Source organism: Trichosurus vulpecula, chromosome 5, assembly GCF_011100635.1.
Source record: "Trichosurus vulpecula isolate mTriVul1 chromosome 5, mTriVul1.pri, whole genome shotgun sequence".
NCBI lineage: Eukaryota > Metazoa > Chordata > Mammalia > Diprotodontia > Phalangeridae > Trichosurus > Trichosurus vulpecula.
The window spans coordinates 196,631,552-196,703,640 of NC_050577.1; the positions used below are offsets into that span (position 1 = coordinate 196,631,552).

General features: G+C 39.1%; 1 protein-coding gene and 1 pseudogene across 1 annotated transcript; one reads left to right on the forward strand and one right to left on the reverse strand.

The window, feature by feature from the left end:
- Nucleotides 1-4,104, forward strand: part of LOC118851151 — an 8,788-nt pseudogene extending 4,684 nt beyond the window's left edge.
- A 22,733-nt stretch (nucleotides 4,105-26,837) lies between these two features.
- On the reverse strand, nucleotides 26,838-58,180 carry EMP1 (epithelial membrane protein 1). Its single transcript, XM_036758721.1, has 5 exons — nucleotides 57,958-58,180; nucleotides 38,276-38,384; nucleotides 30,617-30,713; nucleotides 30,377-30,517; nucleotides 26,838-29,610 (listed from the first exon to the last, which is right to left on the reverse strand). Exons 2-5 carry the CDS (start codon nucleotides 38,351-38,353, stop codon nucleotides 29,447-29,449), a joined length of 480 nt encoding a protein of 159 aa, XP_036614616.1. The 5' UTR covers nucleotides 38,354-38,384; nucleotides 57,958-58,180; the 3' UTR covers nucleotides 26,838-29,446.
- Between the last annotated feature and the right edge of the window lie 13,909 nt (nucleotides 58,181-72,089).

Sequence of the window (72,089 nt, forward strand, 5' to 3'; positions counted from 1 at the left end):
AATGGTTTGACTAGTTCATAGCTCCACCAACAGTGCACTAATGTACCTATTTTTCCACATCCATTCCAACATCTGTCATTTTTTTCCTATCATCTTAACCAATATGATGGGTATTAGGGAATAGCTCAGAGTTTCTTTAATTTGTATTCCTCTAATTATTAGTATTTAGAGTATTTTTTCATATGACTATTAAGTTTTGATTTCTTCCTTTGAAAACTGATTGATCAAATCTTGTGGCCATTTATTAATTGGTAGTAGCTCTTATTGTTATAAATTTGCCTCATTTACCCATATATTTAAGAAATGAAATTTTTATCATAGAAACTTACTGCAAAAATTTTTCTCTCTTTTTCTGATTTTCTTCTAATTTTAGCTGCATTGGTTTTGTCTGTGCAAAAAGTTTTTAATTTGGGGCAGCTAGGTGGCACAGTGAGTAGAGCACCGACCCTGGAGTCAGGAGGACCTGAGTTCAAATCCGGCCTCAGACACTTGACTGGGTGACCTTGGGCAAGTCACTTAACCCCAATTGCCCTCCCCTCCAAAAAAGTTTTTAATTTTATGAAATCAAAATTCTCTATTTTACATCTTGTGGATCTAATTCTTATTTGATCATGAACTCTTCCCTTAACTATAGTTCTAACAAGTAATTTCTTCCATGCTCCACTAATTAAAATACTTATTATATCACCCCCTATGAATGAAATGGCTAATTGAATCCCTGTTTTGCCCCATCAGTATTAATCAGCTAATGATTTCATAGAGGTGGTGATTGTTAGTAATTAATATATTGTACTTGTTTATCAATATTCATTTAGTCAATCAGCTAATATACTAGTTTATCAATATACATTTATTTAATCAACTAAGCAGGAATAACTAAATAAGATAGATTCTTTCTTATAAAAGACCCCAGGCTTTTATAAAAAGCCTCACACCTTTTATGAAGGGCTCCAAACTGTATGTTGCATAATGAGAAAGTCACTCACTAAGAAGTTCACTTGCTTATAGGAAACTAATATAGGACTTCCACCCTTTCTTCTTGGTGAGCAGAGTACTAATCCCAGTGTGACAGAGGTGACTCAATGACATGGAAAGTCTCCCAGCTATTTCATTGCCACTCCACGCTTCATTGTCCCCTTATTGCCCAATGTGGAGAGAAGGCTGTGAGCATTTGGCCAATGGGTGACCCTGGTTGCCAGACTGCAGCCTACCTTTCTGCCAGCTCAATGGACCATGTAGATGTTTTGACATCTGTTCATCAGTCCAGCCCCTGAACCTGTTCATTGATTTTGGTACAACCTCCTGAAAGCCAAGATAGATTTGTTAAGGTCAACTCATTGGCACATTTATCAACCAGTAGGATTCTGCATTTTGTGTAGGGACAAGGGCAATGTCTAGCCACCAGTAAGACTGTGTTTTTGGTCTGCTCTACCTGTATTATTGGGTATCAAGCACTATAAAACTAAGGCCCTAGAGAAAGGGGGCATCTCAGATCATAAGGAAGATGTGAAGTCCTATTCATTAAATGGGGCCAGGTCTCTTTAATAAATGATTATTGCCTTGGAGTTCTTCTCAGTGGTTTTTCTTGCAGATTTGACATTTTGTGGCCTCCACATATAAATCTCATTTTGAGTTGACCTTGGTATACAGAGTGAGACATGACCAGTTTCTGCCAGACTACATTTTAGTGTTCTCCGAAATGTTTGTCAAATAGAGAATCCTTTCCCCAATAGCTACAATCCATGTGTTTGTCAAATACTAAGTTCCTTAGTGTACTCATTTGCTTCTGTATATTATATACATAATCTATTCCATTGATCAACCATTCTATTTCTTACCTAGGACCAAATTGTTTTGATGATTACAATTTATAGTATAATTTGAGATCTATGCCTCCTTCATTGCCTTTTAAAAAATTAATTACCTTGATATTCTTAACATTTTGTTCCTCCAGATGAATTTATTATTTTTTTGAGTTCATTAAAGTAATTCTTTGGTAGTTGATTGGTATAACACTGAGTAAGTAAATTAATTGAGATAGCATTATCATTTTTATGATATTGACTTGACCTACCCATGAGCAATTGATATTTCTCCAGTTGTTTAGATCTATTTGTGTGAAGAATGTTTTGTAATTGTCTTCATATAATAGTTCCTGGGTTTTGTCTTGGCAGGTTGATTCCTAAGTATCTAATACTATCTGTAGTTATTTTAAATGGAATTTCTCTTTCTAGCTCTTTTTCCTAGGTTTTATATGTAATACAGAGAAATGTTAATGAATGGGGGGGGGTGGTATAGCTGGCAAATTTCCTATAGTTAATAATGGTTTTGATTAGTTTTTTAGTTGATTCTTTAAGGTTCTGTAAAAAGTGATCATTTGGATGCTTGTTGCCAGTACTTATTTCCGTTTTCTTTTTCTTGTTTTATTGCTGTAGCTAGCATTTCTAGGAAAATTTTGAATAATAATGGTGAAGGTGGCCATCTTTCTTCAACCCCTGATCTTATTGAAAAGGCTTCTAATTTGATCCATTAAACATAGTACTTCTTGGCTTTGTTGTAGTTATTGTTCACTTGTTTCTGTCCTGTCCAACTCTTTGTGTCCCCATCTGGGGCTTTCTTGGCAATGACACTGGAGTGGTTTGCCATTTCCTTCTCCAGCTCATTTTACAGATGAGGAACTGAAGCAAATAAAGTTAAGTGATTTGCCCAGGGTCACATAACTAGTAAGTGTCTGAGGCCATAGTTGAACTCAGGTCTTCCTGACTCCAGGTCTGGCACTCTATCCACTGCCCCAACTAGCTGCCCTTCTTGGTTTTTGAGAGATCCTATTTATCATTTTAAGAAAAGCAGCCCTGTTTATTCTAAGACTTTCTATTTTTTTTTAAATGGGAATGAGCATTGTATTTTGTCAAAAGATTTTCAGCATCTATTAAAATAATTAGGTGATTTCTGTTGTTTTTGTTATTCATGTGATCAACTAGGCTTATAATTTTCCTAATATTGAACCAGAACTACATTCCTGGTATAAATCCAGTCTGGTCATCGTTGAGCTCTGTGTTATAATTTTAATGATACTATTTCATTTGAAATTAGGGAAATTGGTCTGTAGTTTCCTTTTTCTATTTTGGATGTACCTGGTTCAGGTATTTAGACTATATTTGTGTCATAGAAGTAATTTGGTAGGATTCCTTTTTTGCCTTTTTTTTCAGTTTATATAGTATTGGAATTAATTGTTCTTTAAATGTTTGGTAAAATTTGTTTGAAAATATATCTATTCCTAGATTGTCATTTTTTCACCTTCAGGGAGTTCATTTATGGTTTGTTCTATTTCTTTTCCTAAGATGAAGTTATTTAAATATTCTATTCCCTCTTCTGTCAATCAAAGCAATTTGTGTTTTTCTAAATATTCATCCATTTCATTAAAATTGTCAGTTTCATTGTCATTTAGTCAAGCAAAATAATTCCTAAGAATGGCTTTTATCTCATCTTCATTGAGTGTGAATTCACCCTTTTCATTATTGATATGGATAATTTGGGGGGTTTTTTTGAGTAAAAATCAAATTAGCCAGTGATTTATCTCTTTTTTGGTGTATTATTTTGTTTAAAAAAAATCTGAACAGATGAGTTCTTGGAGGAGACCCTGACCCTGCAAAAGTACCCCAAACTGGCTGCTAAACATAGGGAATCCAACATAGCTGGGATTGACATCTTCTCCAAGTTCTCTTCATACAGTAAGCATACGAAGCAACAAGATAATGCTCCTCTTGAAAGAGGCTTGACTAAAGGCCTGGATGTTTACCTGAATACACTCCTGCCTGAGGAGATAGATGCTGATACTTGTGGAGATGATGAGAAGATCTCTAGGTGTAAGTTTCTGGATGGGTAGGAGGTAACCCTTTCTGGCTGCAATCTATTTCCCAAACTCCAAGTGGTCAAGACTGTAGCCAAGAAATACCACAACTATGAGATCCCTGAGGAGATGACAGGTCTATGGTGGCACCTCAAGAATGCCTATGCACAAGATTAATTCACCAACATCTGTGCAGCTGACAAAGAAATTGGGATGGCTATGCTCATGTAGCCAAGCAACTCAGCAAATCTTGAACTCTCCCTCACCCTATCTTTTCTCTGTTTCAATAGATCTTATCCTCCAACAAAACTCTGGCTTCACAGACTCCTCTTCACTATTGCTTTGGGAATTTTTTTGTTCATTACCAAGTCTTGCCAATGTCACCATAATATCAGCATGCTGTCTTTCAGAAAGATCTAGAACTCATCTGGTCTTGCTGATTGGGGAAATTGAAAGGCAGAGGTACAACATCCTATCAAATTAATCTCTTCAGGCATTGGTCTGATCTTGGTATAGTCCAAGTGCTTGAAGCCCTCTCACTCTTAGAATTGTTTAGCTGGCTATTCTGCCAATATCTCAAACCATTTTCTTGAGTGAATTAGGAACATGTAACCAACACTGACTCCTCTTCTCCCCTTTTTGTTGACCCCAGTGACTAAGAACATGAGCCACTTTTAAGTAGATCTTGTCAGCGGCAATAATTTTGCCTCAACCTGACAGAAAGAGGGTTTGTGACAAGGATGAGGGTGGGAGGTAATTGTTGGATTCTGGCAGATACTCTTTCAGTCAGGACCTTTTAGCAATCCCTTTGCCAGTGAGTCCTAGATAAAGAGAAAATTGAATACTACTTAGTCACTGGTACCACTGGCTCAGCTGCTACCTTTGTTATTGGTTATGTTGTTATAATACTGTTCAGCAGTAATTAATCTAAGCTTTCACTTATCTCAGACTATGGTGGAAAAGAGGGTCAAGATACAATTTTCAAACAGTGTACTTGCAGGCCAAGGGAAAAGTAGGTGACCCAGAAGGAGAAAAGAATAGAGGGATGGAACAATGTTGATGCCAAAAGGCCCACTGGGTCTGCCAGCCAGTAGGGAATACTTGAGTACTGATATTTGCTTGCCACTGGGTTGGGCATATTTATCAACATATGTGTGCTGATCCATGGGAAAGGGAGAAAAATTAGTTCTCTTAAGTGCTAAAATTTGCCAGGTAGGTCTTGTTTCTTTTTCCCTAGGTCTTGGGATGGTGTATAGCTCATTATCCACCAACCTTCCACCCAAAGAACTAAGAAATGGCTAAAATATTTCCCTTCATCCTCCTGGTTTTCCTTGTCTACTGACTTTCTCAGATGACTCCATCCAGTTGCTTCTGGATGATTCATTTATCTTAGTAGCAGTCTCCACTGCATGAGAATTATGTTTGGTCTATGGCTTGAGTACTGAACATCTTAAGGAGAAATTCCTTGAGATTTTCATACTGGGGGAGTTGTGTATTTTGAACTCGGGTTCAACATGGTTTATATTGCATTTGGTGGAATATATCAACCCGTACAGGTCATGTTTCTGACCCTAGACATTCTTTCCCAATTACAAACAGGTGGCTGATATCCAAGCTATAACTAAGGCAGGGTGACCAAAGTTTGGTTCATGGGCACCAAACTTTAGAGGGTGCCAAAATTACCATCTCAGAGTGCTCTTCCTTTTCTTCTCATATGAGCTACTCCTTCACCTGTTTCAACCTTAGTGATAGTGGCCTTGTTTTGGGATGTGCTTCTTCCTCTAGGTGGCTATTCCTGTGGCTAGCTATTTCACCTTCCTTTGACTTCCCATCGTGCTCCCTGCTCCTCTCTCCATTTTCCCCTGCAAAAATTCCTTGTAACGGTTCTAACATTTTGCCTGCTGGTTTTCTCTCCATCACTTTTCCTTTTGTAACAGAAGGATTCTGTGAAAAGAGAGCTTAAAAACTTAACTGACCACCAGCTGTGTCTCCCAATGAATTCATTGTGAGGAAAACTATATCAGGACAGGGACCAGATGCAACAGTCCTTCCCTATTTATTGCCTGCTGGTATAGTGAGCAGGCTTATGAGTACCTCAAAACCACTAAACTTGATTCAACATTTCCCACAATGATCAAGAAAATACACAGGTAACAGTCTCTCTATGGGAAAAGCCCCAAATCCTGGCAAAAGAGAGGAGAATCTCCTTTTCCCCTGGGATTTTGGAGGGGGAAATGATACCTTGACCAGAAGACAGAAAGAGGAAAGGATGTACCTCAATTCCCAATATTTTGTCTTTTGCCTGGAGGAGGAAATGATTCAGTGAGATTTTTATAAGCCCTTGGGGGTGGAGGAAATGCAGGATTGAAAATACAGAATGAGCTGATTCAATTCTCCATCTCAAAGAACCTTTCCACTGGCTCCATGGAAACCCTGATATTTGACATGTTTCAACATGAGACCTGATGAGGAAATTAACCATTTTTATTGTAGGAAAAGGTCCTGAATTAGGCCCTGGGGGCAGATGACCTGAATAGTCCCAGAGGTCTTTTAATTAGTGTGAAATCCTGTCATACTCAGAAATGCTTCCTTGGCCCTGTAGAACAAACTAGATGACCTGGAAGAGACTTAACATTTCTCATTTCTATGAGTGTCCACACACTCACCCTTCTTTCCCTTAAAATGCATTTGATAGTATGCAGAGGGAACTACTGTCAGCTCCAAGGTAGGGCAGCTTTAGTAAGAGTTTTAAATGGAATGCAAATAACTCTGATGGATACCCCAAAGCCAATAGTGAGAGAATCTCTTTAAAATGGCACCCTTAGAGCCAGTTATGATCGTAATGTCTGAGGCAACCCTATGCATAAGAACCATGATCAATAACTGGGCATTTCTAATGCTGACATAAAGGATGGCACTTTTGAATGATACCCAGTTTAAATATACATTTTTCTGGTCTGAAGAATAGATACATATATAATATATTTGATGAACATCCATTTTTATAATATCTTAAAACTGGATTGATCGAAGCAATTAAAAATCAGCAAGGTATAGTGGAAGCCCTGAGCTGAGAGTCAGATGATCCAGATTGTCATGTTGGCTTGACTTGTTAGTCACGGTGTGCCTTTGACCAACTTACTTCCCTCTTTAGGCTTCACTTTCCTCACAAGTTCAACTCCAGTTTTTTTTTTTTTTAGCACATTTACCTTCTGTGGTTCTAATCATACCAACAACAACATTACTGCTTGCTCATAATGATGAGGGCACAGTCTCTGGGAACCCCCTTGTGTCTGGAGTGCAGTCTCTGGGAGCCCCCTTGAGCTGTCCCTGAGTCTTCCAGCTGGATCTGGCCTTCAGCGCTCTCACCGCCGTGGCCCGGGTTCGTTTCCCGGTCAGGGAACCAAAAATGAAGAGGTTTTTGTAAATGATGATTATTGTAGGGAACCATATGTTTCTAGGGGTGACCGCTGCGGCCCCAAAATACCTACACGCCAGATCCAGCCGGAAGACTCAGGGACAGCTCAAGGGGGCTCCCAGAGACCGCACTCCAGACACAAGGGGGTTCCCAGAGACTGTGCCCTCATCATTATTTTTGAAAATCTTGCATTCTCCTCAAGAAATTTGCTTTCAAATCAGGTAATAATCATACCTACTATCTGCTCACTATACAATCCTAGTGATAGAATGGATCAGCTGTAGGTCTGTGTTTGTATGAACTAAATTTCTGGAATGAATTAGTTATTAAGGAGAAAAAGGTTTGCTGTGAAGCCTCAATAAAAGTAAAATGCTTTTTAAATGACGGAAAAAAATGTTTTCTCCTCATGGATCTGAACCATTTATAAAATTATTTCCCAGTTTGGATTGGTATTTGATTCAAATAAAATTTGGTTTATTTTTAAAATATTTTTTAAAAAATCTACCTCCTACTTTTATTTATTGAATTTCTTAATTTTTTTTTAATTTTCAGTTTTATTAATCTCTCCTTTTATTGTCAAAATTTCTATTTTGATGTTTAATGGGGAGGGGTTCATGTGTTGTTTTTCTAGTTTTTTAGATGCCAGTACAGTTTATTGATCTGTTCTTATTCTCTTTCTTTAATGTAAGTATTTAGAAGTATAAATTTTCCCTAAATACTGCTTTTGATGTGTTTTCTCATTGTTGTTGTTATCTTTAATAATATTATTGATCATTTCTACAATTTATTCTTTGACTTGTTCATTTATTAGGATTGAGCTATATAGTTTCTAATTGTTTTTAATCTAAGCTTCCAAGGTCTTTTATTGAATGTAATTTTTATTGTGTTATGGTCAGAAAAAGACGCATTTAACATTTCTGTATTTATTTGTTTGTGAGATTTTTATGCTCCATTGCATGATCAATTTTTTGAAGGCATACTCCATTCTATTTCCATTCAATATGCTTCAAAGGTCTAACTTATCTAACTCTTCTAAAATTCCGTTTACCTCTTTAATTTCTTTATGATGTCTCCCACTAATATAATTTTGCTATTTTATTCTATAACTGATTTAACATTTCTTTCAAAAATTTGGAACTATGCCATTTGATATGCTGTCTTCGTATTAATTCATTGTCTATGGGTACTTTTGGACACCAAAGTGGCACAATGGATAGCATGCCAGGCCTAAAGTTAGGAAGACTCAACTACCCAAGTTCAAATCCAGCTTCAGACACTTACCAGCTGTGTGACCCTGGGAAAGTCACTTAATCCTGTTTGCCTCAGTTCCTCATCTGTAAAATGAGCTGAAGAAGGAAATAGCAAAACACTCCAGTAATTTTGCCAAGAAAATCCCAAATGAAGTCAGGAAGAGTTGGACACAACTGAAATGACTGAACAACAAAAAACCTTTTAGCAAAATGCAGTTTCTCTAGTGATCTCTTTCAATTAGGTCTATTTTTTTTTTGCTTTGTCTGAGACCATGATTGCTAACCCCCTCTTTTTTAAACTTCAATTGAAGTGTTATAGATTCTGTTCCAGTATTTTATTTTAACTCCGTGGTATCTTTCTTTCTCTGGTGTATATATTATTGAATTCAGTTTCTACTCCATTTTTCTATCCTCTTCCATTTTATGGATGAATTCATCTCACTCATAATCACAGTTGTAATTGCTAACTCTACATTTCCCTCTGACCTATTGCTTTTACTTATTCTTCTCTTTTTATCTTGTTCTCTTCTCAAAAGTATGTTTGTGTGGGGCGGGGAGGCGGGGTATGGCTGTGTGTGTATTCTTTTCTCCCCGGAAACAGTTCCGATTAGAGTGAGATTCGAGTGTTACTCATTCCACCTCCCCATTTTCTCCTCCGTTGTATAAACTCTTCCTTTCACTTCCTATTTTTGAGACAATTTTCCCCATTCTTCCCCTCCCTTCACCCCTCACCTAGGATATCTCTTTCCCACTCTTCCATTCTTCTTAGAAAATCAGCCTAACATAAAAGAATCATATCCACACCTTCCTTCTCAGTAGACTCCCTCTAATAACCCTTATAATGATACAGTTCTTAGGGATTATACGTATCATCTTCACATACAGAAATGTAAATAGTTTAACCGTATTTAGTCCCTTATGATTTCTCACTCATCTTTTCCTTTTTATGCTTCTCTTGAATCTTACGTTTCAATGCCAAATTTTCTATTCAGCTCTGGTCTTTTTATCAGGAATGCTTGAAATTCATCAATTTCTTTAAATATCCACTCTTCCCCCTGTAGTATTGCACTGTTGTCCTGGGTAGGTTATTGATTTGTTATCTTAGCTCCTTTGCCTTCTGGAATATTATATTCCAAGCCCTGTGATTTTTCATAGTAGCAGATACTGAATCTTGTATAATCTTGGTCCATGGTATTTGAAGTATTTCTTTCTGGATGCTTGAAGTATTTTCCCTTTGATCTGGGAGCTCTGGAATTTGGCTATAATATTCCTGAGGGTTTTTATTCTGGGATTTCTTTCAGGAGATAACAGGTAGATTCTTTTTTCTTTCTTTTTCTTCGGGGGTCGGGGAAGGGAGGTGAAGCAATCAGGGTCAAATGACTTGCCCAGGGTCACACAGCTTGTAAGTGTCAAGTTTCTGAGGCTGGATTTGAGATCAGGTCCTTCTGACTCCAGGGCTGGAACTGTATTCACTGTGCCACCTATCTGCCCCAATAGGTAGATTGTTTTAATTTTTATTTTGCCCTCTGGTTCTAAGATACCCAGGTGTTTGAACAATCTGGCTAGCAGCTTCTGTGAGGGTATAAGATTCACCCACAGCCAGCACCCAGAAAGCTGCCAACAGCACAGGTTCTTTTGATCTGCTTAATTAAGGAAAGAAAGGTGAAGGGGTTGACAAGCTTACTTTTAATTCAGCATTCAAATATCATTCAGTTAGTTCAGGGGAAAAATCCAGCACACTGAACTTCAAAACAAAATGCAAACAAATTACAAACATCAACAGACAGACTTTATCTGATTCAAATCCCAACACATAGTTACCAGAGTTCAACAAAGTCTCAGCATCTGGGTTTACAAGCTGGAGGGCTCCTACAGTTGCCTGGAGTCTCCTTATCAACAGAGCCCCCCAGACCACCAGCCCCTGCCGTCCCATCCTCCCGTCCCCGTCCCCCCCCACCGTGATTCCCACCCCCACCCCCCCGCACAAATGGCTCTGTCCTCCCTTCTTACGTTAACACCTAATGGGGTTTGGGCCTGGGGCTTAGCACCTAGTAAAGCTCACTGAGATAAATTGAGTCACTCAAAGAAAACAAAGGCCATTCTGACTACACCAGGCAGTTTTCTTTTATACTTTCTTGAAATTCTTTTATAATTTCTTGGAATGTCTAGGATCTTTTTTTATCATAGCTTTCAAATAACCCAATAATTCTTAAATTATCTCTCCTTACTCTATTTTCCAGATTAGTTATTTTTCCTGTGAGATATTTCACATTTTCTTCTATTTTTCAGTCTTTTGACTGTTTTATTGTTTCTTGATGTCTCAGAGTCATTAGCTTCCATGTGGCCAATTCTAATTCTCAAGGAGTTATTTCCCTTAGTATTTTTATCCCTCATTTACAAAGCCATTACTTCTGTTTTCATAATTTTTTTGCATAGTTCTCATTTCTTTGCCCAATTCATCCCCTACCACGAGTATTTGATCTTTAAAATCTGTTTCCGTTTGCTTTTATCTCTTTCTTTAATTCTTCTAAGAATTGTTTTTGGGCTTTCTCCACTATGAATTTTTCTTTGAGGCTTTGCTTTGTCAATATTTTCAAGTCATCATCTTCTGTGTTTTCATCTTGGTATTCCCTGTCACCATAGTAGCTTTTTAAGGTCAAGCTCTTTTTTATTTCCTCGTTTTTCCAGACTTTTGAACTTTATACTACTGTTGACTGTGCTTACCCCACGAGGGATGACTGGCTTGAGCTTTTGTCTTTTATGTCTTTCTATTTACCATTCCTGTACACTGAACTATTCCCTGCTGCTGCTGCTGCTTCCTCCTGCAGCTGTTCTGTTGTCACTGCTATTTTGTGATCCTGGCCAGCCCCAACTCTGTCATCAGCTGACCTCTCTGCCTATCTCCCTAAGTTGTTATGGGCTGGAAAAATGATCCATTGTGACTGTTCTTGGCTTTCCCAATCAGAATTCAGTTTGGCACATTTTCTAGCTTGTAGAAAAATTTGTAAAGGAGCTAAGCAAAATTGCTACCGCTCACTCTGCCATCTTGACCCCACCACTTTCCACAATGCTTTCAAGATTTTATTACCTTTAGCATGGATTTCCCCCATGTGTATTTGGTTTCATCTAGATGCTCTTTCCCACTTTGTCTTTTACATATAACATTTCTATTTCATGTGTAGCACATCAGGGAAAAAATATTTAATCAATGTGATTATTCCCCTGTCATTGATGGTTTAAAAAGAAGATAATTGGAGACGAACAAATTTGTGCCATTTTATATCTATCTTTTGTCTCTCTGGCAGTTTAAGTTCTTGAGAAGTTTGTTAAATTGGATCTCCTACCAAACGTTCTGTAGACTTGTTTATTCCACTGCTTTTTGTTCTTTTATGAAGCTTCTAATCTTCTACCATCCTAGTCTGCCATAGAATTCATATTACTTGTATTCTTAACCAATGTTTACCTTGGCTGCTATCTCACTTGCAAGGATATATTCTTTTTGTTGAGATAGGTGTTGAGCTCTTTCAACCTTCTTTTTGTGGAGACTTGAACATTAAGAGAAAATGATGATGAGCAAGGTAAAGGTCTTTGCCTTTTTGCTTTTCCCATTTTTTGATAATGACAACTCACTTGAATGGCTTAGTCTGAAGCTGCTGTCATTTCTCAGGTGCTTTAGTGGATAGAGTGCTGAACCTGAACTCAAAAAACCCTAAGACATTGCCTAGCTATGTGACCCTGGGCAAGTCACTTAAATACTGTCAGCCTTAGTTTTCTTGTCTGTAATATGGGGATAATAATAATAGTAGCACCTACCTCACAGGGATGTTGTGAGGATCAAATAAGATCATATAAATAGAGAGTTCTTTGCAAACCTCATTATATGTATATTAGTTATTAATGATAGTCATAAAAATCACATACCTGACCTTTCTTCTAATTTAATTTTTTTGCTCTGTTTGATAGTCTGATTATGCATGGATAGCTGATTTCAATACAATGATATAGATCAGTAGGCAATTACTTCTCATTCATTAAGATAAAGTTAGTTTCTTCTGCGTGTATGTGTGTGTGAGAGAAAGAGAGAGAGAGACAGAGACAGAGACAGAGAGACAGAGACAGAGAAATAGAGAGACAGAGAGAGAAAGAGGGAGACAGAGAGACAGAGAGACAGACAGAGAGACAGAGACAGAGAGATTTGAGTGTTGGTAATATATTAGCATTAAGTTTCTGCAAAGTATACAAACATTTGACTTTTCAACCAGAGTCTTATTTTCCAACATTATTGTTATTTTTTATTTTGTTGTTATTCACTGCCCTCCCTTTTACCTGTCTTCATATCAAACACACCAAATATCAAAGTATATGTTGACTTGGTTTGAAAGATTTCATCAAGTTCTTCATGGTATTTAATCTCCTTCTTCCTCCCTTGCAACAGATATTGATGTACAAACTTTAAATATCTTCCCAGCAGTTTTTTTGCTTATGCTTATCCTGAACGTAAGAAGATGACAGAACTAAGTATCCCACAAAATGATGTTTCTTGTGGCTTTGGGGTCACAATGAACCTGACTCCACTAATTACTTTGTTTTTCTCTCCGAAGAGAATCCACAAATCAGGCATGCTCCCTTTTAGCTACGATTTACTTTTGTCTTTTGGTGTCATGTATAGGGAGACTAGCAATGTTGACTTAGTTTAGTTTTTCCAATAGTGTGGTGATTAGTTGAACATTAGGCAACAATCTCATATATAGAATACCTATGGTCAGATAAAGGTCATAGGGGTTGAGATTTAGAGCTGGAAGAAATTTAAAAGGTCATCTAATACAATCCATTTTTATAGATGAGGAAACTTTGTTCCAAAGAGGTTCAGTCCTCTTGAGACCTGGGAGGCCCAAGGTCACACGAATAGTGGGTATTAAAGTTCCAACTCCAAGGTTCTTTCCCCTGCACCATGTTTCTAAAAAGTATCACCCACCTAATCAGATCTTAGCATTTTCTATGCCTTCCTTTGCCATTTCACCACCATAACACGGAAGCAGAAGGGAGCCACAAATGACTGAGGTACTTATTTTGGTTTTCTTCGATTCACTGGTTGCCATGGCAAGATAATTTATCATTGAGTGGTCAATCTATTGGCCTTTCCATTGCTAAGTTGGCCCTTTGACAACACACGTGAACTGTTGCCAGAACTATAGTCTTCCAGGATTAATGGAACCTGCCAGAGTAGATATCACCTTCAAAAATCCAGAGGCATCAGATTAGGACTTTATGAAGTGTATTAATAGTGCTATATAAAATTCTTATAAAAATTTAGAGGTAGCCTAGACACACATTAAATTCCCTTCCACCTCTAATACACTATGACTCACTATAACTTTTGAGGAGTTAACTAAAGCAATTGTGAAAAATGAAAAAGAGGAGAGTTCAGCCAGCTGCAGCTTGGAATGGTGTCATGAACACTAGCTGAAAGATTGAATTAGTGTTAATTGTTACCATTTCAGAATGTGATTCTTAGTATAGTGAGACCACTGGATTTGGAGAGAGAGGACCTGGCTTTAAATCCTGCTTCTCTTATTTACTAACTAAGTGAACTTGGTCAAGGTCTCAAGTCTTGGTTTCATCCTTTGTAAAAAGTCATGAGACTAGGTGATCATTAAAGTCCTTTCTGATACTAAGCTTTATAATCTGTTTCTAGTGCAACTCAAAACCATTTCTTCTTGATTGGTCCTCTGAAGAAATGGAAAACATTCCATTCATAAAATAGCTTGATATAATTTAATGAGAGTATCAGATCACTTCTCAATCTTTTCTTCCATTGGCTAACAACCACAATTCTTTTAACCTTTCATTGTAGGTCCTGTTTTTCATCTCTTTAATCATCTTGTTCTTCTCCACAGGACCTCCAGTTCTCCATGCGACTTTTAAAAGATGGTGACTGTCAATTAACATAATGATATAATAGATTTTAGTCTTTGATGCATCTCAGTATCATGTGGGTGTTTTGTTTTTATAATAATGGTAAATATTTAGCTTGAAGTCAGTATTATCTGTATCCAGACTGCCATCAGATGCTAAAAATGAAAATATCTGTCCAAAAAACATCCAAAATGAAAAATTTTAAGATAAATAAGAGCAAACTGTCTAAATAAGGATGTTTGTAGATTAGAGGAAATTTGGACAAAAGTAAGCATATTTTTAAATCCCAGTTTTAAAAATAGACATTTTATAAGTTTGAAAAGGAAATTTAGGGAAAGGCATTAATTTCTTCCTGACATGTCACCTTTCATTTTCTTTGAAAGGAAAAAAAAAATCCTAGTTGAGCTACAAAGTAACTATTAGAACTCACTAGAGGGGGGAAAAGTATAAACTTAAATTTGGGAGAGAAAAAAGATGAAACAATATTTAAGTACAATTTAGAAGGAAAGAATAATGCAGATTCAAACAAATGTTAAATGGGCTTACCGTAAGTGAGTTGCCCTAGCATGTATGTTTTAATCCTTGGATTTTTCCTAAGTCATTTTGTTAGGTCTGGTATGTGATCTGAATAGGGTAGATAATTCTAACCTCCTATCAGTTTCAGACCTCCCCAACCCAGGTTAGGATTTGATGGGAACTGCACAGGGTTATCTTACAGCAGCTTTGATTTGATGGAAAGAAAGGTAGAAAATCAACCTACAGTGAAAACTGCTGGAAGATCCTCAGTACTTGACCAAGCAGGCAATAGACAGTCCAGGCTGATCCAGAATTCTTAGGCTTATATTTCTTGTGGTGGAACTCTAGGGGCTTAAGAGTCGCTCCAAGGCTGAGAGGAACAGACAATATGGGGGGGGGGGGAGGGGGGCGGGGGGGGAATGAGTGTATAACTAAAAGATAAAGTGGCATAGCATAGTGTGTATCCATGGTATCACTGAGACTGTCCAAACCTTCCCTTTAGTCTTACTTCATGCATATTCACAGAAAAGATGCAAGGGAGTCAGAGAAAACCTTGGTGGTTGAGTTCAAAAGAAGCCTGTCCTCTTAATTATTTCAAATGGCTTAAACCAAAGAATCATCTAAATGGCAGCTTTTGACATCAAACTGGCTTGAAATTATTTAAATATAGGTTATCTATGTCAGAAGTGTGTCTCCAGGAGTTCAGAGTAAATTTGAAAGAAATGCTGTCATGAACTCTCAAGATAAAACTAACTTTAGAGTAAGTGAAAGTTTAGGAACAGTTAAGGATCAATGAAGAGGTAAATCATAACTTACATTTTGTTTTCTTTAAAAATTTGCTATCAAGTTATCAACACTAAGCCTAAAATTGGTAATATTAGGCTCAGTTGTTTAAATAAAATATCATATATAGTTTTTTATTAGAATGCATATCAAATGGGTAAGAAAAATTTCAGTAGATGGAGATAAGGAAGAGGTATATGTTAGGTATATGAGATAACTTGCAAGAATGAGTGGAAATAAGAAAGAACAGGACAAGTTTCACTGAAACATAGTATATATAAAGGAAAGTGATGTGAAATAAGGCTGGAAAGATAAGTTGGAATCAAATTGTGAAAGACCTTAAATTTCAGACTGAAAATATGTAGCCAGAATGGACTTTGTTTTCTTTGAATGACTCAGCTCGCCTCGTTGAGCTTCCCTGGACACTGGGGCTTGCTCTTCCGGGGCAGGACCAGAGCTTCCTGTGTGATGAGTCGTGGCGCTGGCTGAGGGGAGGTGTGTTAACGTGGTCTACGCTGGGGGAGGGGCCAAGTCAAGAACCAATCGGCCCTGGTCGTTCAGGCGGCGCTTGATGATGTCAAAAACTCTATAAGAGGGGAGAGGACAGCTTGAAGATCCTCCTTTCCTTTTCCGGTTGGAGCCAGAGACGCCTACAGTCGAAGCTGAGCTGCCCGTAGCAGAGCTGACTAGAGGGGCTAGTGGGTAATCTTCTTACCGTAGAGGGGAAGCATGTATACGATTTTGCCTTATACCATCTCGCTTCTCTGTGGCCTCCTAGTTACTCTTGTGAGGCGGACTTATTGGGCCTGGAAGCTTTTGATGAAAATATCAAAATGGGGACGCTGGTTTGTGGGATTGTTACTGTGGAGTGTAAATACATGCTTTAGTTCTCCTGCCTTCTGCCTAGAGAATTCCTTATATCCTGCGGTTCCGGACCTTTTAGGCACATATGAGATTCTCTTTGAAATCATAAATTCTGCCTTCCTAATATAAAATAACAGGCCAATTTTTTTTAAGCCTAAAAGCAATAGGTTGTCACTGAAGTTTCTTCAGGAAAGGAGTGACATGATCATCAGGATGATGACTTTGGCAGCTATGTAAAAGATAGATTAGAAAAGGAAGAGACTAGGAGCAGGGGGACTAGCTGGGAAGCTGTCATAGGCTGAAGCTGATTCAGGTTGGTCTAGTGCTTTGGATTTGAACTAAAACAAAATGAGACACCCGTAGACCATTTAATAGTTAACAAAGGGAGGCTTCCTTAACTATAGCATGGAAAGAATACTCAGCAAGGATACAGCCCTGGTTTGAATAGACAAAGGCTTTTTTTTATCTCCATACAGAAACACCTCTGATCAGCAAGATGGGTTAGATGTGGACCATCCATCAAGTCTGAGGGGCACTGACTCCTAACGGGCTGGCCTTTTATGGTTGGAAGCCATTCTGATGGCTCAGATCTCAGCTCCCTTGACTAACCATGTTTCAGGGACAGCTTCACTGATTCTTAGTGAGGGGAAATCTATCCTACCCTATGAAGCTATTGCTCTTACCAAAAAGAGGTTATTTCAATAGACCAAGTGAAAGATGATAAGAGCTTATTTAAGGGTGATTGCAGGGAACTAGAAAGGAGATGATTTTTTTTTAATGTGGAAGTAGAATTAATTGTATGTGGCAACTAATTAGAGTTTGGTGGGGAGAGTAAAGGAGAAAGAAGAGTCACAGGTGACTGAGGTTTGATTGGAATGTTTTCAAATGAGCATTCTCTCTTACAGACTATTAATTTAGTCAGGATTTTGAAATAAATGAATAACAGTGATACATTAGAGTTGATCAATTTATAGAGATCCCAATTAATCTCAGGAGATTACAGAGTGTAACATTGTTTAAAGGCAATGGAGGGACACTTCCTAGAAGAATACAAGCATAGCTACTGCTCCTCATTGGGTTTCAGAGACTGGGACTGGCTCTTAATGATTGTCTGCCTAAAAATCTGCATGACCTAGAAAAACAAGATCCTAGACTCTCTTCAGGACTACCCCTTTCCTTTCCCCCTTTATGTCTTCTGCAAATGAGGGTAATACATGTCTCCTTTCCCTCACCAGGACTCCTGGAGTGTGGCAACTTGTTGTAGTCATGTGCTTGCAGATGGCCTGAAAAGTGAAATCCTGAGTAGACACTTTCTGAGTTTAACAGATGCTAGTAATTGGGGCATCAAGAGATTTCCTGCAGATGGCCATAGAAGACATAGATGTGTGTGTTCCCACTCAATCCCAAGATCATTAGTTCTCGAGTTCTGGAGTTCCCCGGTTTTCAAAAGAGGAGATCATTGTCTGATACAGAATAATACTTGTAAGAAAGAAAAGGGCTTATTTGCAATGTTCCTGTGCAGCCCTGTACTTGGAGAGTAGAGCTAGTGAGTTTTCAAGCAATGCAAATTCTATGGGAAGGAAATAATTTGTTTGGCAACCCCCAAAATATATTTACTTTATGAAGGAAGTCTAAGGAAGCCACAGGGTGGCACTATGTGTCTGGAAGACACCATTTATGGCCCCGTGGGAGTATATGATTTCACTGGAATGTCAAGGTGTTGCCCTGATAACATCTCGAAGTTCAGTTCCTGATGCAAAGGTGTAATTTCTTTATTTGTTTATGGGTTGCTATGAATCCTTTGTAACATTTGCCCTTCCTATGGGATGAAATAAGGTTATTCCAAATCTGATTACCCATATTATATGTATTTTGATTACTTGAAAAGGTACTAGGGACCCTTTTACCCACATTTGGGAAACCTAGATACAAATTACACTTTGAGAATATTAGATATTCCTGAACAACTCCAGGTAGGGGCAATGAGCCAAAGAGAGATAACAACCCTCTTGGGATAAGACCATCAGGATGAGCTGTAATCCATGTGAGTCCAGGGACTAGAAGGTTCCCTGGACCATAGGTTACATATACTGATTATGTACATATATAACAAATTTCATAGAGATCCCCCCCTGCTGCTTCTTAATTCAAATCAACTAGCATTAAACACTTACTATTTGCCAGCGCTAGGGAATACAAAATTTAAAAAATGAAAATAATGCCTGTCCTTGATACATTCTGCTGGGATTGGAGGAATCACTAATAACTGGATGATGAAGAATGGCATTGTGTAGGATGTAAAATGAAGTTTGAAAGGATCTCTGGATTCCAAAAGGCAGAGCATCCTAATGTATGGATTATTGTGGATGGGGATCAGCAAGCAGGCCAATTTGACTGGATCATAGAATGAATGAGCCAAAATAATGTGAAATTTTCAGAAAGATTATTTGAAGCCAGATTATAAAGAGTTTGAAATGCCAAAAAAAAGGAGTTCATACTTTATTACAGAGAAAATAGAGTCACTGAAACTTCTTGTGCCTGGGAAGGTGTTCTAACAACCCAGCTAGCAGCTTTGGTGGGGGCGTAAGATCCCTCCCCCACTGCCGGGACCCAGCCGGGAAAGCACAGGTTCTTTTTATCTGCTTAAACAAGGAAAGTACGGTGAAGGGGTTGACCAGCTTACTTTAATCCAGCATTCAGTTAGCATACAGACAACATTCATTTAGTTCAGGGGAAAATGCCAGCATTCAGTTAGCATTCAGTTAGTTCAGGGGAGCATACAGACAAGCATCAAGAGACAGACCAAATACAGATTCATTGACTTACTTCAGGGGAAAAAACCAGCACCCTGAGGTTCAAAACATTCATTTAGTTCGGGGGAAAAACCCGAACCTCAAAACCAAAACACAAACAAATTACAAATATCAACAGACAGACCCAATACAATTCATAGTTACCAACATCTGGGCTCAGCCCAAGAGCAAGGGCTGGCCCAGAGTCACACTTGCTTGCTGCTGCTCCCATACCAACCGGAAAGGGAAAGAGAGCTCTTCAAGCTGTCCTCTCCCCTCTTATAGGGTTTTTGACATCATCAAGCACCGCCTGAATGACCAGGGCCGATTGGTTCTTGACTTGGCCCCTCCCCCTAGCGTAGACGTTAACACCTCCCCTCAGCCAGCCCCATGACTCATCACACAGGAAGTTTTCTGCTTCCTGACATGCTCTCTGGGCTTCCTGCCCCGGAAGAGCAAGCCACAGCATCCAGAGGCTCAATGAGGTAAGCTGAGTCATTCAAAGAAAACAAAGGCCATTCTGGTTACAGAAGGTTTGAAGACTGCAATTACAATCTGTATGATTCTTCTTTGTCACTTCTAATCATGTTTAGTTTTTGTCTAGTCTTACTAGACCAGGCAATCGGGTTGCTTAGCAGTTTGTAACTAAATGTTAAATCATATTCTCTGAGAGTCCAGAGGTTATGGGGTGGGGTGGAGAGCACAGGTGGAATGGTTAGCTTAGACTTAGTGAAAAGGCTGACTACAGTCGAAAGAGGATAGGTGAGAACACCCAGAAATTTTGTTTTAACAATCCGGCTAGCAGCTTCTGTGGGGTCGTAAGATCCACCCACAGCCAGCACCCAGGAGGCTGCCGGCATGCCCGGGAAGCACAGGTTCTTTTGATCCGCTTAACTAAGGAGAGCAAGGTGAAGGGGTTGACAAGCTTTCTTTAATCCAGCGTTCAGTTAGTTCAGGGGAGCATACAGACAAGCATCAACAGACAGACTAAATACAGATTCATTCACTTACTTCAGGGGAAAAAGCCAGCACCCTGAAGTTCAGAACATTCATTTAGCTCAGGGGAAAAATCCAGCACCCTGAGCTTCAGAACAAATACAAACAAATTACAAATATCAACAGACAGACCCAATACAATTCACAGTTACCAACATCTAGGTTCAGCCCAAGGGCTGGCCCAGAGTCACGCTCACCACTGCTTCCGCTGCTGCTCCAACCAAAAAAGGGATCTTCAAGCTGTCTTCTCCCCTCTTATAGAGTTCTTGACATCATCAAGCACCGCCTGAATGACCAGGGATGATTGGTTCTTTAGTTGACCCCTTCCCCTAGGACCCTGGGAGGTTCATGTCCACGTAATGCCCAATAGGGTGTGGCTCTGGAGTCAACACCTCCCTTCAGCCAGCCCCATGAATCGTCACACAGGAAGTTCTCTGCTCCCAGGCATGGGTCTCTGGGCTTCCTGCCCCGGAAGAGGAGCAGCAGGCCCAGCACCCAGCAAGGCTCAATGAGATAAACTGAGTCACTCAAAGAAAACAAAGGCCACTCTGGCCACAAATGTTTAGGTATATGATGGAATATAAAAAATGATGGAGCTCACAATGGATGGTTTTAATCTTCTCAATAATCAGTAATTTCTACTGTGCTTCTGGATTCCCCTGAATCATAACCCCCAGATCTTGCTTGGGCATGTGAAATAGGACATCTTTATGCCTCTCCTGGGATTCAGTAATGTGTTTTACTGGCACTTAAGGCTTCCGGACCTCAGGAATACAATATTTCAAGGTCATTATTCTCCAAGCAGTTAAGGGATGTCAAAGGTCATCAAAAGACTTCTCTAAAGCACTGTTCTGAATGCCATCTCCCTAATAAGCCCCACTGGCTCTTTCAGATCAAAAATAAAGCCCTTCATTTGGCATTTAAATCTCTTCCCAATCTCTTCCCTTCCTATTTTTCCAGTCTGCTTATCGATTACTACCCTTTTACAAACTCCATGGTCCAGCCACACTAACCTAATTGTTATTTTTCATATATGACATGTGACATGCCATCTCCCATCTTCAAATTTTATGCTAGCTGTTTCCCTTTGCCTTGAATCCTCTGGTGCATACTTCCACCACTTGGAATCCCTGATTTACTTCAAGACTCAGCTCAATACCCTTTCTGAAGGAAGCCTCCCCAAGTCCCTTGGCTGGAAGTACCATCCCCTCTACAGTGATCTTATATCTACTTTGTGTATGTATCTTGTGTGTATATTTATAAATATAAATTATATATGTATTTGTGTACTTGTATATATGTGCATGTTTATGTGCATATACATATATATATGTATGTATGTATGTATGTATGTATGTACATACAAGTTGTATCCCCTGTTAGAATGTAAGCTCATCAAAAGCATAAAATGTTGTCCCCTTTTAAAAAAAATCCCTGACACCTTGCATGATGCCTGGCACATGGTAAGCATTTAATAAATGTCTGTTGATGGACTTATATGTTCTGCTGAAGTTCAGTGGGTAAAAGGTGGAATTGGAAGTCTGACAAAAGAGGTTTAGAATAATATCATACTGAATCAATCAGAATTAAAAATGAGTAAAAGAATTTGCATTCAGCAACTATGGCCCATTTAAGTGGAATTTGTAATGGGCAATTCTGTGACTTCCTCAAGCTGTGCTCACTGACTTGGGAGTAGAAACAAAGATGGAAGATTGTGAGAGTATCTCAAGATTGTGGATTAGTAAAGGAGGAGCATGAGAAGGGCAAGGGAGTAAAGGATTCAAAATATGAGGAAGTGCCTTGTCAAAATTGCTGACCATATAATTAGAATTTTGAAAGGAGAAAGCGAAACCAGAGAAGGCATACTGAATTAAGAGAATAAGGAGAGATAAAGGGACTGGTGTCACAGGAAGGGTGGAGAGCAGCTTATATAATGGGTAAGGCAAAGGAAAGAAATTGTGATTAGAAAGAGGAATTTTACAATTCAGCATCTTGGAGGTGGCAGAATTTGGGGTGATAATGTGATCTAAGCCAGTGGTATCAAATTCAAATAGAAATGAAAGTCACTAAACGATATATAAGAATCCCAACGGGCTGCATATTGACTTAGAAAATCATATATTAACATTATCTGTGTTCAATTGTATTTTTATTTATTTTATTAAATATTAACCGATTAGATTTTTATATGGTTTGATTTTGCCTTCTGTACTGGGCCACCATTTGACACTCCTGATTTAAGCAACTTGTACCTCACAGGTGGCTGAAACAGAGAAGAGATGGAGGTCATAGGAACTGAGATGGTTAGTGAATAAGGAGACCATGGTGTGTGAAGGGTCATCATGGTGAATACTGAAATTGCAATGAATGAGGACAGAACTTGGATTAGAGAGGAAGACAGAGATCCAATGAAGTCATTAGGGAAGGTGGGAGAATGTCTTCAATATTAATAAATGAAAAGAACAACAAATCTGGACAAGGTAATATAATTGAATAGCATGGATTTTAAAAAAGCCGTCAAATGCTCACAGCAGAGCAAGGGTTTGAAAATGGTAGTTGAGAGAAAGAAGTATATTAACATGTCTCCTTGATCCTGTGAGTAAGAGGGCATTAAGGAAGGCCTAACGCTGGAGAGGGTAGCAAGGGATAAGGTTTCAGGTCATGGCCAAAAAATGGAAGAGTTGTAGGAGGAAGAATTCAAGGATAAAGGAAATTTTTTAATAATATAGTGAGGGGTGGAAGGGTTTGAGCAGGGATTAGAGAGTGGCAGGATTAATATAATTTTCATATTATATATACATGTATATAATTAATGTTATTAATTTAATATATTTTGAATAAATATAATATATTAAGTAAATAGTTTAATACTTAATTTTAATAATATGCTATAATATATAATTTAGTTGGAGGAGAGGCATCAGGGAAACAGAATTTGGGGGGAATGATGGGGATTAGAGGAATAGGAAGTTGGAATTTTAGGAGTCCAGTTATACTTTATTTCCTACTTACTAGCCATATTCCACAACTTCACCAGTACTAATCTCTGCCTGCGCCAGCAAACATGGCTGGGATGCTTTAACCCTTTTGTCTCTAGAACATCTACCCTGGGGTCCTGCTTTCTTGATTGATGACTTCTTCACCTGGCCTAGTATTTCAGGCAGGTCCTCACTACTTACTCCCCAACCTCACTAGCTACTTGCCCCTGAGCACTTACCACTCTCCCTCCCTTTCCAGTTCTGGAACCATGAACAAATCATTCTACCATTTTTCCTGGGAGAGATACGCCAATATACTCTCCTATGTCTCCACTCACAGTCCCTATAACTTTTCTGGATCAAAGCACCCCTCCCTAGCCACTCTTCCAATATGTGTATTATTACTGTCTATTAGAATGTAAGCACCTGGAGAGCAGAGATGGTCTATACTTTTGTATCCACAGTACCTAACACAGTTCTAGGCAACAGCAAGTAGTTAACGCATTCTTTTTCATTCATTCATTCATTCCTTGTGGGAGAAGGAATAATAAATAGGCCAAATAGAACAGAAAAAATAGAATGGAAGATCTAGAAGGGACCATTGGTATAATTTATTCCAATTCCCTCATTTTACACATGAGGAAACTAAAGTCTATAAAGGGTTTTTTGTTCCTTTGTCCCTTGGTTGCACTCAACTTTTTTCCCATTCCACCTTCTTTGTGATCCCCTATTTCTCACATTTGCTTTCCAGGTTCCACCCCCTCCAAAGTGGTTCCTACAGCCCTCTGTCCTCTTCATTGCCTATTCATGGTTATCGGTCTCTCCTATCCTCTTATCAACCTCTCCCTTCTTTGACCAAAACCCATGGTGACTACCAACAAACATATTCTGGAGTATTCCACAGATAAAGTAAATGATTAGAGGACAGGAAATTAGTACCAATATCCTAATTAGAATGTAATTGTGATAGTGCCTTCATAGATCTTCTCTTTCCATTGATTCCACCGATGGTTGTTTGGGGAATGCCAAAGATATGGCAACCAGGAGGATACTAGAGATAGAAGACATTTGCTGACCCTCCCTTCTAGGGATCCTTTGCAATAATGATTGCAAATGGTTGAAATACACTATTATCTCAGTCACACTATATACAAAATAAAATTGTGGATTAGATTAGGAATTAGATTAGTTTTGAATTTGGAATTAATTTTCTCATTTAAACCTATAACTGATCATCGAACTTATGGAATGCAACTTGTTTATAGGTTGAGACCCGCCTATTCCTGTGGGTTGTGTTGTTTTTTTCCCTACTTTAGCACTCTCTGTAATAAATATATTACCACTTTCTGTGTAGAATTCTTTGCTTGTAACACAGAGATTTTTGCTCCTCTTGTGTCATCTGACTTTATGATCTGTTGAAATCTCTAGAACACCAGGAAGTTAGGTATAGGCATATTCTAAGAATATGAAATTTGCCATATCCCTATTCAGTCCAGAACTGTCTGTGACATACTATCAAGGAACCTGTTATAGAAAAGTCTTGTTATTCAACTTAACAAATGTCACAAAATAGTCTACTTTCCTCAGTAATTCGTTATCAACATCTGAGTGACCTTTATCATTCCTTAAATCTCTGACAATTCTATGATTCTAACTTAACTGAAACTTTTGGAAATGTTTATTTTTTCAGTCTGTATTGTCCATGGTGATATTGAATTCAGTGATCTTACTACCAGCCGTGTCAAGTAATATCACCTTCTTTTTGTTCTAAATTTACTTTTTTCTTGCCCCAAAAGGTATCCCTGAGTTCTAGAATTTATAGATTTAGTGAGGGAGAAGACTGGAAAAAAGAATTTTTTTATTGAGTTTCTAGTAGTTTCCGATAATATCTAGAATGTTTTTAGCCTTAAAGGTTGCCAAAACCACTGGGTTAGTGTCTTCAGTGAACACTCTTCAATCAGCCATCCAATGGGTCCAACGGAACAGCCATGATTGTCTTCCTGAGTAGTAACTGATAACGTTGATCATCCTGTTTGTATAGTTTGGTTTATTTTTCTCCAGATGCATTTCCTAACATTGTCATTTATCTGCTCCCTTTCTACCCATCTATATGACTTTGTGGTGTTTTATGCAGTTTGTCCCTGTTGGGGGGGGGGGGGCAGTTCACTGCCTGGGAAAATTATAAACCTAGAGATTTTACCATTTATCCCTTTTAAAAACCAAATATTAAAATATTAAGAAAAACTCTAATGCTAATCCCTCAGAAGCTCTTCTGATTTCTCCATTCCAAGTAATGCCTGATTATTTCAACCTTTTGATTCCTGTTGCTCTGAGAGAAGATAGGATGTTGTATAGGTGAGAATAGTGAAGAAAATAGACTATGGGTGAAGGGGTGCTCAATAGGAATATTCCAGGATATCAGGAAGAGAAGAGTTCTTGATTTGGATATCATGGAGGGATAAAGAAAGGGAGGGGAGGGCAGAGGAAGGAAAAGAGAGAGAGAGAGAGAGAGAGAGAGAGAGAGAGAGAGAGAGAGAGAGAGATGTTATGTCTGAAGACTAGGAGAAAGCATATCTGAGAAGCACAGGCAGAGGTGTGCTAAAGTCAGTTCTAATCAACTAGGAGAGCCTATTGTTAAATCAGTGTGAGCTCAGAAATTGGCAACACTACAAATCGGGGCTTGATTTAGCATTTTGTTTATTGTCTAGAATTAAGAAATTTATAAAGAACATGTCAATAATTAGATTAAACTTAACAGTGTGGATAAAGGAGGACGAAGTATGTCCTATTTTTTTGGAGAACCTTTTACTAAATATTTATCCGCATACCCCTGGGGAAAGGTCTCCAAAGAGTATTGAGAGATAGAAGACTATTTCTTATGCACTGAAGTCAGTCTCATCATGTTGGTTTTGTTGACATAAACATGACAGCAGCTTATTCTTTCCCTTCACTATTGGTCTATGGTATAAATACCATTTTTTCTCAGTGGGGAAAAACCTCATCATTTTACACAGGAGATGTGTTCCTGAAAAATTATGGATAAATCAAATTTGCAAATTAATTCATACTTGGAATGCACTAAGGGAACTAGTTATTTCAAAGGAAGTTGTGGTGAGTCACTTGGGCAAGTAAAGAGCTGTTTTATTTGTAAAGTAGATAATCAATTCTAATGTGTCCGTTTAGGAAGTTTCTGTTTTTATATGAGATTTTTTAAAAGCAAGAGACACTTGAACTTGATCTCATTGCATAAACTAAAAGTTATTGCACCTTCTAAAGTTGTCTCATTGATAACCAAGGAATAGCTTAGGCCCCAAGAAGGATATTTTTGGAGGCAACACAATGGCATTAAGGCCCAAGGCTGTCCCTTTCATATCTCAACCAAGCTCCAAGTAAACTGCAACCCCATAGGTGGGGTTATATATTTCTATCATTCATACTTTCCAACATTTTCAAAGAATGAAGAGACAAAGTCCATGCAGTGAAGGGAATCAGAATCTATTTTTTTAACCTTAAAGTTATAAACATTTGTATCAAAATATTTACAATTACTATATATGAAATATCTTATTCCATGAAAAAAAGCCAAGTACAGTACTAGGACATGCCAACCAATGTCATACAAATTACATGAGAAGGAAATGTCACACAAAAAGAGGGGAATATGATGTTCACTCCAAGTCATTTTTTGACTTTTGTAAGCAACACAACCATCTCCTTGGTTAACTCATGGCATAAGAGTTTTGGAAGTTATAAAAGCCTTTACTACTTGCCTAAACTTTTCTTGTCTGTTAAAACATTTATCAGCCCACAATTTTCCAAGCCAACCTGGCCACCACCCTCAGGTAATCTGGTGCCCTGCCCCCAGCATATACGTAGAACTAGAATATACACCAGTACTGCTTAGTAATACTACTTTTACATAAATATCAGCAATCATGGCAGAACAACCCCACACAATTTAGAAAAAAAATGTACAGGAGATATTGGGAGAGTAGAGGTTAAGTTAGAAGGGAAAGATGTCTGAAATTCCTCCCCAAGACTGTTCCCTTCACATGGAGAGGGGAAACATCAGGAAAAGAAACCCAGGGTCTGAGATGGCTTCAAATAGCTGCTCTGGCTGTCCCTTTAAGAACCCCACTTTCCCCTCTGCCTACCAAGGGGAGGAAAGCAGTGGCTATTTGACCAGTAGGAACAGAATAACTCAGTCCTGTATACTAATGCCCCCATGGCAGCAGAGCAGTTCAGTTATGATCTGATCAGGTACCATAAGAGTTGCTTTATAAAAAGAACTTATCTATCTATTAACTAAAGTTTTACTTGTCTTGGGGGAACGTTCTGCTTTCTGGTAGGAAGCAAGGAAGCAAGCAATCTGTTCTCATAACTGAGCTATGACATGGTAATACTTTACAATTAGGTAGCACCTTTCACCCAAGGTCCTTTCTGTTGCTGTAATTTAACTTGAATTAGCTTTCTTAATAATTAAGCCTCATTACCCTGTACGGTAGAGGTTCTTAACCTCCCAAGAGGTATTTGGATTGTTTTTAGGGAATCTGTGAACTTGGGTGAGGGGGAGGAGGAATACATCTTTATTTTCACTAATGTCCCAATGAAATTCAGCCTTTCCTTCGATTATGAAACAAGCATTATTCTGAACAGGGGTCCCTGGGCTTCACCAGACTGTCAAAGGAATCCATGACCCAAAAAAGGATTAAGAAGCCCTTCTCTAAGGTGAATCAGGGTGGTTATTGACCATCTGACAAACCTAAGTTCTTTGAGGCCCAGTTGCCAGACTAGATGACCTACAAAGCCAGGAAGAGATCTGAGATCCCCGGTCCCCAAACATGAGAAGCTGAGCCTCAGAGAAACGAAATGACTTACTCCAATATCATATAAGAAATCCAGGCTACAGCGGAGCAATAAAACCCCAACTAACGTATCCTTGCCTGGACAATCAGACCACAATTCCTCAGTTGTTCCTAATGTGGGGATTATAAACAGTTGTGTTTACTGCCTTTCCATCATGCAAGTAGAAAAAAAAATCTGCTCATATGTAGGCAACTAAAAAATTGAATTCAACATCAAAAAAAAAAAGATCCTAGAAGCATAGTTTGGGAGATTTGGCGCTCTTTATAAGACAATCCCTTAGTCCCATAGCTTGTATGTTGTATTCACTGTAGACTTTGTAGTTACTTAATGGCTTTACAGAAGCTCCTAGCCTCAGACTCTAGGCAAGGGGCCCAGCAAACTTGAGTGGTGAGAGAACTCCATGTGGGGTGAATGTGTGTTTTGATCAGCTGCTCTGGGGCGAGGGGATGGATCATTGGAGGACCTTTGAGGTCCTCTATGCTCTTTTACCTCCTAACCACTCACACTGCTTGCTTTGTCCTCCCCCTGACCTCTCTGCCTCAATCAGCAAGCACTTATTAACACTTCCAATGTGTCAGGTATTGAACTAGTGTGTTAGCAAACTTTCTCTAACTTACTTTTTCTGATTACACAGGCTAATCCTAACAGAGATTATCAGGTGGTTGCCAACAGTTCGGTTTAGGGCCGCTCTGTAACAGGGGTTTCAATGTTTTGCTCTGAGTAGGAAGGGAGGGGTTGCTTCCAGATTTAGCACATTCAGCACAAAAATAACACCACGGTCATTGCCAGGAACTTGTACCGCTACTTTAACTCAGTGAAAAAGGTCTGAGGGCTTTCTCGATTCCTCAGGAGTGAGAACTTCACTGCTTCTCCATCATGCTAGGAAGTCAATGGCATGATGTCTGGCAAGTCCAGCAGTTTAGAACAGCAGGAGAAAAACCTTGGTGCTTTGTGGGAAGCTCTCTAGCTTGTGGTATCCAGGGAAACTCAGAGCAGCTTCTCCTCACAGCCGGCTTTCTCTTGAGGGTAGGGTGTGTGGTGGTAGTAATTTATCTCAGCGACGAGTCTAGTCCTTCCCTCTCCCATACCCACCCCATCCTCCCACCCCACCCTTTATATGGTTCTTCTAGCAGAGCAGCTCCCACTTCCCTCCCAGTTTCAACAGCTTTCCCCTCCCAGCCCCCTCCCCCAAACCCCACAGACAAATTCCAGCAGCCTTATTTCTTTCTAAGGACGAGATAGAGGATGCCAATAATGAAGCTAAAGCAAAAGCAAATCCAGGCCAGAATAAAGGAGTATCCGTGGTGATCAAACTCTTGAAAAGCCTCCACATTAGCATATTTATCAGTGTAGATGGAAACTCCAATCAGAATGCACAGCCCTGTAGGGGAGAGAGGGAGAGTGAGTGAGATAGACCAATATTAAAGTCAGGAACACAAGCCTTACTTTTAAGTTTTAGTCTTATCATACAGGGCAAGTCATCAAAGGAATTTTTGTGATTTTTAAATTCACACTTTCTTCATTGTTATGCATAATAAATCATTTGAGAATATTTAAAACTGAAATTTAGGTCACCAACTCAGACCCCAGTAGAACTACTGCTGAGCTCTGCAAAGAAATTGCTGAATTGTCTAGGCAAGACAGTAAGCACAATCAGAAGTCTAAAGCATCCCAAAGAACACCATTCCCACCCCGGCTCTCAGTGTTGCCTATATCCACAGCATGTCAGGGCAGGATCTAATTGCACAGGAATGTGCAGCAACAGCTATTCAGTCTTCAGTCCCAACTGGATGAATTGGGTAGTATTTATAAAATGATAGATGAGGATGGTGATGAAGATGAGGATAAGGATGATATCTGCTTTATGTTGTGGCTACAACTTTGCCCTTTTTGCAACCCATGAGAGTACTACTCACTAATTAAGCAAGGCTTGCACAATTTGTAGCAACTGCGTAGTAGCAGCTTCTCATGAAGGACAGAGGCAGCTGCCAGTGCTTGGCCTTTAGTTTTATTAGTTTCTCAAAAAGAGAAAATCAGAAAAAAAAATTTTTCACGTAGCTGAAATCTCCTACTTGATTACTGTGTGTGCTTTGTTTACTGTAAACATTAGTATTTTAAGGTGAAGAGGCTGACTCTAGGACACTTACAGCAAATCAGCATGACGGCACCCGAGAGGAAGAACCGGTTTCCCTTCTCCATGGTGAAGAGTTGGAATATGAAAACGACAAGAGAAATGACAGAGAAGATGATGGCCAGAATCATGAAGGCTTGCACAGATTTGAGGGCATCTGTCCAAATATTTGTAAACAGAGAGAAAAGATTAAACTTACAGCCCCCCCAAAAAAGGTCAAAGTCTTTTTCAAGCTCCAAAAAATGACCAGCCCTACCTTCTCCCGCATATTGTGTATCTTGATCACACTTCCCATTTTCACACAGGTTCCAAAGACCAGCTGAGATAGTCCCATTTTTTGAAACACCCCAGACCTAAAACCAAAGGAAAAATAAATAAATTAAATCTGTGTTCAAGCATATGTCTCCAGTACCAAAATGCTGTCAGTGTTATGAATGTCAATTGACATACTTAAACTGGCCTGCTTGTCCTCAGTATTTCATTTCTGACCTCTGCATCTCTACATTGAATCTCTAGGGTAAACCAGTTCCATTTAGGGTCCCAGTAGGGCAGCTTCTGCTACTCACAAAGTTTGTTGTTTGTCCTTCATTTTCAAAGAGGATCATGACATCAGGGACATGATGCCATGGCATGCAAGTGAATTGGATTTAAGGGAGGGAAGGCTATGCAAAGTCACCAGCCTCACTCTCTCCTTTAGAGTCATCTGGGTCCAGTGGCAGGGCACACATCAAGATGACTAGAGATGGCCCCAGATGTAGTGGAAGACCTTGGCCTTTTTAAGCTAGTCTTTAACAGGTCTCTGACTGAGACAATACAGCTCTCTTTTCTTCCTTCCTTCCTTCCTTCTTTCTCTTCCTTCCTTCCTTCTATCCTTCCTTCTTTTCCCTTCCCAAACCTCAAAAGATATCTTGGGGTTTAGAGGCTAGATTTCTTAAGGACCACACCTTAAACCCAAATCACTCTGGCTCTCACAGATTGGCCAACAATAGGTCACAGGCCAAGCCCCACTTGGTCATTTTTGGACCCTGATTGACTCAGAATGAATGTAAATAGGAATTGTTTCTATTTTGGCCAGAAGCCCTGAGGGTCTTCCCCTCCCAGATTGTTATTATTATTATTATTTTAAACTACATTTAAAGAGGCCATTCTTTGCCTCATTTTTACCTAGCCTTAATCACTAAATGGGAATTGCCTTAGTCAAACTGAGACTTGTTAAAGACCCTAGCTTAAAAACGTCAAGTTCTTCCATAGTATGAGAGGCCATCTCCAGTCGTCCTGATGTGTATCTTCCCACTGAACCCAGATAGCTCCAGAGGAGAGAGTGAAGCTGGTGACTTTGCACAACCCACCCTCACTTAAATCCAATTCCCTTGCATGTCATGGTATCACCTCCCTGATGTCGTCATAGAACTTTTAGAGAATGAAGGACAAACAACAACAATCAGGGTAAAGGTGAAGTTCATTAGCTCCTTACCTCTGGCCCTTGGAATCCTTAGCTTCATTCAAGCCTCACCATCTTGTATATCACCTCCTATAAAAAAGCCCTTCTTATCACTGAGCTCAGTTTTTGGTGGCCTTTCCCTTCTCAAATTAAACTGAATTTCCTTATCTGTGTTAATATTGTGTCCTCCAGGTAGAAAAATGCATCTTGAGACCCAGTTTTTTGTTTGTTGGTGGATTGATTGTTCTCAGCAACTAGGACAATAACTTGCATGCAGTAGTAACTTAATCAAGGCTCATGGAACTCAGTGAATCACATGAGTCTCCCTAACTTTGCATATTTATTTCTAAGAGACTCGCCTCTTATGAGGCCAGAGAGTGAACTGCAAAGGCTAAGATTGAGCTTGTATATTCCTGAAACAAGCAAAAAAAGGCCTTGAACGTAATTATAATTAGTTATGGAATCATAATGATTTGTTTTGGGAAGGGGAATGCTCAGTTGAGATAAATATCAATCAAAACCTCAATGCCATCTTTAATTCTTCTCTTTTACCCTTCACTTCCTACCTCTAATCAGTTGCCACATGCTGCCAATTCCAGCCTTCAAGATGTTGCGGAGTACCTCATCCCCCTGCTTTGTTGAGAACATGAAGGTCATCCATCTGTGAATTCTATTCTACAATTCGAAACTCCTCTACCCTACCTTCCTCTTTCCTCCTTTGCCCTAGTCTTTGATAAAGATGTGGCCCATCTGGCCAAAACCAAACTCTGTCCTCGTACCCTTTATTTCTTCTCCTGTCTCTCTGGGGGATTGTCTCCTTGGTAATCTCTCTTCATTTCACCTTTAATCTCTCTCTATCTACTAGCTCCTCTTCTGCTCTCTAAAAATATGCCCATAGCCACCAATCTTTAAAAAAAAATATTCACTTGTCCCTGTCATTCCATACTTCTCCTGCCTTTCAAAGCCAAACTCTTAGAAAAGAAACAGAAAAAAAAAAACCGTCTGTACTCTCTGCCCCCTTTCCTCAATCCCTTACAATGTGGATTCTGTCTGGACCAGTCAACTGAGACTTCTGGTTCCAAGATTACCAGGATTGATTTCTTACTTGCTAAATCTGGTTGCCTTTTCCTCAGATCACATCCTTCTATACCACTTTACAGCTTCTGACACTGTTGATCACCCTACTTTCTTGGATGCTCTCTCTTCCTTTGACTATTTCCCAGGTTTCCTATCTGACAATCACTTCTCAGTATCATCTGCTAACCATAGATTCTCCCACCTACCCAAGACTCCATGCTGGACATTCTTCTCTTCTTTCTCTATATCTGCCCTCATGAATCATCAGCTATTATGGATTCAATTATAATCTCTATGCAGATGCCTCACAAATCTTTTCAGCCAACCTTTGCATAGGCTGTCTATCATGTCTGGAATGTATTTCCTACTCATCCCTCCCTCGCAGAAGCTTTACCTTCCTTTAAGGCTTAGTTTAGATGCCAAATCATATAGGAAACTTTTCCCTAGTCACCTAATTGCTGGTACTCTCCCCTTCCTTTAAATATCTTGTTATCCATTTAGATGTTGTATTCCAAGCAGAATGTGGCATCCTTGAGGGCAGGAACTGCTTTTCATTTCTGTTATTGTGTCTAGCACAATTTCTTGCACACAGGAGGTGCTTAATAAATGTTTCAATATTTCATTAATCTTTAATTTTGTTGATGTCTCCACCAACACAGATTTCAAGCCAGCTATAACTTAGTATATGGTTTTTGCAAGTTTCTATGCTTCTGAATCCACCGCCTTGTGGCCAACCAAATGAGGAGTCTCTCTGAATGTAAGTGGCCTGGCTTTGGGCAACAGCCAATCCCTGACTTGTACTCAAAAGGTTTCCAGCTTGGTAGAACCTGCCAGAGGTTGCAGCCCACTGGCACAGCTTTCCAGAGCCCAGGGCCTGTTCCATGCCAAAATAAAGCAGCAGAAGAGGATTTCAGGAAAAAAAGACTGAACTTTTGAACTGGATTACAGAAAATTGGGCATATGCTAATTTGAATAGAACCATGGACCTCAGGGAAGAGCTGCTATTCCTTTAGTCAAATTTTAAAAAGTAAACATTTTTTGACTTCAAAGTAGCAACTGAGGCACTTGAAGATTAAAACAATACGTTCCCATTATACATGAAATGAATGACAAGGCTAGCGCTGAAGCTTAGAGCCCTGCAAGTTTTGCCTATTGCTTACCTAATTCTCCACTACCTTTCTGCTGGGGAAAAAAAAAAGAGATTTTTTTTTTTAATCTCTTCTTGGGGTAGCCAGGTAGAGCAGTGGATAGAGCCCTAGCCCTGCAGTTGGGAGGGCCTGAGTTCAAATCTAACCTCAGATACTTACTAGCTGTGTGACCCTGGGCAATTCACCTAACCCGAATTGCCCCTCCCCCCAAAAAAAACTTTTCTTGCGACTTAAAAATTGTCAACAAAGATAACAAACATTTCAGTATGCACATAAGAACAAGATAGAGGCTTATATTAAGGAACTATGAACTTTTATCATATACCAAATACCACGGGGTTTTTTTAGATTAAATACATACATGATATATAACAAAACTGCTTTCCATAAATCTTTTTTTAAGGTCTCCTTTACAAATAAAATTACAAGAAAAATCAATTTAGGACAAAAAGCACAAAGTACATGCAGCTTGAGTTAATTTATTATGCTAGTTATTTTTCACCTTGGAAAACATAGGAGTATAAGTTTTGATCCTGTAGAGGACAAGAGAAATTAGAAGCCAGTCTTACTTATTTCTCCATCTATTTGTATTTCATAGGACCATAGAGTTGTAGGTTTAGAACTGGAAGAGATCTCAAAGATCATTTATTCCCACCCTTTCATTTTATAGTTGAGGAAACTGGATGCAGAGTTGTCAATTGACTTCAAATCCAGCACTCTTTACCCTGCACACTCACAGATGGCAACAAACCTTTCTTATTTTCTCATTAAAATCTATTTACATTTATAGTATGGCAGAAGTCTGAGCCAGACCATGTAGCAGCAAGTCTACAGAGATACTGTCTATGTAACATTTGAGTCATTTGGTTTTTATGTCCAAAGTTTTAACAATAGTGACGATGATGATGATGATGACAATCAAGGCAACAGTAACAGGGACCACAACAACGATGTATGATAAACAAGTTGGATATTTAAATGACCACCAGAGGTCAGGATATTCCAGGATGCAGAGACAACTCAGTATTTCCCAATCTTTATAACTCCACGATAAAGGCAAATACTGTCCCGGAGATATTTTTTACAGGAAATATCAAGACAAATATTTTCATATTCTTTTACATTGGGGAATATGTTGACACACAGCTGCCAGTTTAATCTTCTCAAACACTAGTTTCATCATCGCTCTCCTGCTCAAAAAGTTTCAGTGGCATGAAACTTTAAAATGAGTAAGTAGATTGTATTCAGGTGAAAGTGAGTGGAGTAGTTTGAGTGTACTGTCCACAAAATCAAATCACAGAATCTCGAAACTGAAAGGTATTCCAGATTCCATGACAATATGTCAACAACCAGTTTAAGTACTTCGGTGAGGGCTGCTCCCACTACCTCACAAGGGAACCCATTTGAACAACTCTGATTGTTAGGAAGTTCTTTTACTCAAACTTTAGTCTGAGTCTGGGCAACTTGTACCAATTGCTTTAAATACGACCCTCTGGGGCCAAACAGGACGAGTCTAACATTTCTTCAATACAATAGCCTTTCAAATGCTCCACTTTTTCTCCAGTCTATTATACCTAGAACTAAACACAATATACTACTCACTTTTCTCATTCTGGACCCTATACCTTTCTTAATGTAGGCAAAGATAGCATTACCTTTGCTTTTTTTTTGGCTGTCATGCATAATCACACTTTTGCTGCATCCTAAACCTGCAATCCACTAAAATTCCTAATCTTTTTTACCTAAACCTTCTCTAGTCATATATCTACCATCATGTTCTTATGAAATTAATTTTTGAGCTCAAGTATCAAACTTTACCCTTTACACTATTCAATTCAGCTCATGTTTCCAACTTCTAATTTTTTTTTGGATATTGACTCTCGTACAACAATATAGCTGTCCTGCTTGAAAATTTTGCAAGCGTATAACACTTCCTATGCCACACAGGACCAAGGAAAGATTCATGGAACACTTCTGTTGGAGAGAATCCTCCAAGTTGATGCCTATTGATTAATGGCTAATTTAGGGGTCTTATGAGTCAAGCCTCTTTGAATCCATGTATTTATATCCCCACATAGACCACATCTCTGCTTTTACAGAAAGATTGCATGAAAGAAATTGTCAAATACTTCACTGAAATCTGGGTAGGCTGAGTCTACAGAGTATTTCCCTGATCCACAAATCTAGTTGCCCTGTCAAAAAAAGGAAATGAGGTTAATCTGGCATCAACTGTTCTTGTTGAAGCTGCTGTGGCTTTTAGAGACGATCGTAGTTTTTGCTTTCCTTTCTAAATGTTCATAAACTATCCCCTGCACTTGATTTGTGCCAAGAATCAAAGTCAAGTTCGTTGGCCTATAATTTGCAGAACCAAACACCTTAGCATCATATTCAAGCTCCTTCATTATCTGGCCTCAACCTATTTTTTTAAGTCTTATCCCTTCCAGTCCTTCTTAGTCATAAGAGCTCTTCAATACACCCAAACTGGTCTACTCACTGTCACTTGAATGCAGCATGCTTATGTTAAACTTTGCATACCTTCTCTTTAGTTTGCCCCACCCTCTCTTCTCTGCCTATGAAAATCCTACACATCTTTCAAGATCCAATTCTATTGTTGTGAAACCCCACCTCTTCCACGAAACATTTTCATATACTGAGGCAACTTTTGATGGAGGGAGCTTTGAGTGTTCCTCAGGTCACAGCATGGAGGAAGCTACCTACTCTGTCCCACTAGGGCTGGCTCTGAAGAATAGTTATGCAATCCAACACAATGCCCCTTTACTTGTTTCTTCTTCACCAACACTAATCTGAGTTTTAACCAGAAGCAGAAGAACATTCCTGGTATAATATAAAAAGCATGGATGGGACTTCAGGAAAATAATTCCACTTCTATGGGTCTCAGTTTTTCCAACTGTAAAATTGGAGTGGGTGGTGGGCAGAGGAAGAGTGTTCTATTGCATTGCATAGGCTTCCAGCTTTAAATCTATGGTTTTATGATCTTTTGTCATTTTGCTCAATTAAGTAACATAGATAAGAGTGTTAAGTATTTGTTGGGTAGAAAAGTGGTAGACTGTCCATTTCATAAGGTACATTGTATGAACTTTACAGCTGTCTCCAAATTAATTAATGGGAGAAATGTTCATACAGGTGTTCCATTTAGATGCATTCAAATTAACAAGGTGAAAACACATACTTTTACAAAATCATGAAATTCTCAAAAACATTTCTTAAAGACAGAAACTCTTTGTCCGGGTTTATACACTTCTGGAAAATCAGCAAGAATTAAGTAAAATCTGTCCCCTGATGAATTCAGAAATTGTTCTAGTCACATACTGATTTTATTTCCCACTTTTCCTTTGTTTAATACTTCCATAATAGCTTATTTCCTTTTACGGCCTGTGATAAATTCATAAGAAAGCATAATGTTTACACATTCTCAGAGGCTCTTGGGTATCTGAAAGTAATTCCCATGATGGCCAATAAAATGTGTTTCATTATTGACATTTTGGAGTTTAGGGGTTTGGGAGTTTTTCTGTATCATATGCACTTCGCCACTGTATCTCTCCCTCAAATTCTCCCAGAAAGCCATTCTTTCTAATAAATAATTTAAAAAGAGAAAGAAAATTCAGCAAAACTAATCAACATATCAAAAGACTTAGATATGCAAATGTTTTAAAATTATTTGATTATTAATGTTGTATGAACAGTTTGGGCCTTAGGATGTGTGACTATATGGTTTTCTTTCTCCCTTTGTTAGCCTAAATAAATACTACAAATTTTGAACACAACGAAGAAAGCATTTATAAGTCAGGAAAAACAGTGGTTTATTATTGCTCTATTTCAGTGTGACAATTTGTATATATTTTAAACTGTATTATCTTTAAGAAGAATATCCAAGTCCATGTAACTCAGGCTTTAGGGTATAAATACCAAGGTAGCAACTTCTACAAAATTCACCCAGAAAATTTATGGCACTTGAATAGTACAAAAGGGTTTGAGAGGTTGTGAAATGAACTGAATTTCTGCTCTTTTCCAACTTGACTCAATAATCCTTAATGAAAGATATTTTTTCCCAATTTTAATGTTCTGGTCTTTAGATTATAATTTTCCAATGAAATTACAGTTCTGGAAACATACATATGTGTGTATATGCATGTATGCATGCATATATATGTATACATCCATACATACACACCTATGTACATACACAAAGTGCTATAGAATAAAAGCATACTAGGAGAGCATTACTCACATTGGCAATGGTGGAGACAAACAACATGATGACTGTGGCAATGTGGACCACAAAGATCCCGGCCAGTAGTACCAACATCTTGTCTGAGTGGATGTCAATGAAGAGAACTCTAAAACGGGAGCACACACACAAAAAAAGTCACTGTAAGATCTAAGAATATGGTTTCAGCTTATGTTATACATATGGAATCCCCAAACAGAAAGGGTAGGCATTCCTTCTTTGTAGGTGGGATAAGTGGATTGAACACTACATTTGAAGTCAAGAAGAACTGAGTTCAAATGCTATCTTAGACAATTAGTAATTGTATGACCTAGATAAGTTGTTTAGCCTCTCTTAACCTCAGTTTCCTCATCTGGCACAAGAAAACACTAACTTCTTATCTGAGGATGACAAGGCATTTACCCAACATGGTTGTTTTGAGGATCAAACAAGATAATATAGATATATCACTTTGCAAACCTTAAAGCACTATGTATTTGTGTATATAGGTGTGTGTGTGTTTTTATAAAATCTTGAGAACACCATTATTTTACATCTCCAGTAACCTAATTATTTAACTTTTTGTATACTGAATGTTTATCTCTAACCAAGAGAAGAATCATAATGTAATGGATAGAGAAAAGCCAGTCTCAGAGTCAAGAAGGTTTGACTGACACTGACACATACTAAAGGTATAACTATGGTAAAGTCTCTTAACCCTTGGAAACCTGGAAACCTAAATACCCCAGGCATTTAGACTAATAGTTCTGGACCAGTTTATAATCAGCATTAATAAAAGGAATTCTACATTACAAGTTCCTTAGACCAATGAAACTACAATTCTGGAAATATACATATGTGTGTATATAGCCATATACACACCTACCTATGTATATGTATACTTATGTGCACATATATGCCTACATATATGTATACATATACACATGTATATGCCTACATATATGTAGACATATACACATGTATATACATACCTATATAAATAATTGTGTTTCTTAGGTATTTGTCATATATACATATATTTAATTTATTAAACACTATGTGTCAAGTTTTGAAAAGGGGAGGGAGAAAAGGGGCAGAAAATTTAATGTCAACAAATAATATTTATGCTTTGTTTATATTTGAAGAGACAGAAAAAAAATTTTTAAAAAAATTTTCAAAAGTACTTTGGTTATCTCCAGGCTCATATGTAATAAGTTCCATTTTCCATGGACATCTAATTTCATTCCTTTTGGTGTCCTAATGTCAGACTTGTAAGGCACTTCCTCACCAGACATCCAGTCCAACCTTTTAAGGTTGTACAGATGAGGACTTAGGGAATTTAAGCGGCTTGCTCAGGTCACGTAGGTAGGAAGAATTCAAGATGAGGACTGAGCTTTCTTTCCAATGGTCCATGTGTTAGTTGGACATAAATGAAGCAAAGATATTTGCTTCTTGAGTAGCATGCTCAAGGCCATGCTCCAGGGTTAGGTAATAGTAATAATTAATAATAATATAGCTTTAATAATTGTTATATAAATATACAGCATTTACTATGTGCTAATTACTTTGATGGCCTACAAATATCATTCCTCAGTAATATACAAGAGTCAAGAGGTATGTCCTCTTTTATTTTTCTACTATTCCAGTCTTTTAACTCTAACTCAATGATGGCCCTCATGTATTTCATGATCATGTATTTAACAACCTATGTTCTTCTAGCATCACTTTGCTCATGCTTTCAGGCTGTGAATGCCTCAGCTCAATGACAATTGCTGGTTTGGGTACAGAGGACTATGTCTGGACAAAGAATCCTGTATGTTGTACTGGAGATTTTTGCAAGTATTTACAGACATAAGTGACAGTAGCATACAAGCCTTGAAATTGTGAACAACTTTTGAAAAGTGCAAACTCCGGTCCGGAAAAAAAAAATGTTAATACAGAGGGCAGAAAGATGCAGAAGTCACAGAAGAAGAAAGAAGAAAGGAAAAAGTGGCCAGGTGAACTTGCATAGATGGATGAAAGTCTTCATCTGTCAACTGGAGCATAGGCAGTAAGAACAAATCAAAAGCAAAGGCAATAAGTAAATTCTGTTATGGCTTAAAATGGAAGTAGGTAAGGGGATCTGTTCCAGGAATTGTTTGCTGCCCATGAGATGTTTTGCCCTACCCAAAAGAGTTAAAATACCATGCATGCTTGTATACAGAGGGAGTGATATGTGGTTTCATAGCCTATATAGGGTGTATTTGATAGCAACTGCCATCAAAAAGGTAAGAGACTGTGGTATCTCTTATGCACCCCACTTTTTTCCTGCTCCGCCTCATTTGATTGAAGCTCTGAGTGTGCCTTAGACATTTTCACTCAGTTCAAGGTTTTATTGGATTAGAGGGCTATAGAATCCCAACCCTTTTAAGGTACATTGATTTATTTCCCAAACCTTCAAAATAGAACTGATTAAGGGTACCTATACTATTACTGTCCAGGGGTAGTGAACAGTGACCAGATTCCACACTCTCACCATCTCTCACCATCACCAGACCAGAGTGGTAGCATTCTCCACAATGTAAAATTATTTCCTAGGACTTTGTCCAATTGGTTTATGAAGGATACAAGCTAGTTTACACTGCTTCCACCAAGGGAGAAAGAATTTGGTACCTCCTAGGCCTGTCATTAGCAAATCTTTCCTTATTTTCAACTTAATTTTTCCTTTACTCAGTTCCATTCAATCACTCTAAGGTTTTCTTCTATGGTGTAAAGTTCTTTAAACAATTATATTTAAATTTCCATTTGAAATAAGGTGGCTGATACCTATCACTGACTTCTCGTTTAGCCCTAGAACCAGTCATTCAACCATCAGTTTCCTTTATGAGTGAAATTAGGATAACAATAGTTGGGCATGTCCTAGTTCCCAAAACGTTTGTGAGCTTAAAGGAAACTGTGTGTAGTAAAGCACTTTGGTCCTCTTGGAAATTGGCTTTCTGCCCAGTGTTCCCCCTCATGTCAGGGACAGAAGGGAGGGAATAAGCACCATGGCCTCTGGGATGGGAAAGCAAATGCTGACTTCAACCCAATCTGGGGTCCTGCCCTTCATTCCCTGGCCAAATTCACAAAGTTATACAAAGATATGGTTGATTACACGGAAGATGCAATCCAAGGGATGATTGATTTTTAATTAGTTCTTCTACTTAATCCTCCTAAATCCCTTTAAGGATCTCCCCCCCCCCCCTTCCTTCATTTACAAATACTTTCCCTCTAAATGTTGGAAAGTCTTTCTAAAGGCTTATTCTATTCAAATGTGAATAGAATATTCCAAGTACAGCCAAGTATAAATTTCTTCTTATAGACAGGCTATTCAGAGTACAGTATCCCTTTCTTTCTCCTTTAATTGCCTTTTCTGCACTTTAAAGTCATATCTGATTTACTTTTCCCCTTCTCACTCTCACTTTCATTTTTTGTGAACTAAACTTTCCAAAGCTTCTCCCTCCCCACTGACTATCCTAATTCATAGCATCTTTGGGGCATTCGAATTCTCAGCTTCCTAGATCATTTTTGATCTAAACCACAAACCCCCCTGTTCATTATTCATTCCAACTATCAATTGCATTGGCTGAGGGAATGGATGGGGCAGTGAAAAAAGAAGCAATTTCTTTTCATCTCAGATTTCTGTGATGGTGCCCTGTCTTTCCTTCTTTGCAAAGAGAAGAAAGTCATGGAGAATAGCAGTTCTTAGTTTAATAGATGCATTTGTTTTTTGGGATTTTTTTGTTTGTTTTATTTTGTTTTGTTTTGTTTTGGGCAGCTTGGCTGCTACATACAGCCAGAAGTGGGTAGAGATCGCTTGGCTAGAGAAGTGACCTGGGTTACCTACAACATCTTTTTTTTTGCCATCTTTTCTCCTCCATCTAATTGTGGGTAAAATTAAAGTGGACCAGTTTTTTTTTTATTAGAGTTTATATTGAGGTGGCCATTATTTTTACTGTTCCACTCCCAACACTCCCAAACCTCTAAGTCTCTGCCCTGGCCCATCACTAGTTACCCAGTCTACTACTACTATTACAAAGAGAGAGAGAGAGAGAGAGAGAGAGAGAGAGAGAGAGAGAGAGAGAGAGAGAGAGAGAGAAACAGAGAGAGATCAAGCAGAGACCACAGAATGTGTGTTGTGGTGTGGCAGAAAGAGGAACAGAAACCTGAGCTTAGATGACCTCTAGCTGAAAGAGAAGACAGCACTACAGAGTGAATAGCCGAAACGGAGTAAAAATTGATGGTGACACACTCCAAGCTCAAGAACTAATGCCTATATTTGTTCATCAGTTTTGGGGACAGACTCATTTCCAATGCTGGCAACCACTGCTAACCCTCAAGACATTATGAAGATAGTAACACTTTTTTTTGTTTATTAAATTGTGATCATTGTAGCTATTGGTGGTAAATATGGTTATAACTATAAATTAGCCATGCATTATGACTTGTCCCATAAGAGTTTGCTTCTCCCTACTACCACCACCACTACCACCACCACTTTTTGTCTTTACAGTAGAAATCTCAAGTATCTTCTCAGTTGCTGTTGAAATGCATCAACTCTTGCCAAAACATAACTGAAAAGTAGTAAGTAGAGGAGAATAGTGATACAGCATGGTTTGATTCTCCTGGCTCTATTGCTAAGCCTACGGCCTAAGGTAAATCCTTTACCCTCTCTAACCCTCTTCCCTCATCTACAAAATAATGAGTTCAGATTAGATGAATTCCAAGGCCCCTTCCACTTGTACTGTGAACATAGGAGAAAAATGAGAAATACATAGATAAAGACAGAAAAACATATATTGCTATCATTATGTATTTCAATGAGGACACAATTTGTTGCTTTATTCTAATGGATTTAATCTTAATCCAGGATATTTATTGGGCTAGAATACTTAATGATCATTCCAGGTATCAGCAATTGTTACTTTCATTTCTGGTTCTCTGTGAGAGTCTGGGTGTGGACAGAAGAAACACCCTTCACCTCCACCTACCTATAAACTTCATGGACCATAGTTTAGAGTTGGAAGGAACTTTAGAGTTTATCTAGTCTCATTTTATATTTTATATTTACAGAAATATATATTTTATATTTACATTTTATATTTACAGAGTTTTATATTTGAAGAAACTAAGGCCAAATGAAGTAAAATGATTTGCTCACAGTAGCACAGGATTAGCAAAGTCAAGATCTGAAAACAGGTCCTCTCAACCCAAATCCAGTCCTTTTTTTAAAATTACACTGTACTGCCTTTTACTCAGAAAGACTTCCCTCAAAAAAAGCAATGAAATGTCAGACTACCTCTTTGCCTTAATATCCTCAGTTCACAAGTCAGTTAAAAACTATTATCTGAACTGAATGGGTTAACTGTATTGATATGGGCTAAATTCATCAACATCCTATAGAGTAAGGACTAGTCCCCCTTTCCTCTTTTCTGACGAACATCTCTTTGGACATAGAAGTCCTAAAATCTTTAATAGAAGAAGAACAAATCAGATTAAATTTGAAAAGCTTGTATATGATTTCTAAATTGAGGATCTGAGGATCACTTTCCAAAATACCATGGAATGTAAACTACTTTAAATCATGGATTATTTCTTATTTTTTGTTATGCCTTCGCATCTCTAGAATCCAGAATAGTGCCTGGGGACCTGATAGGGCTTTAAAATGTTTATCGAATTGAATTGAATTTAGTGAATAATGGTGGGAATAGTGGGAAAGCAGATAGAAGAATTATTTGTATGTGGTTTAAGAGAAAAATTAGGAGTCCTGGGATAAAAAGCAGCAATGAGAAAAGTGGCTTCCAAGGAAATTGTTAAAAAAAAAAAAAAGCAAACCATGTGGCTTGAGTGGACAAAGCCCTGAGGGGGGAAATGGTCTGAAATTGGCATAGGGGAGTAGAAGGGAGAAGATGAAATGACGATGTGACATCACAGGGATATTCCGACTTAGCTGTAATTTCCATGATTCATGTGAAAGTGGGCTAAGATGAAAGGCAAGGGTGGAGAAACTGGAATTTTCCCTCTACAAGATGGCACAAGATTGCTTCACAGTCCTTTTTTACAGAACATTTTTCAGACAAGCATCCTGGGTCTGGTTACACCATAAAATATTCGGCCATTTTCCCAGTGACCCAGAAAATGCAGACTCTTCTGGGGGAAAGTAAGGACAAGAATGGAGACTATGCAGCCACCAAGACCTGCCTCAAATCTAGGCCTAATCCAGTGGCATTTACCAGGACGGACATTAATCCCAGGAACCCACACCCAATAGAGCTTCACTCTTTCCCCTCAGGGGCTGTTACTTAAAGAATTTGCCTATTTAATTAGGAACCGGTAGACTAACCTTAGAAGCATTCTCTCAAGAATCTATTCTCTAAAGAAAACAAAGTGAAAAAGAAAATGGACATTTACCTAAAGTGTTCTCCCACTTGGACTATTCTAAAAGCCACTTGGTGGATCTTTCTTCTACCAGTTTCTTCTATCTAGAGATAGAATGGATTAGAATCCGTTCTCTGTCTAGCTGCCAAAATAATCTGCTTGGGAACAGGTCTGCAAACGTCACTCCCCTGCTCAAAAACTTTTAGTGACCCCTATTGTTTATTAACTAAGCATTCAGGGGCCCTCCACAAACTGGTTCCTACCTATTTCACATTACTCTCCTTCAAGCAACCTATGTTCCATCCAAATTAGACTAATGGTCATTCCCCATACCCAACATTCCAATTTCTGCTGCAGCATTTCCACAAAGCTACCTCCCTTCCATGCTTGAAATTCACTCTCTCATCATCTTGCTCTTTCAGAACCCTTTTTCTTCTTTCAAGGCTAGGCTCAGGGGTCATCTCTTCTGGAAGCCTCTCCTTTCCCTGCCCCCCCATCCAGCCTCCCCCTCCTCCAGTTGCTAAAACTCTGTATTTACTTATTTATGTTTACTTATCCAGGTGCTTATAGTATTACCCTGGTGCAATATCATCTACTTGAGGGCAAGGACTGTTTGTTTTATCTTTGTATACACTTAAATATAAGCACTTAAATGTGTCCCGATTTCAATTCTTTGCATTCTCAGCCTGCTGTAAGGACAATTTAGTTCCACAGTGAAGAAAGAACAAAAAGGGAATTGGGAAAGGAAATCATCAAGAGCTTCAGCAAAACCCCAAGCAAATTCTATTTGGATTTTATAAATTCACTGAGGTCGGGGACTGTGAATTTCCCTATATGCAAACAAACAGAATATTGGGGCTTCACCTTAGAAATTATCTAATCTAACCCCCATTCAAAATAAGAAAATTCAGGCCTCAAAAGGGGAAGCCATCTTGCCCAAGGTTACTCAATGAATTGGTGTTAGCTATCCTCCTTTGTATCGCAGTAGCATGATGAAAAGTGTTCCAGACTTAAGAGGCAAGACAGCTGGGTTCAGGGGTGAGCTGGTAAAGGTTTAACAACTGGCCCCTCAAAAAACTCTTCAAGTTACACTTTTAAGTTTAATCTACATAATTAACTTCTCTTTCTGAAGTCTAGACAATCAACAAAACAACAAAGCAAGCCTTGATTTGTAGCCTTTGCCAGTTTATGAGGTGTGGATGCTCACAATGAAAATTTAACTATCAGCTCTCAAGAGCCAGTACAAATCGGCTCTAGCAAATCAGAGCCTTAGAAGATTTATTAGCTGTGTGAGCATAGACAAATCATTTAAGTTCTGATGGTTTCAGTTTTCTCATCTGCAAAATGGGATAATACATGTAATATCTACCTCATAAAGTTATTGTGAGAAAAATGCTTTGTGTTATCACAGTATCTACCATATATGTTCAATGATTAGCAGTATGATAAAGGAGAAAAGGCAGTATTTTATGTTGAATATAATTTTTGTTCCAAATGTTTTATAAGAGAGTGGAAATCTGAAGAACCCTTCAACAATTTGGTAACTCCTCCAATCTACTTGATGAGATTATAAGGCACAGACCTGTAAAGGGGGCAGCCAGGTGGCACAATGGATAGAGCCCTGAGCCCAAAGTCAGGAAAAACTGAGTTTAAATCTGATCTCAGAAATGTTCTAGCTGTGTGACCCTGGACAAGTCACTTAACCTCTGTTTGCCTCAGTTTCCTCACTGCGAAATGAGGATAACCACAGCACCTGCCTTACAGAGTTGTTGAGAGAATCAAATGAGATAACGAACGTACAGCGCTTAGCACAGTGCCTGGCACATAGTAAGCACTACATAAATGTTAGCTGTGATTATTAATATTGGTTCCCATGGCAGGAGCTATGTATCCGGGCTCCATGTGGAAAGGACACTGAGCATTGCGCTGTCCCACAGCTGATGCTGTGCCAACATGATTGACACCCAAGAGTCAATGAGTATGAACTCAAATTGCTCAGGAGCTGTCCTGAGCACCCGGAGAGAGATTAACTAACACATTAAGAGGCTACTGAGGGGGCACCTAGATGGTGCAGTGAGTAGAGCACCAGCTCTGGAGTCAGGAGGACCTGAGTTTTCAAATCCTGCCTCAGACACTTGACACACTTACTAGATGTGTGACCTTGGGCAAGTCACTTAACCCCAATTGCCCAGTCTTCCCCCCTCCACAAAAAAAGAGAAAAAAAGAGGCTACTGAAGCCTTCATGAGAAACATTAAAAGAAGTCCAAAAGGTAGAGCTTGTCCTTATTTGCTATGGATGGTCTTTGGAGCATCACCTTTCTTTAATTCATTTTTTAATTTTTTAAAATTCATTTCTTTAATTCATTTTTTAAAAAACTAAGTGCAAGTGCATGGTTTGGTCCCTTTGTTGATCTGACCCATCTTACAAATGCTTCTCTGTGAATCTCTATGTGGATTCATTTGTTTGGGGTACTTTGTTAGGTATATGCTAATTTCTTTTCATTAAAAAGAAAAGAATATGTGTGAATGAGTGAGTGTGTGTGAGTGTGTGTGTGTGTGTGTGCGAGGGCACATAGAGTCAATGTATACAAAAATAAGCCTACATGTAAATGATTTATGGAAAATGTTTAATTCTAAGTATCAATTAATTTATCTATTGCTTTATCATTATCTCCATCCTCCTACACATGCCACTTTACAATGTGTATAACAATGGCAGATACAAACTCAACACAATTTGACAAAGGCTATTCTAACAGATCCCTCATAACCATCTTCCATATTCTCAACTAAATGATACTATGATCCTATGTAATCACAGCATGGTTCTCCCTTCTTTCATCTCCCTGCAATGGCATTACTATTTCCACAGATCACTCAAACCCTCCCCTGCTCTGATGAAAGACCCGATAACTTTCTGCAAAGGACAAGAAGAGGTGAAAGACGGAGGAACTTCTCCATGTCACTGGGTGCCTCATCAGTACCCTAACTTGCCGCCAGTTTTCTCTATGCTATCTTCCCTCTATGCAATGGAAAGCACACTGGATTTTTAAGCAGAAGGCCTGGGTTTGTGTCTCTGCTCTTCCACTCAACCTATTGACTTTATACAAGTCACTTAGTATCCGTGAGACTATAATCTCATCTCTCAAATGAGGGCCTTGGATAGAGATCTCAGAAGTCCCTTTCAGCCCAACCAGGTAATGAGTGACACCATCTAACTCTAGGACTCCCTTAACCTTCTAAGAAAACTACTGTTTGACGGGGGAAAAAAACCCAATGCCCTCTCTTTCTTAAGTCAGCCTTTTCCATCAAAGAATTATTTCATGCAGAAAATCAGATGGTAATTGAACACAGAGGCAACAAAGGAAGTGCTCCATCACTAGAGTGGAAAGATATTATATAGTTCACTGTTTTAGATGTGGAAAAATAAATTAAATAATGGGAGGAGGTAACGGGGTAAGGAAAGGGGTGTATATTAGATGAGTCCTCAAGTGAAGTTTGAGTGTAACAGTTATTGCTTCATATCAAGGACAGTTTCCCTTCTAAATCTTGTTTCCAAACAGAAAGAAAAAACTCCTTTTATTTCTCCATGGGAGAGAGCATAATGTCCATCTGCTTCTAAAAGCCTGGTGCTTGGGGTGGAAGGTATGGGTATTACTGTCCAAATGGGACTGAACTTTTTAAACAACAGAATTATAAAAAAAAAAAAAAACCATCTGCGTTTGAGGCAGCCAAAATAAGAGTGGTCTGTGGGCTTCTGGGAAAGCAACTCGTTCTTTCATCGGTCTGGGAATGCTTCCCCCAAAAAGAGGCTACATGTTAGGATTGTTGTGGGAAGAGTGGCTTTTTATCTGGCATCGAATTTGACTATCATGAGACTGGATTGAAAACATAGAAAAGATGCATGGGGGAAGAAGCATAGGATTGGAAGTCATGAGGTTTTGCACTGGAAGAGATCATTCAGTCCAAGCCCTTCTTTTTTACAGCTGAGGAAGCTAAAACCCAGAGATGTGAAGTCACCCGCCCCAGATCACATGGTTAGTAAATCACAGAACTGAAGATGGAAGCCAAGTCTTCTGACTCTAAATCAAGGACATTTTCCACCATATATCAGGTTGGGCCACAGGCCTAGCTATGCTAATGACCAGATAGTTCAGCTGAGTCAATCAATCAATAAACATTTGTTAAGTGCCTACTATGTACCAAGCTAGGCAGCTAGGTGGTGAAGTGGATAGAGTGACAAGCCTAGAGTCAGGAAGACTCTTCTTTCTGTGTTCAAATCCGGCCTCAGATACTGACTAGCTGTGTGACCTTGTTCGCCTCAGTTTCCTTATCTGTAAAATTAACTGAAGAAGGAAATGGCAAGCCACTCCAGTGTCTTAGCCAAGAAAACCCCAAATGGGGTCACAAAAAGTCAGACATGACTAAAAACAACTGAAAAGTTAGGACTCAAAGGAAACCAAAGAGGTCAGTAGTCAGTGAGCTCTGTAAGTCAATCATTTCACCTCTCTATGTCTTAGTTTTATCAGATTCTTAAATTTGGCAGTCTGGTGAAACCTATGGACTTCTTCTCAGAATGATTTTAAGTACATAAAATACACTGCATAACATCACAAATGAAACAAATTACATTGAAATACAGCTATCAAAATAAAACAAGTTCATGAACCCTAGGTTAAGAATGCCTGGACCAGATGATTTCTCAGATTTCTTCTTTACATTCTAATATTGCATGATTTTGTTACCAGTAAATGAAAACTGAAGGCCCCCACCCATGATGCTGGACAGCATGCTGGCTAGGAACAAAGAGGAACAATGGGAGCGAGCATGTTATTTCTGAAAATGTTCCCGGAGAGAGTAAGCACATTTTAGGAAATCTTAGGTCTTCTTTGTTTTTCTGCCCACCGCCGTCCATCTGGATCTCTTTCCCTTTCCCATCTATTTCATTATTAGATTGTGGAGACTCTGGAATAGCAGCTTAGCTGAACACATAGAATTCTAAAGCAAGATCATCAACCCCAGAGGAGCAATAGGACATAGAAGGCAAACATTTCTCTTCTGGGAAGAGGTAAGCAGAAGCTCCATAGCGCTTCCTGCGACAGAAGTATCCGGGCAGCCAAGAGATCTTACAGGAGGTGTCTGCCAAGAGCAAAGGAAGGGGGAAGAAAAATCAAGGTGTGGTTAAGCTGAGATCCCAAGAAGCCCTTGCTCACGCTGGTGAGGTTGATAGAAGATGGCTTCTATATGCCATAGTTTTCTGCAACTTGTCCTGGATTCTGCCCCTCCTTTTTTTAATCTCTCCCTCCCCCACCCCCAACTCTAGGCATTTAAAGCAAAAAAAAAAAAATTATTGTTATTGTTCAGGAATTTTTGAGCCAGAAGACATTGTATAGGTCATGTTAGCCCTATCCTCCCGTTTCATAAATGAGGATATTAAAGCGCAGAAAGGTCTAAGTCATAAGCATTTATTAAGTATTTACTATGTGACAACCTCTGTGCTAAGTGCTAGGAATATAACTGTAAGCAAAAAGAAAGACAGTTCCTGCCCTCAAGGAGCTTACAGTCTATTGCAAGACAACATGTAAGTGACTCACCCATGGTCATCCAGCAAATTTATAGCTGCCTAGAAGCCAGATTTCTAGACTTTCAGTCCAAAGCTCTTTCTATCATGCTATGCCTTTTCTCTTGCATATCTTCTTCAGTATTTTCTTTATAGAAAAAAACTGTAGAACCATTTGAGACAGTGCGAAATAATGAAAGGACCACTAGCTACCACTAACATCCTGTGTGACCTTGAACAAGTCACATTTCTACACCTGTTAAATGGGTAAGCATGCACTACAGACTGCATAGACCTGTTGTGAGGATCAAACACAAGGTGTTTTATAGCTATGAAGTACATATAAATGTTATTTATTATTATTAATGCCACCCCATTACTGTCTTCTGGTCCATGCATGGGTCATCACAACTTCTTAAAACTAACCAAAACTCTTACACTAGAACAAAGAAACATTCTGGTATGCGTTCAAGATTCTTTCTTCTTAGGGAGACCACTCCTCCAAACCCCAGAGGCAAGTGCTTCTGAAGCTTAATATTTAAATTCCAGCCTCAGGTTTCCCTAAATCCATACTGAAGAACTTCGCTTCATAGAAGAACATGAGCTTGACCCAGAACCCTGGGATCATGAACCTACTTTCAGAATAACCCTTGTGAAAATGTTCTAAGAATAGGGAGATCAGGGTTTCAGACTGATATAACAGAATGCGCCTGGATTTGAAGTCAGGGGAACTGGCTTTGAATCCTGAGAATATTACTAATTAGCTATGAGGCCTTGGGGACTCAGGTTTCTTATCAGTAAAATGAAGGGTTAGAATTTGATGCTCAGTCATGTCCAACTCTGTGTGACCCCATGGACCACATTCTCCATAGGGTTTTCTTGGCAAGGATACTGTATTGGTTTGTCACTTCTTTCTCCAGTGGAGGAATAGATGGTCTCTATAATCCCTCCTAGCCTTAAACTCTAAGAGCCTAAGAATTTCAGGAACCTTGTTAAAATACATAATGACCCTATTCCCCAGGCTAAATACTGTAAAAAGACGTTCAGGGCAAGAAGGAAAGCCCTTCTCAAATCAGCTTTTTAAGACAAATTTTTTGAGGAAGATTAACTTTGAAAAGAGACATCTGACCCTAGAGCAACATTCCATGAGGAAGGGAGACAGAGGAAGGGAGACAGAGATTATAGGATGTGTCAAGGCTGCTGTGGGGTGGAGCTTACATGGTGAGTGGGAAAACACCTCAGGATTCCAACATGGCCCAAACCTGCCTTCACTCTCATTGTGCCATGAGTGGTTTTTGCACAAGCCACTGGTTCTAGCACATATTAGACTTTTTGGTTGTATTTCAAGATGGTTTGGGCAAGTAGCCAACACCATCAATTAACCCTAGGCATTGGATGAAGGCAATCATGCCAGGAAAGAGATAGCTAATCCTAGAAATACTAATCTATACCTCTACAGTTTGTTCAGTGATCCTCAACCCCCTATTCCCTGGGATGTGATTGTGGAAGGAAGCAGCAAGCACAGCAGCTGAGGAAGGCATGGCAAAAGTGATTTTCCTTGACCCTGAGATTCACTGAGAAAGTGAAATTGGTAAATGAGTGATTAAGACCCAGGAGAATGACCAGGCTGTAGGAGGGTAGCAGTCTAGGACCGTGTAGTCATGACACAGAGGCAGGAGGCCATGGTGAATGACCAAGAGATACAAAGATGGAGGACCAAGAGGTGTGGAAGCAGGGTCCCAAAGTCCCCAGGGCTCCGGTTGGGGAGCAGGCAGCATGCCCCTCCATGTCATTGCTACCCACCTTACCTATCATGTGTTTCTTTTTGCTGGAGATTCACAAGTGCTTCTTGGCACCCTTTAGGAGTTAGTGGTCAGGGGTAAAGCCCCAAGTGAACCTATCCCTAGTTAATAAATCATGAGAGGGCAAGGAATATCTCCTGGAGCTGACGGAACATACCAAGATGCTTTGCTCCCCCCACACAAACACACACATTTACTTTGATGCTATAAGATGAAAGAATAAGTTTCACATTGTTCTCAACACTGCTCTTACCCTTTTAAAGTATAGGCAATATTAAGGACAGTTACTAATCTTGTTGATACATGAACTCCAAGCCAGGAGGGGGAAAAGAAAGAAAAAAAAAGCTTGGACAGTCATGAAAAATTGCATTTTTACCACCAGGTAACTCTTTATAATAAAAGCATCTTTCCCACTTCTCCCCAGGCCCTTCTTTCTCTCTTTTCTTGTGTTTCTGGCTCCCTGGATCTTATTTGGAAAACAGCAAAGTGGAGGGTAAAGAATGCTGAGACTTGAAGTCAAGGAACCTGGGTCTGAATCCCAGCTCTGTCACTTCCTTGCTGGGTGACCATAAACTGGTGACAATCTCTAAGGACCTTTGTTCTCTCAGCTGTAGAATGGGGTAATAACATTTATACACCAGTCTTACAGTCAGATACTGTAGACATGCTATTTATTATCTACCTCCTCCTCTAGGCTCTCTCTTTCAATATATATCTATCATCTCCTCCAATTTCTCTATTCTCTTCTTCCCTTCCTTCCTCTCCTCTGTCTCTTTCTCCTATCACTGTCTCTCTGTCTCTGTGTGTCTCTGTCTCTCTATCTTTCCATCTCTGTCTCTCTGTCTCTCCAAAAATTTGTCTCTGCATTTCTCTTCTCTCTGTCTCTGTCTCTCTGCCTCTCTCTTTCTCTCTGCCTCTCTCTATTTCTCTTTCTCTCTCTGTCTCTATCTTTCATGAGCCCATGAAACCATACACACACACACACACACACACACACACACACACACACAGCCCTTTGCAACCACACCCTCATGCTGTAGGGTCTGTTCTTGAGAAACGGGTGGAGCTTTTTTCCCAGGACCTGTTCAGTTTCTCTGTGTCTCATTTGGTTCCTGGCAGATGCCTAACTACACAAAGTGTATACCAGGTGTCTTATCCATTCCTCTTTCAACGCCCCCTCCCCACCTCCTTTGGGGGCATACAATCTGCATTCAATTAATGGAGCAAATGAGGATCTTTTATGAAAAGCCAACCAGACCGGATGCATGAGGAATTTCTGAATGGATGTTGCCGTCTCTGGGGGCCCAGTGGGGAAGGGTGTATACTCTGTAGAATGCCCTTTCAAACGCAACTTATTGACTCTTTCTACTCTTTTCCCACTCATTTCTAAGAGCTAACCCAGCTGTTGACAAGAGCCAGGGAATAACCATTTGCCTATTTCTGGTCAAGGACAAGGGTAATGTCTCCTGGTTTGCCTCCTGGGGTCATGTCTCCTCCTGACATAATAAAAGTAGAAATTTATAGATTGTGGAGCTAAAAGAAGATTTAGAGATTAAACTCAATCCCCTCATTTTATATATCAACATGCAAATTCCCAGAGAGGTTAAATAATTTACCCAAAATTGCACAGCAAGACAGTGCCAGAGTTGGGAACTAGAACTGCAGTGCTCTTTCTGCTTTATGGCACTGTGAAGAACTAATCACACAGTTTGGGAGAAAACACCCCATTTGGATTTTATTCTTATTCTCCCACTTTTGCAACATAGGTATGGTCCAGAACCTTGGGATACTCTGCCACACTGATGTGGAGTGGGGAAAAGACTGGAAAGTTGATGTCCGAAAGAAGAAGACTATATTCTCCTTGTGGATCACGAATCATTCAGTTTTCCCCAAGGAAAGAGAATAAGGATCCTACCAATAGAGGGATTGCCTGCTGGCAGTATGGAAATAAGATAGGAGTGATGTGGTTGGCAGACTTTTTGATGAGAGCCTCCCAGGGATGGGAAACCTGCAGCCTTGAGGCCACACATGGCCTTCTAGATCCTTAAGTGTAGCCTTTTGACTGAACCTAGTAGGTATGACTAGAGGAACTACAGACCAAGTCACGGGACAACCCAAAGAGTTAAGTTGGATAGATTTCTATCCTGGTTTAGTAAAAAGAGTATTAGGCTTACAGTCAGAAGACTTGAGTTCAAGGCCCGACTCTGACACTTACTAAGTATAGGTAGGAGCTTGGGAAAGTCATTGACCTCTCTGATCCTTAATTTCCTCAGCTATAAAATCAAAATAACACTTGCATTATTTACTCGACAGAGTTGTCATGAGGACAACGTGCTATAAACAAACTTTAAAGTACAATATAAATATGAGTTTTTCCAAGGGGCAGGGACTGGGCCTGTGATTTCGTGGAAGACTACTTAATGAGGAAATGTCCTTCTACCAAAGGTCTACAGCTTCTCTTTGAAATACTGAGAGGATTAGTGACTTTCAGTACATGTCAAAGGTGGAACTTGAATTCTGGTTTTCCTGACTCCAAAGCCAACTCTCTCTCTATTATACCACAATGCCTTGAAGGTGACCTCTGGGGGACCATAAGCTGGGTGTGTCAACACGTATCTCTGAGCGTGTGTTTGTCTGTGAGTGTGTGCCTATATCTAGACCCTTGGTTGAGTCAGTTATATGACTGTGAATCAACGTGTGGTGAAACAGAGAATGATGTTATTGTGTTTATTATGTTTAGTGTGTGAAATAGTTTTTATTCAAATAGTGTATATGTGCTTGGCTGGATGAACAGTTACAAGGTCTAACAAATGCCTGCTATCATTTTTTTAATCTTGTCTTTGGCTTAAACTGATGGAAAGAGACAGAGAGATAGAGACAGAGACAGACAGAGAAGGGAAGGATACAGTGAATATATCAGTTCTGTATTGTCTCCAATCTAAAAAGGTCCTTTTCTTCTTGTGACTTTAGTCCACCACTAAACAGGATTATTAGGGTCCATACTGACTGAAACGCTGCCCCTGCCCCCACCCCATCCCCAGCCAATACTAAACCTAGCCAAGAGGAGGTTTGAATCAGCACTATGGTCAAAGAACCAACATGGTCTCCACAAAGGTCCTCCCCACCAAGTTGCAGCTAGTAGTGCTCCAGACCCATTGGGGTCAACAGACTAGGTTAGAGCATTCAACCCTGAATGTCCCCTCTAGGATCCTATCATTCTGGGCTATGCCCTGAAGAATTAAGGAATAGGCCCATTTCTATGGCAGGCATCACCATGTACCCAGTCATTTAGGTTCAAGACCTTAGAAGCAACCCTGACTCTTTACTCTCCCTCACCTCCCATATCCAATCAGTTACCAAATCTTTATTCAAACTTCCTGACATCTCCCACATCCCACCAACAGAATTTAGCTTAGGCCCTCATCGATGACTGTCTGGATTATTGCATTAGCCTCTGAATTTGTCTCCCTGCTTCCAGTATCTCTGCACTCTAACCCATGGTCTACACAGGCACCAAAATAATCCTCTTAAAGCACAGGTCTGAGAATGTCACTGCCTCATGAAAAATTTTGAAAAAAGAAAGAAATCTCCAGAGGTCACCAGCCGTTTACCCACTTCTGAACTCCACTACCCCACTTCATGCATTCAAACAAGTCTCCCTTCTTCTCTCCCACTTTCAGAATCTTTTAGAGCTCAACTTAGGCACTCTCTTTCAAAAAACCCTTCCTTGAGCCACTGCCCCCTCCCCCTGCTTTTAGTGATTCACTCCCTCAATTTCCCTGGCACTATACTGTACATTTTTTATTCCATCCCATCCCCACCCACCATACTTGAATATAAACTCATTGCGGGACTGTTTTACCCTTATCTTTGTATCTTTACAACCTAGCACAAAGATGTTTAAGATGTTTAAGAAGGTTAATTTTTTTTAATTTACTTGATTTTTTTTTTGTCCAATTGAATTAAGCCTTGCAGAATTTCTTAGCACAATCAGAGATCCACTGTGTAGTTTTAGGCGATCTCTGGTTCAGAAGTATTCTGTGAAGTTTATTTGGTTTCACGGCTCTTTTGAGAATTTTGACCCACCCAGGACAGATAGTCAGTAAGTAGGGCAGGGGCACAGGGGGGAGCTGGTAAGGAGACAGAATAGAAAATTTTGCAATAGATCTAAGTGAACTGTACAGTCCTAAAACCAATTTTAGTTCTTAAGGGTCCTTCTAGTTAGATGTCCATTGATCAGCCCATTTTTCAGAAGTTAGTCTGGAGCTTGACCAGCTTCTAAGGATGGAGGGCAGAAACCACAAGAAAAACAATTCACATTTTAACTGAAAAATTTGGGGGGAAAAAACCCACCAGTAGCAAACAAACAACTTTCCTACCACTTTTTTGTTCTCATAGTTCTTAACTGATAAACTTCAAAAAACTCAGAAAGGATTAGTACTATGAAGGTACAAAACCATTATTAAAAAATAGGTGATTAAAATAATAGTTTCCTTTTACGTACTAGCAAAGGCATCAAATTAGTGAGGGCTCTGAGCAAAAATAGCCGATTTTCTACACTGTGTCCCAAAAGTCTTGCTGCAGTTTTAAGCTCAGCTTAAAGGTTAAGCTGACCTTAAACTTAGCTCAAAATTGCAACTGAGACTTTTGGGATGGCCTGTATTTACAACAGGTTGCCTCACCCTTCTTTTTCTACCTCCCAGGCCTTTTTAAAGCAAGCTTTGGTTGGAAAAAGAAAACTAACTGGTTGCATTAAAAATCTCCAAATACACTGAATTGCTTAAGGGAAAACCTAACCTCTCTAAACAGGTTGTATCTTGTCTTTTCTCCCTTGTTTTGTTTATGCAGGGGGGAAAAATTAATTATAGTAGAGATGTTGAAATGGGCCACACCTGGGCAAAGGCACTTTAATCAGAGAATAGAAAAGCTAAAGAGATAAAAAGATTCTTTCTTTCTCAAAATTACTATCACTATTTGCTGAGGTGTTCTTGTGCATGTCACTCCGCCTCCTAAAATAGTAATAGAATAACCATTCAAAAGCAGCCTGCTACTTTCTTTCTATCCAGAAAAATTACTGTCTCCTTTTTTTTTCCAATTCATTTTGTTTTCTGATTTAAAATATCCTTATTCACTTCTGAAATGCAGCAACCTCTCAGGTAGAAACAGAAATTCATGAAATAATTTCTCGGCAACAAATGAAGTGTCTGCCACCACCCTCCACCCTACATCTCCCAATAGAGAGCTCTCTGGAACTCAGATCAGACAGGAGTCTGATTTCATCAACTATGCCATTCCTGAATTTTATTTAAAACACTTCTATTTTCCCAAACAGCATTTTAGTTTTTAACTTTTTTCCCTTTTCAAACCATAGGTTTTTGAACAGAAATAATATTAAATAAAAGAAAACAACTTTATAACAAACAAAACCACCTCTCCATTAAAAAAAAGCAAATAGAATTTAAATTTTTTAATTTAATTTTTTAGTCAGCCAAAATCAAATATGCAATAAATAAATAAATAAAAACAACCACAGTACTGAGGCGTTTTTGAAATCAGAATGGAGCAGTTGAAAACTGAGTTTAAATATGTCATCTCAAAGGTATGCAGCGCTTCCTCTATGGAGAAGTGCCCAGATTGTCCCAAAGTCCCAGCTCCTCACACCTTGGAGTGCAGGCTCAGTGACTATACTGGACAAACTGTCCCCTGGTTCTCGCGCTTTTCTCCTTGCTACTCTAAGTAGTGTCGATACGTGTGAGAGTTTGTGGATTTCGCAGCCACGTAGAAAAAAGAAGTTTCATTTTTCTTCATCCCCCAGTAAGCTGCCTCGAGATCGAAAAGTCAAAACAAATGCAGAAATGCAGAGGCAAAAAAAGGCAAGGTTGGGTGAGGTCCGAAGAGGGGAAACAGAGGGAAAAGGAAGAAAAGAAACTTTTTCTGAGTCTTACCTTGAGAAAGGGCGCAACTGCAGCGAGCACCTTGAGTGACAAGAGCTGGCTTTTGTCCTTGGTCCTCTCTTCTTGAGTATGTAACAGCACTGAGGGGAAGGACCTGACTCCGGAGGTTATGTTTCCTCTGCTGGTGTGTGGGGATGTGTGATGGGGCGGTGTCTTTTTACTGAGTTTTAAAGGAGTTTCTATGAATCAGTCTGACTTTAAAGAAGAAGAGGGGAAAAAAAAAAGATTTGTTCGTAACTACGCCCTGCGATGTTGGCAGTAAGTCAAAGAGTGACTGGGAGGGAACCATCAATTCAAAGAAACCTCTTGTAGGGCTCCCTCTGACTCAGACACATAGACCACAGTGGAAAAAAGACTGACATTGCTTCAAGTGAGTAATAGGAGTCACACAAATAGCATGTGTTTACAAAATCCCACTTCTTGTTACTAATAAGAAAAGCAAGCGCGCGCGCGCACACACACACACACACACACACACATGCACACGCAAAAGCATAGCAACCAGGGGGCATCAGGCAACATACATTATCTAGCCAACTTTTCATTCTCTGAGGTGAGAAGTTATGAAGAGATGGGGGTGGGGCAGTATGGAAAGATGAAATGACTAACTAAATTCCTGAAACAGTCCTCAACTTAGGCTTCCATCCTTTCTCACCAAACCACTTACCAGAGCTGTTAATAACTAGTTAAAAAACAAAACAATTTTTTTTAACATTCTCCTTTCCTCTCATTTTCTGGGGAGGCGCTCTCAAGAACCAAAATGGAAAAAAGTGAACCCCAAGAGAAATAGAAGGTTCCATAAGAAGAAAAAGGATTATCCAGGAATTAAACAACAGACTGTATAAACACAAAAACCTCACTACTTGAGGCAGGTCAGCACAAACTCTGGTAATTATTGAGCACTGGTGGCATATACCTGGAAGGGGATTTCTCTGGGGTAGGAACTTTGCTCTTTGTTGGAATGCTTTAATCAGCTGAACCTTGCTTTATAGTAGAGTCTTCTACCCTGATAGCCACATAAAAATAACAACCATTTCCTTGCACTCCTCTTTCAATGACCTGCTGTGTTTGTAAGAGAAAGACACATTTCCTAAAGAGCACCAGAGGGAGGGGTAACTTGTTGGTCCTACACCTGGGTCAGTTCATAGAAAGTAACTGCAAAGAATGCTTTTCTCCAAGTGAGGATGAGGGATGATCATGTGTGGGTGAGTTATCATCTGGATTTTCCATATGTTTTCATTAAAAATTAGATGAAGTCTTCACATAAACAACACGATCTATTTTTCAACCTCTCCATCATAGGTAAAGGGATGCTCCCATCAATAGGTTAAGACTGTTCTCAGCCTTAAGGGAGGGGAGAAGTTTCAGAGGAAGGGGAGACTACAGATTGATGGTATTGCCTGTTGATCCCTTGCAGAAAATGACAGATTTATTCTTCCCTTTTGTCCTCACCCTCCCACTCATGAGCCTCTAGGGTCTTTTGCTAGTCTGTAAAATCTCACTTCACCCAATAATATCTTGCAGGATAATGGGGGATGGGCAGGAGAGAGTGTGTCTAGGAGCTTGTGATGCTGAGGAGAATGTGATCTAGTTGTAGTTTTTAAGAGAAAAATGGAAAACCAACGAATCTTTCTGAAGGCTTTCCCTCATTGGTTTTTGAAGAAGGATGTGGAAATTTGAGAGGGAGTACTTAGAAAGAAAAATGATAGCCACAGTAACCAGACCTGTGATTTCACTGATAGAGGGAACACCCAGATGAGGAAATTCCCTCAGCCACTACAGTTCAATACCTTCTCTGAATCTTACCTTCCTAGGGAGTTCCCTAGTAAACTGAGAATTTAAGTGATTTGCCTAGAGTCACATTGCCAGTGTATGTCAGAGGGAGGACTCACGTGTTCCAGGGTCTGAGACCAACCCTCTGTCTATTATGTCATGCTGCCTATCTTAATGCTGCTCTATTCAACAGTGGATTCAATGGATTGAGTGGCTAGTTTCTTAATCAGAAAATTGAATTCCAGCTCACCCTTCTGCCTCTGGTTCCCTGTGAGATAGTGAGTAAATGACATATCCTCTCTGTATTTCATTTTTCAAATAGATTGTAATAACCTGAGGCCTACCTTTCTATATGCCTTGTAGAGATGTTGTGAGATTTAACAAGAAAACATAAAACCCTTTGAACATCTCAAAAAAAAAGATGCCATATAAACTGGAGAGGGTGTTGTTTTTAAAAGATGAATCCCAGTATGGGATTCATAAAAGCTTGTAATAAACCCTTGAAACTTCACTACAACTGGATATCATGAAGCAAGTGACTTATTATGAATAGAAAAGAAGCCAAATCAGACATTGTTAAAGCATTCCCTTGTGATTACTCTGGATGTAATTAAAACATTAAGCATTATCCCAACCCAGGCATTAAGCTTGGCAGCTCTTTAAGACCAAGGATAGCTACAGGGGCCAGAGGTCTGAAAACAGATAAGGGTGTAGAAAATTTGAGCATTAGTTCAGACCCTGGCTTGGACTTTGCATGGGTCATTTTGTGCAGTTGATTTTCTTTGGCTATGCCTCTACTTCCCCATTTGAAAAGAAATGGATCAGTCATAACTATTTTCTACCCATTTTTCTTTTTATTTCTGTAAATTTAGAAACTGTATATTATTAGGAAGGAACTGCCCCCTCTCTCTAGTGGCACATTTCTTTAAATACCACTTTAAATACTACCAATCCTTTAAAACTCCCTTCTTGGACAACAAAGCATTGACAGCTGGCAAGATTCTGTGTTGGGCAGATCAGCAAGTTCACGCCGGTGTGAGAACTTTGTGTGTTCTTATGATGTAAGATAACGGGGACTATGTGTGTATCTGTGTGTGTATTTTTTTTAATGAGAGCTAAAAGTAGAAGCCTTATTGTACAAATCCCTGAAGTGAGGCCAATTACCATTCTCACTGAAAAGGAAACCAATGAACACTAATTGAGGATGTTTTCTCGTGATTATACATGCTGTGAAACATATCTAGCCATTTAAAAACCACAAACCAGCTTCTACCTGATAGACCATATGTTCTTCCACTCCTTTCTCAGCTGCTCTAGTGTCTGTCCAGAGAATTCTAAATCGTTTTTATTATTAATATAAAGGTATCAAGCACTCTTTGCTCTCATTCTCCCAGAGTGAGGGTTTGTTTCTCTAATGCTACAGCGTTCTTTATTCAGGTACCACATATTAGCCTTAGATGGGAAGGTTTCAAGGCTTCTTCCTTTACAGCATTATCTCTCTCTTCTCAATAAAAATCCCATCAACAAGCAGCAGGCGATTTAAAGAAAGAAATAATGTTAGCTACTGGCTTTTGAATGCTCTTCATAGACAGAACCAATCAAAGAGGCTCCTATAAACCAATGTTTAGTGCAATGGAACTCTCCAAGGCACTTCCATTATAAGTCACCCTGACTTTCCTAGAAGTGGACTCTGCAGCCTCTTGCACATGACAAATTACATCAGCGACACTCTGCACATGCACATCAGGACTGAGCTCAGTGTCCAGTCTACCATGACACTTTTCCTCTTGAGTCATTTCAGTCATGTCAGACTCTCCATGAGCCCCATTTGGGGTTTTCTTGGCAAAGATACTAGAGTGATTTGCCATTTCCTTCTCCAGCTCATTTTACAGATGAGGAAACTGAGGCAAACAAGGTTAAGTGACTTGCCCAGGTTCACACAGCTAGGAAATGTCTGAAGCAGTATTTGAACTCAAAAAAGATGAGTCTTCCTGACTCCCAGTCCAAAGCTCTATCCACCTCACACTGCCCTTACCACGACACTAGCAAGACACAATTTAAAAAAGGAACTGTAATGCCTAAAGAAAAAAAAAAATCACAAAATGAATTATAAAGCTCAAATAAATTTTAGATTAGCCTGGTCTCTTCTATAAATGAAAATAATTACCGGTTTACTCCAAAACAAGAACAGGGCATTTAGTTCCTTAGACAAGATTTGAAAAGTGTGCTGGAGGAAAGAATGAATGAGAAACACCTATTAAGTACTTTCTATGTGCCAACTCTGGTCCCTGCCCTTAAGGAGCTTGTATTCTAATATGAAATACAAATACACATAAAAGAGTTGTGGTCAGAGAGGAGTATTTTGGTTTGGAACGTTATAGAGATGGTGAGTGGAGCCATAGGGAAATATATTGATACACCCTTTCTGGTACCGATTTACAGAATTCCAAATGGGAATGGGGCTGAGGGTACTTACCCAGCAGCAAAGTGGCTAATGAGAGGATCAGAGAGTAAAGCAAATCACAACTAGAGATGTGGTAGAGAAAGTGGGCCCTGTGAGGTACTCACCAGAGTGGTGGGGATTGGGATGGGGATTGGATCCAGATGGAAGTTACTAGAGGTTTTTAAACCTTCACTCTAACGCGTGCAGCTTGACTTAACATGAAATAAATACTTATCAGCCACAGGGAACAGACTTTCTGGAGTTAAAATGCTGTATTTAATAAAAATGTTTTTGTTAAATGTGCCTTTATTAAATCAATCATTTTAAAAGTTTCTTCTTTCCTCTCCCACCATTCCTGCATGTTGCATCCTATCCAACTACCTACATTACCTCCTCCTAGTCCAAGCTCTGGTTTACTATACATTTCTTTCTACATCTTTCATTTCTTCTCTCTTTCTTTTCTCCAATATTTCTCCTAATCAAAAACTTTCAGTGGCTCCTTATTGCTTAGCATTTAAGGGCTCCTGCAAGCTGTCTCCAGGCCATATTTCTAGCCTTACTTCATTCTTATCCTCTTCAAAATTCTATGTTTTTTCTAGTCAAACTAGACTACTAGCTATTTCCCAGTCCCTTACTACTCTCCTCTTCCTCAGAGGATTCAAGAAGGCCATCCTTCTTGCCTGGAATATACTCTCTTCATCTCTTCCTGTCAGAGCAGTAACTAGGGTGTGGCAATTGGAACTTTGCCCTAGGGCTCTGAAATTTAGAGGGTGCTGACATCATTTGCCTTCCTGCAGTGACAATTACGTTTAGCATCTAGTTAGCAGGAAAAATAGTTAAAATAAGAAGCTACCAAATGTTCTCCTTCCTTCTCCCCTACCACCACACCCTAGGTAGTTTCTCCAGGCTCCTCCCTCAGGCTTCCTCAGGCAGTGGCCTCCTGGTATCCCTTGACCTTTTTTTTCCCCGCACACCCCCTCAAGTAAATTGTTTTGAGCACCACAATTGCTAGTTATTATTCTGTTTCCCATTGTCACCCTCCAACTTAATAAACCCCACTGGCTCCCTATCTTCTCCAGTATCAAATACATAATCATCTGTTTGGCATTCAAAGGCCTTTTTGACCTAGCACCTTCCTACTTTCCAGTCTTCTTACACCTTACTCCCTGCCAGGTACTCTTCAATCCAGTGACATTTGCCTCCTAGCTGTTTCACACAAAAAAAAAAATATTCCATCTCTCGGCTCCAAGCATTTTCTCTGGCTTCCCGCATACCGCATACCAGTAGACATCTCTGTCTACTGACTTCCATGGCTCCCTTCAAGGCCCAATTAAAAATTATGTCTAGAGAATACCTTTCTCAACTCCTCTTAATTCTAATGCCTTCCCTCTATTAATTATTTCCTATTTATCCTATATAGAGTTTGCTTGTACATAGCCTTTTGCATGCTGTCTCCCCTGTTAGACTGTAAGCCCCTTGAGGGCAGGGACTATCTTTTGCCTCTTTTTGTATCCCCAGCAGTTAGCACAGTGCCTAGCATATACTAGGTACTTAATAAATATTGACTACTGACTCCCATCTTCCTTTAACCATAGGTCTAGATGTCACCTCCTTCATAAAAGTTTTCCTCATTTCCTCTATGCACCATGACACTTTGTCCAAACCCTCTCCTTTGCCATTATCAACAGTCTATCTTGAATCATAATGATTTGTATACATGTTTCCATTCCCACTCCCATTATATTACGAGCTCATTGAGGTCAGGAATTGTATTGTTTTTTGTCTTTGTACTATGCCCATAGTAAGTACTTGCCACATATATATTGAATGAAGAAATTACCTTTGTCCTCCAGGTCATAATGTTCTACTTTAAAACATTTATTCCTCAGAAAGATTTCATTTTTTTTTCAAGTTTCAACAAAAAGGGAAGAAATGCCTCTGAAATCCCTTGAGCCTCCCTCTTCTGTTTCCTAGCTGGCTGTTTTAGATATGGCCTTTCATCTCCAAAAATATAAAACTGCTAAAACACTAAATAATTTATTGGACATTCCAAGAATGCTAGAAATTGTCACGTTCATTTCCAGATGACTAGAAAATAAACTCCTTGAAAAAGCAAGAAGTTGGAATTATGAAAGAATTGTGTGTGTGTGTGTGTGTGTGTGTGTGTGTGTATGTCTGTGTGTCTGTGTGTGTCTATGTGTCTGTATGTGTGTGTGTGTGCATGTGTGTGTGTCTGTGTATGTCTGTGTGTGTGTGTGTGTAGGTTGATGGTTTGGCCTGAGCCTATGAGGCCAGCTAGACTGCAATAAACGTAGTCTCTCAATCCTAGCCATCTTCATGATCAGCACCCATTAATGCATCCAAATTGATCAGGTAGCAGCCATCTGTGTTGATGATCAAGATAGCTGAAATAAAGACTGCCAATAGTATGGTTGGTTTGCTAGTATGGAGAGACATGGCCAAAAAATAGAAAATGAAAAATAAGAAACAGCTGTACGGAGAAAAGATTTCCCAGAATGCAAAAGTAAACACCTATCTTCTGTAAACTACTTTTTATCCATCTTCGTTTCCTTCTGATACTTGGGGCTCCATATCTCCTCCTTAAAAGAATACTTTGTAAATACAACACTATCATCACTGTAAATGATTGGTCCTCACCTATCAGACAGGGCTTAGCACAGCGCTGAGCATTAGTTGTAAACCATATTTCTTGAATTGAATACCCTCCAGGTGAACTGTCCTCCTTGAAATCTCTTTTCAAATGATCTGACAACCAAATATAAAGGCAATCTTTCCTGGTGCTGTGAGGTCTGTTAGCCTCTCACCAGGAAAGCACCAGGAAAAATTGTCTTCATATTTATCTTTAAAAGTGAATGAGTGGTAAATTCATTCATTTCCTTACTTATTCAACAAATATCTGCCTATGATTCATGATGCACAGTACTAAGAACCAGGGAAGATAGAAAGATAAATATGTCATAGCCCATACCCTCGAGCAGATTAAAATCTCTTGGGGGGTGGACAGTCTATGCCACATACATAGATAAATAGATAAGATAGAAGTTTCCTCACTGAAAAGTCCCTCATTCATGAAATCCCTGGTCTCTATAAAAGAAAACCAAGCCCCTCCAAAATGCATTAAAAAAGTTCTTGGGTGGGACATTATCATTGCTGGTGTCCCAAGGCAGTCCAATATGACTATCCTTTCCCCTAACTTTGAGCTGACCTTTGGGACTGACCTTTCTGGTCAGAAATGCCTACATGTGGGTTTCATGTTTCATTTTTTCCTACTTAAAGCCTGTGCTAGAGAAGTCAGTCAATAAAACATTTATTACAGGCAATGGCTAAGCTAGTAACACCTACCTCTAAGGGTAGTTATGAGAATCAAGTAAGAAAATATTTATTTAAAAAATAGGGGGTTGGGGGAAGCACTGAGCACAGTGCTTGGCATAGAGTAGATGCTATATAAGTACTTATTCTCAACTTAAGCATTGAAGATACAAAGACAAATGGTGGCCACTGCTCCCAGGGAGCTCAGTGTCTGATGGGAAGACAACATGCAATCACCCAATATGTGAACAAGATCTGCAGGATAAATCAGATATAATTAATAAAGGGAAAACACTGGAATTAAGGGAGTTTGGAAAAGTCTTTCTGTACAGGTGGGATGTTAGGTAAGACTTGAAGGAAGCCAAGAAAGGTAGAAGGAAATGATGAGGAGAGAAGGCAGTCCACTCCAGCAACCTCAATTTGTAGAAGAGACTACGAACCTCCTTACTACTACTACAATTACTAACTACAGCTACTAATTACCATTACTACCATGACTACTACAACTATGATGACTACTATTAGCACTAGTGTGAGAACATTGGTCATCTTGGTTTTGGTGGTTAGAGTAGTCATAGTAGGAATACTAGTCATAATCAAAGAGGAGATATTGCAAGACCTACTGAGCCTTCAGGCTTTGACTCTGTCTTTCATTTCAGGGAATATTCCTTTAAAAATGCATGGTGGTCATGTATGAGCTATATCACATTACCGAGAGAGAAAAATTTGGAACTCAAAATCTTTCACAAACTGGATGCTGAAAAAAATAAAATACTATTAAATTTAAAAAAAAAAAAAGATAAGTGTGGTTGTGAGACCATTGGATCAGGAGACCTCAGTTCTAATCCCAGTCCTGCCAGTAACAAAATCTTGTGATTTTAGAGAAATCATATTGCTTCTTTGAACCCCAGTTTCCTTCCTTTAACAAGAAGTACTGGTAACAGATGATTCCTAAAGTCTCTTTCCAGCTCTGTAAGTCTCTGATTCTATCAGCCTATTACATGAACAAATATTAAATCAACACAACAAATCTATTATTCAGACTGATTGGAAAATTAAACATTCCTTCTAGCTAACCATTTTGGTTGATCCAGCATCCAACCTTTACTTACACATTTTTGAACCCGAGAATAGGGCTTTCCATAGAGATGGCATATGTGACCCTGGTGCAAATTGATTTAACTTCTACGTGCCTCAAGCAACATCTTAGGACTTATATACTAAACAAGTGGTGTCAAACTCAAATAGAAATGGGGGCCAGTAAACCATACGCAAGGATCTCTTCAAGCCATATATTGGTTGTGAAAACCCTACCTTTAATAATTTTTATTAATGCTTAAGCAGGGTTTGGACTCGAAAGTTCTTTCCTCATCTGAGATTCTATGACTTTATGAGGATGATGTGATACCACATGCCTAAAATTTGGGGAAACTTGTTGGTACTCTTGTGCTGAAGACACAAACCAGAGAGCCCACAAGAAATTTCCCCAAATTTGAACATATCTTTTCGAATCTCAAATTTTTAGCTAGAGCTAGCATAGCTCTGGATTGCCAGGCAAGGCAGCCCTACCCATCTCTAGTAATCCAGGAAGCACATAAGAAGGAAAGAGATGATCTTTATCCACTATCACATTCTTTGCATGGAAGCATGGGGGCTTTGAGAAGTGCAGAATAAATAAATGAGGAACAAAACCATGAAAATAAGATAGGAACTACATTTTAATATGGCTTTGGCCACACTTGGGAGTGTTGTGGACAGCATGCAGCCTGCAGGCTATATGTTTGACACCTTTCAAATAAATCATAGGTGAATTTCAGTCTGCTTTGGTAGAGTTCTCACACCAGAAGTTTTCAGAAATCGCTTATGTTGGTCCCAGTTTCCTCAACTTAAAATGGGGAAAATAGCACATACCTCTTTGGGTTATTATAAGGATCAAATGAAATAATACTTACAATGATCTGCCTGGCACATGATATTCAGTTGTTTCAGTCATGTCTGAGCCCATTCAAAGTATTCTTGGCAAAGATATCAGAGTGGCTTGACATTTCCCTCTCCAGCTCATTTTACAGATAAGTAAACTGAGGCAAACAGAGTTAAATGACTTGCCCAGGGTCACATAGCTAGTAAGTGTCTGAGGTCAGATCTGAACTTAGGAAGATGAATCTTCCTGACTCCAGGCCCAACACTCTATCCACTGCACCACGTAGCTGCCCATCTGGCACATAGTAGGCCTTTAATAAATACTTCTTTCCTTCTTTCTCATACTAACAAAAATCACATTTAATTTAGTTCAATCAATAAGCTGGTACTCCTTCTCCATGACTGTATGCTGGGCAGCACAGGTCTGTTAGGGGAAGTTGGCTGATATATCTTTCTGATGTGGACTCATTATCACTCCTTTCTTCTACCTTTCTATGAGCAAAGGCCCTCTGTAGAGATATGAGTGCACATGAGCTGCTCTTATTAAATTTTTCATCTCTAATTTATTTCCCATTTTTCGAAGCTCCCAATGGGTTCCAAGCGGAGAATATGGGAGTGGACAAAGATCAGCTCTCTCCTTTCTAAGTGCTTCCTGTATTAACATTGAGATTGGATTGCTAGAGATGGGTAGGGCTGCCTTGCTTGGCAATCTAGAGCTATGCTAGCTCTAGCTAAAATTTTGAGATTCAAAAAGATATGTCCAGATTTGGGGAGATTTCTTGTGGAGCCCCTCATTTGTGTTCTGAGCACAAGAGTACCAACAAGTTCCCCCAAATTTTAGGTATGTGGTACCACATCAAAATCTCAAAAAAGGAAGGAATTTTAGAGTTCAAAACCTACCTAAAGTATGATCTTGTCTATCAATCACAGCCCTGACAAGTGGTCATCTGTTCGTTTAGCTCCAGTGACAAGGAAATTATTTCCACCCAAATCAGCCCATCTGAAGTCCCTAATTTTCCCCTAGGAATATTAAAGGTTTCTTATTTCTTAAAGATCCATGGCTTCACCATCAAATTTATTGTAATAAAATACACCAATCTGTGCCTACAGAGTACCTACCCAAAGAACTTGTAGTGTCAATTCAAAAGGGATAGACATTTGCTAGTCATAAAATATCAGCTGCACAAATTTCCCCAGTCACAGATTAGCTACCAAGTCTGAGCTATTAGATTGCTAAAGGCATTGGGCCAGCTCCCTTAAGTGTATTATGATTTCAGGCTAGGACCAGCATGCCTCTAGGAAATTGTCACAGCTAATTGCTGCTCTAAAGGGCAGCTGCTAGATCAGGATTGTCCAGAGGACCCTGAGGGTATTTGTGGATTTCTAAACCATTATCTTCAGGACTTAGACAAACTGGAAGACTCTCATGGACCATCTTTGGACCTCTAGGAGATCTTGAACAATCATTTTGGTAGAGTATGCTCAAGACCTGGAACCAGCCCAGGGGCTTTATGGATTCAAACTGAATGCTTGGAAAAGTCCAGCATCCCTGTCAGTGGCAAAAATTGCCTTAGGATGCTGGACTTCTGGACTGGGAGACTACAGAATATACATAAATTCATTAAAGCACTAAACTCTAAACCTAGCAAGTAAAAATCCCTTAGACAAACTGAATGATACACATTCTCCTACTTCTCTAGATTTTGGCTCACACTTTCCCCCAAGCTGGAATAATTTCTCTTCTCTTTGCCTAATAATCCCTTGCTTGCTAACAAGACCAATGCTCCCCTTCAAAAACTGTTGAATGCACTTAAACATTTAAATATATTTAGTCCTTTCCTCCCAATCAGTCTGACGAAACAGAACAAGGAGATAAAGAAATAAAGGGGGCTTCTAGGATGAAGGGCAACTAGGTGCAGTGGACAGAGTGGACAAGTCTAGAGTCAAGAAGACTCATCTTCTTGAGTTTAAATCTCACCTCAGACACTTCCTAGCTGTGTGACCCTGAGCAAGTCACTTGACCCTGTTTGCCTCAGTTCCCTCATCTGTAAAATGTTCTGGAGAAGGAAATAACAAATCACTCCATCATCTTTGCCAAGAAAATCCCAAATGGGGTCACGAAAATTCGGACACGACTCAACAACAACATTCCATTTACATTGTTTTAGTCATTGTGTATATTATTTTCCTGGTTCTGCTTATCTCATTTTGCATTAGTTCATAAACATATGTTTTTTTCTGAATTCTTCATATTCATAGTTTCTCATTTCCAAATGCACAATTGTATCCACATACCATGATTTGTTTAGTCATTGCCCAGTTTTTTTCCTCTAGTTTTTTTTTTTTTCAGGTCTTTGCTACCACAAAAAGTGGTGCTCTGAATACTTTGGTGTACATCAGGGCCTTTCTTTTTGTTGTTGACATCCTTAGTATATGCTTAACAGTGAAATCTTTGGATCAAAGGGCATAGACATTTTAGTCACTTTCTTTACCTAATTTCACTTTGTTTTCCAGAATGGTTACTTAAATTCACAACTCTGCCAACAATAGTGTTAGGATTTCCATCTTTCCATGATCCCTCCAACATTGGCTATCTCCACCTTTTGTCATCTTTGCCAGTTTTGTTGAGCTTCAGATGAAACCTCAGGACTGATTTGACTTGCATTTTTCTAATTATTAGTAATTTGGTACATTCTTTCATATGGCTGTTAATAATTTACATTTCTTCTTTTGAGAAATGTTTGTTTATTTCTTTTGATCATATCTTTGGGGGAATGGCTTTGGGTCTTAAATATTTCTGTTATTTATCTACATATTTAGACGCCAAACTCTTATTTGAGATAATGCATATAAAGATTTCCCTGCAGGCAAACGCTTCCTTTCTACCATACTTACATTAATTGCATTCATACAGATTTTTTTTCAATTTTGTATAATCAAAATTATCAATTTTATCTTTTATAACTACAGCTACCCTTGTGGAAAGAGGACATTGGTGTCATCCCTGGACAAGCCACTCAACCCTGCACCCAGATTCTGATACCACCATCAACACCGCTATGCCCAAGAGAAAGGCTGAAGTAGATGATAGAGGAGATAAGACCAAGGTTAAGAAGGAGCAAAGGCGAGCCACACAGTTACTTGCTAAACCCTTTCCTCTGAAGCTAGAAACCAAACTCAAAAAGGCAATTTAAAAGGAGAGAAAGGTTACACAAAGGAAAAAGGAAAGACTTAAGTTGGAAAGAATAAGAGTAATCCTACAAAAAATGGAGATGCTAAACAGGCCAGATACAGAAAGATGAAGGTGCCAAGGATGCCAAATGAATTGTGTGAATTTCTGATAAGTGTGTACTTCTGTTGACTATACCATTTAAAATACTATTTTTATCAAGTTTTGTAAAAATTCATAATTTTGCTTTACTTTTTAAAAACCATATTATTAATTAATTTAGGCATTGTATACAATAGATTTCCAGTTTCATGTACAATTATCTTTTTAAAATTATACTATGTTATGGAATTGCTTGTTTTATTCCATAAATTAAAAATAAATTAATAAATACATTTTTAAGCTATATTATTAGCACAGAAAATGCTTTATTGTTTTGAGGGGTGATGGGGCAAAGTTGGGTTGAAATGGGTAAGAATTTCTTCTCCTCCTAGTTTTTGAGAGGACCAAGGGGAGGTTCCCTAATATTCCCACACCCACAAAAGATGCATTATATGAACACTGATACCCTGTAACAGCAATGTGGCTTGCCACTACTGTGGCTGTGTAAGACCAACAACACCAGCACACAGAAGAGCTGCACAGGTTCTTTGATCTGTTTTTCTAAGGAAAGCAACTTTAAGGGATTAACAATCTCGCTTTAATCAAACAAACATATATAATTCACTTAGTTCGGGGGGAAAGCCAGGACCCTGAACTTCAGAGCAAATACAAACAGAAATTACAAACAGAGACAATATAAAGAGATCAACATTTCTGTCTTACCAAATCATAATATGCATAGTTACCAGACAAGCACAACATCTGGATTTTTTCAAAGCCAGAGGGCTCCTTAACAACAGCTACCCAGAGTTTTATCTGGTCAAATCACACAACACTCTTCCAGTGAGTGAGAGCTTCAAACAAAATGCTAACCTCTAAGTTTATATACCCCGTTCGGGGTCAAAGGTCATCACAACTATGAGACTCAAAACCATGAGCCGCTTCTTCAGGCATTACAACCATGAGACTCAAACCTATGTGAACTAGGCTTTCTTGTTTCTTAAGCAAATCATCAAAGACTCCCTGATTTAATCAAAGAAACAAAGGCACTTGATTACTTCAGTGCTCCAAAAGGGAAAACAGTAAAAAAAAGTTCCACCTTCATTACCAATACATATCCTTAACTTATCTAGGTGGGAGTAGGAGTGGGTTACATTAACTTTACTCCAGACACAATGGCCTACCAGAACCTGCCCTCATGTTCTTTTCCCCAAACCTCAATCAATTGCATTGGATACCAATCTGGACTTCAATAATAGCTCTGAAATAGTCTCCCCAAAAGAGCTGCAGTTCCTTTTATATTGGGAATTTTTTTCCTCATTAAGAAATCTGCAGTTTCTACTTCAATTTTTCAAAGTCAGAGCAGACTCATGAAAAATGGTTAAA

Bases quoted from the DNA above. Each gene is read 5' to 3' on its own strand.
- EMP1 (XM_036758721.1), bottom strand. From the start codon at position 38,353: ATGTTGGTACTACTGGCCGGGATCTTTGTGGTCCACATTGCCACAGTC. The intron at 30,714-38,275 runs GTGAGTAATGCT...CTTTGGTTTTAG, and splicing joins TTGTCTCCACCATTGCCAAT to GTCTGGGGTGTTTCAAAAAA. The intron at 29,611-30,376 runs GTAAGTGTCCTA...TCTCCCCTACAG, and splicing joins TGCCGTCATGCTGATTTGCT to GGCTGTGCATTCTGATTGGA.